The 63896-nt window shown below is 42.2% G+C and overlaps 2 pseudogenes across 2 annotated transcripts; one reads left to right on the top strand and one right to left on the bottom strand.

Moving 5' to 3' along the window:
* Window positions 1-15000: 15000 nt before the first annotated feature.
* On the top strand, window positions 15001-19245 carry LOC307065663 (dipeptidase 2-like; annotated as a pseudogene). The gene is made up of 9 exons: window positions 15001-15065; window positions 15212-15398; window positions 15725-15851; window positions 16155-16284; window positions 16508-16649; window positions 16951-17020; window positions 17141-17317; window positions 17697-17986; window positions 19227-19245. The product of its transcript is annotated as a dipeptidase 2-like (transcript).
* Window positions 19246-29808: 10563 nt separating this feature from the next.
* On the bottom strand, window positions 29809-58493 carry LOC307065653 (3-hydroxyisobutyrate dehydrogenase, mitochondrial-like; annotated as a pseudogene). The gene is made up of 4 exons: window positions 58460-58493; window positions 57947-58079; window positions 46325-46388; window positions 29809-30849 (listed from the first exon to the last, which is right to left on the bottom strand). The product of its transcript is annotated as a 3-hydroxyisobutyrate dehydrogenase, mitochondrial-like (transcript).
* Window positions 58494-63896: the final 5403 nt, after the last annotated feature.

The following is a 63896-nucleotide window of genomic DNA, read 5'->3' as shown; positions in this document are numbered from 1 at the left end:
GGCTGTACTGCCAAGTCCTAACGGCTACAGAGGACAAAAATGGGATCACAAGTCCTGAAGTCCAAAGGCTCTGCCTATTCTTTCTTCTTGTCTCTGCAGGAACCAGCATAGAGATTGTGCTTCAAGGTTGACGCCTGGCCATTTGGTGACAGTGCGGAGTGAGCGCTAAGACGTGTCTGGCTTTGTGCCATCACTTCCGTCATCTCCAATCCAACTGGATCTATAAGAATGAGGGAGGACATATGTCTCCTCATAGGGTTTATGGAAACTGATGGTGGCAGAAAAATAACTGGCAAGAAAACAGACTTCAATTCTCTGAAAGTTGGCGACCACCTGTTTTTCATTTCTTCAGGTGTATTTCAAAGCAAAACTAGGAAATGGGTCCAGATCCCCAGTTTGGTAGCAACTTAGAGGTCTTGTGGTCCAATCTGCTGCTTGACCCCTGAGTCGCCTATAGGTTGTCTCTGAGAGGGAGATCAGCTCAGTGCGTCGTGACCACCTAGAGGGGTGGGAGGGAGAAGCAAGAGGGAGGGGATATGGGGATATATGTATATGTATAGCTAATTCACTTTGTCATACAGCAGAAACTAACACAACATTGTAAAGCAATTGTACTCCAATAAAGATGTTAAAAATAAAAACAGGACTATCATACAGAGTGAAGTAAGTCAGAAAGAGAAAAACAAATACATATTAACATATGTGGAATCTAGAAAAATGGTATAGATGATCTTATGTGCAAAGCAGAAATAGAGACACGGATGTAGAGAACAAATGTATGGTTCCAAGGGAGAAGGGGTGGTGGTGGGATGAATTGGGAGATTGGGATTGACATATATACACTATTTTTTAAATACTTTTTTTAACATCTTTATTGGAGTATAATTGCTTTACAATGGTGTGTTAGTTTCTGCTGTATAACAAAGTGAATCAGCTGTACGTATACATATATCCCCATAGCTCCTCCCTCTTGCGTCTCCCTCCCACCCTCCCTATCCCACCCCTCTAGGTGGTCTCGAAGCACCGAGCTGATGTCCCTGTGCTATGCGGCTGCTTCCCACTAGCTATCTGTTTTACACTTGGTAGTGCATATATGTCCATGCCACTCTCTCACTTCATCCCAGCTTACCCTTCCCCCCCACCATGTCCTCAAGTCCATTCTCTATGCCTGTGTCTTTATTCCTGTCCTGCCCCTAGGTTCTTCAGAACCATTTAAAAAAATTTTTTTTTCTAGATTCCATATATATGTGTTAGCATACGGTATTTGTTTTTCTCTTTCTGACTTACTTCACTCTGTATGACAGTCTCTAGGTCCATCCACCTCACTACAAATAACTCAATTTTGTTTCTTTTTATGGCTGAGTAATATTCCATTGGACATATATACACTATTAATACTATGTATAAAATAGATAACTAATGAGAACATACTGTATAGCACAAGGAACTCTACTCATTGCTGTGTGGTGACCTAAATGGGAAGAAAATCCAAAAAAGGAGATATATGTACATGTATAGCCGATTCACTTTGCTCTACAGCAGATACTAACACAACATTGTAAAGCAACTATATGCCAATAAAAATTCATTAAAAAAAATAACAGGATCTGAACCCAGGTAGTATGATTCCCCCAAACCCACATTGTTTTTCACTAGTTGATGCTTCTCTAAAACAAAAACAAAAAAGCAGTCAATAGATTGTAGCTATTATTATTACTACCCCTTTAAAAGGAGAGATCTGAAATTGTTGAACTCTTAAAAAGACAGAGGATTATAATGCTTTCTTGGTGGTGGTAGCGTTGTTATAAACAAACACTAAGTTGTTTTGTATGCCATGCTTCTGGATTGTATGACATTCTAAAGGGCGGCCTAGGCTTCTGAGAAGCTTAATGCCTCATATAGCAGATGATTATTGAAGGCATATTTTTAACTTGTTTGCTGCTCTGTTTATCCTTGGTCCATCGAGCTTTACCCAGGGAAATTAAATTCTTAATATCAGGCCAAATAAAAATTAAGAAGATACCTTTTCTTGAAACATGCACCTACACGGAAAAGCAGCATAACAGTGTTTAAAATCATGGACACTGAAGCAAGGCTTCAGGCCTGGGTTCAGATCTTTGCTTTGCTACTTTCTAGTGATTTTTATGAAATTCCTTAAACTCTCTGTGTCTCAGTAGCCACATCTGTAAAATGGGCTTATGGTAATAGTAATACCTGTCTCTAGAGTTGTTATAATAATTAAGTTACTTAATCCATGCAGGGTACTTAGAACTGCTTGGCACATAGTCACTGCTCAGTCAGTCTGAACTAGTATTACATACAGACCTTCCGTCCCACAGCACAAAGCTAAAAGAAAACAAAGGAAAGTCGTGGGGCATCAACTTCTGTTTTGGGTGATTCTTGTCTATAAGCCTTATTCTTTTTAAGTGAGTGAAAAAGAAATTTTGAGAGAGAGGGCTTCAGAAAATAGCTGTGGGGATTTTACTCAGCAAATTCCAGGGCTTAAGGACAAGGAAGTGTGACATTTTAATGAGTTATAAACACCAGGTGGTGCTGTAAACAAGTTCAGTAACAGGCTCTTCACCTCCCCTCTGGCTGCCTCTGGGCTGCCACTGCCCTGCGCCCTCTTGAGCTGAAGAGACCCAGAAACCCAAGCCTCTTTTTTTTCTTCTTCTTCTTTTTGAAACAATTCCAACACATAGGAAATGTGAAAATTCAAAGACAGTTACAAAAACTTGTGGTATAATTTAATTGTTTATAAGTTAACCCCTTTTAAAAATGAGTCCACAAATAACATGTTTATTTCAGGAAACAGTTTGTATAGAGCAGTGTACATTATGTTTTAAGAAATGGAAAATCACTACTAGGTGCAATCCATAATTAAACTCACAGATAACTGTTAAAATTAACATTTTAAACACCCCAAATTATAATAACTTGATGAATAACTTCCTTTGGGAATCCAACCAAATTTGTACGTATGAGGCCCAAGTCAAATGGTCCCCTGCTTCCCCTTCACCAAGCTCTGGCTACACCTTTTGTGCAGAGAAAAGACTGGGCACATGACTTGGAATTCTGGTTGCTTGTCTGAACCTTCATTATAGGGGGGGTCAGAGTTTTCCTCATAGAGAAAACTGCTGGGTACTTTCCTAGCCTCTTATCCACCCACCTCTTCCAGGCCTGGCTTGTCACTCACTACCTTCTTGAGACTATCCATTTCCATACCTGCCCCAGAGCAGATGCCCTCCTAACACTTCCTCCCTCTTTGGTCCTCCTCTTGGGAATAGTATTTCCCAGACCTAAAGATAGCAGGAGGCCATGGGGAAAGAGAAGTAAGTTAATATTTATTGAACACCTACTATGGGCCAGGAACTGTCCTGGGTGCTTCATCTGCATCATCTCATATAACAACCGCAAACCTAGTATCTGTCACCATTTTTTTTCATGTGGGGGAAACATGCTTGGAGAAATTAGATATCTAAGGCTTCCAAAGTTAAACAGCTAGTTAGTGGCCAATGCTGCATGTTTTTTCTGTCATCCCCATGAGATTGAGAAGGAGGTCAGGACTAGCGGCTCAGATGGCGATGAATCTGCAGGGGATTCTTTCAGTCTGTGGCCACGTCTGCTCCATTTTATTAAACCCAGCAACTCTTAAGCATGAACTCTTCTCTCTGACTCCCTTGCCACGGCTTTACTTAGTTCAGGCCTTTGTTAGCCTCTTCCTGTGGTACAGTCCAGACTTTGGAACCTGCTAGCTTAGGCTTCAATGCCAGCTTTACCTTTTACTGGGTGTGTGACCTTTGTCAAGTTGCTTGCCTTTGTCTTACCTCAGTTTCCTTATTTGTAAGACGGAGATAATGACATCTTTCTTAGGAAGGAGAATTGTGAGGTTGAAATGAAACCACATAAGTACTTATAGATCTCATCAAATCCCGTTCTCTCCCTTTTGCTTGGACTGCCTACTGATTCATCCATGCTACAAATATGTACTGTGCACCCACCATGTGCCAGGGATTCTTTTGGGCACATAGGATAGACCTGCTTCCTGCACTTGGAGAATTAGAGTGCATGGGGGAGACAGAAAATAAACAACGAGAAGCTAGATAAAAATATAATTTCAGATGGTGCTAAATGCTGGAAGAAAATAGAGCAAGGTCAATGGATAGAGATCTTTGGCTATCTTGTTTCCTCTGCACAGAATGCCCTGTCGCCACTGTGGAACTCTTACCTTTCAAGACCCCCTTCAAATGATCCCCTGCCCCCGTCTACGGCCATACCACCCTGAACGCGCCCGATCTCGTCTGATCTCGGAAGCTAAGCAGGGTCGGGCCCGGTTAGTACTTGGATGGGAGACCGCCTGGGAATACCGGGTGCCATAGGCATTTTGCCTCCCGCTGCGGCTCCGCCTTCTCCTTTAGCCGCCCTTGGCGGTGGCCGCCAGCTCCGCCCCCCCGACGGGCACCGCTGCAGGCCCCACCTCCTCCGGCCCCTCCCACCACCGCGCGCCAGAGGGGGCGCTCTATGCGGCCAGAAGGCGGCCCTGAAAGGCGGCCGCACCCCAGACGCTCCCGGGGTGGCTGGCCCGGACCCAGACTCCGCCGCGGGCCCGGGTGCCGTCCGTGCGGCCCGCGAGCCCCTCGACCTGCACCTGGCCGCCCCCTCCGGCGCCCTGCCCCGGCGCCGCCACCTGTCCGCCGGTGTGGCTCTCCACAGCTCCCTCCGGATAAAGGCCCCCCTCCGCCGTTTCGCCATGGCCGGGGGCGGGAGTGGGAGCGCGGGACAGGGCCTCTTCCCCGGGCCTGCCGGCCACCAGGGCGGGTGGTAGGTGTAGACGGTTGCAGGTGTAGACGGTTCGACAGAACCACTTTCTAGGCTCTTGTAGCCAAGTCATGGCCACGAGTCAGACTGCATCCTGGCTATCCTGCAGGGCACAGAGCTCAGTAAAGGTATCCAACCCTTCTACAGCAATGTCAGTCGGCTCTCCGGCCTTGGCAAGTTAAGGACCCGGCTTCCATACCCTGTCCCACATGAATGTACAGCCCCGCCTGTTCCCTACAGATAAATACACACAAGATAAATGCAGCCCTCATGCCCTCTCCCCATCCTGTCCCTGCAGAAGGTGGTGGCAGAAATGAACCGCCTGGGCATGATGGTGGACTTGGCCCATGTCTCGGATGCTGTGGCACGGCGAGCCCTACAACTGTCACAGGCACCGGTCATCTTCTCCCACTCAGCTGCCCGGGGTATGTGCAAGAACACTCGCAATGTTCCTGATGATATCCTGCAGCTTCTGGTGAGAGACTGCCCTGGCCCTCAAACCTAAAGCAAGAGATTCAAACCAGGAGCCCTTGAACCTGAGCCTCTTCTCCCTCCATTTCCTCAAACGCCAGGTTAAATATCTTCTGCCCCCAAAACCCACGGTCCACAGCCCCTGAACTCTTCAGCCCTAGGTGGGGGTCTAGGTGTTAAGATGCTCCTCCAAACCCGGAAACCAAGGGCCAACACACCACCGAGAACAGGGCTGCGGCTCCTCCATTCACACAAACCCAGAGAGGAGACGACTCTGACCTCAAAGCCAGAGCTGAAAACCTTCCTCACAGGGGCCGAGTGAACAGGCAGCTGGCTGTGCTGGGGGCCAAGCTGACTGTCCACGGGTCCGCCCCTGCAGAAGAAGAACGGTGGCATCGTGATGGTGCCCTTGTCCGAGCGGGTGCTGCAGTGCAACTCGTTAGCCAACGTGTCTACTGTGGCGGTGAGCCTCACCCTGGGCTCTCTGAAAACTCGGATTTGGAGCTGAAGCAGGGTCCAAATTTAGGGAGGACTTCAGAAGAGCCCCAGTGGTTTGACACACCTGTTGGCAATAGGTACAGCACCCAAAAACCCAAGAATGGACAGTACACAGCACCGTGTTGCCATGTGGACCTGGAGCCACAGAATCAAAACTGCGATACGGATGGGTATCAGAGTGGCTGTCAGACACTGCTTTATGTCAAACACATAAAGAAAATATCCACTATCAGAACCGTTGTTTGACTTTTTTTCACATCTTTCTGACAAAATTCGTGAAGTTGTGAGTACCTCAAGCGTCATTACAGTTCTGTTCAAGATGTAATCTCTGGCTCACAATCATTGTTTAGCTTCTGTATATTGCAGTGTACATGAAGGTCTGTATTAGTCTGGTTGGGCTGTTATAGTGAAATACTATAGACTGAATGACTTAAACAGCAGAAATTTATTTTCTCACAGTGCTGGACGGTGGAAGTCCAAGATTAAGGTATTGAATACCATAAGAATTGGTTTCTGGTGAGAACAATCTTCCTGGCTTGCTGATGGCTATCTTCTTGCAGTGTCCTCACACGGCCTTTCCTCTACGAGCAGAGGGAGAGAGATCTCTGGAATCTATTCCCCTTCTTATAAGGACACCATCAGTCCCTGTCAGATTATTACCCCACCCTTATGACTTCAGTTAACTTCAGTTAACTCCCTAAAGGACCTATCTCCTATCTTCTACAGTCAAATTAGGAGGGGCTTCAACATATAATTTTTGGGGGGACACAATTCAGTCCATAGCAACAACTTAAGATAGCTTTCTCTGATTTTCAGTCTTTCACTAATACCTCCCTCTTTGTCTATGAATTATTCAAGTTTCCTTAAATTTTTTTTTTAATTTTCTTACATTATCCCTTCCCTTTAAATGCTGTCTTCACTTCTTAATTGGCATTTCTTGCAAATGAAGGCACCTTTGCTCATAATGTATTGATTACTCTCCCCACTGTAACACAGCGTCTTCTCCCATGACTTTCCTGAAATGGTTCCACTTTTGTTCATAAAAGTTTAGTCATCCAATCAGATGGTTTATTTTCAGTTCCCATAGCATTTTGCCTTTGGGAAACAACTGACTCCATTAAATGGTGCTTCTTTGAAAACTACCTTCCTTTATGTTTTATAGCAATCTTAGGATTTCTGTTGGCATACCACCTAGCTTCTTTCTGATCATTCTTTTTATGTTTATTTTTCAGTTGTTTCTCTCCTCACTCCTTAGCGTTAGATACTACAGACAGTTGGCCTTCTTCTCATCTCTTATATACTCTCTCTCTTACTCCAGCAGCTTTGTTTACCATTTAATATATTATCTGCCAGGCGCCTTCCATCTGTTACCAACATCTCTCCCTCTGTCTTTGTCATTTCAGCCTTCGCTATGCTCTCTGAGCTCTCACAGGCAGATCTACTGAACACAGGAATCTCAGTGGAAAATACGAGTACGTTGTTTCTCTACTGAGTAAAGCCCTTACAGATCACATGGTCCTGATCCATCTTGCAGCCACGTCATCTGGACTATTTGACCTCCAATGTCACAATAGCAGAGGACCAGACAAGAGGGACACTGGCTCCTAATGACCTCAGCTCAGAAGTGATACACTTGATTCTGCTTCTTTGCCACTGGCCACAACGAATCAAAGGAAAACAGTTGAACTACAAAGGAGGATGAAAAATGTAGATAAGCACATAGGATATTTGATGAGCGCTATCTCGAGGTGACATCACCTCCCATCAAACTTTTATTTCACAGAGAAAACACAGACTATAAAGCAAAAACACCCCAAACTAACTTTTTCTCTTTACGTCCAAGAATAGCTTTTCGACATAGTTTATAAATACCTATTCTCACTTCCTCAGTACCTTCCATTCATTTTCCCACCTCATTGGGATTGTTAAGGTTTTCCTCTTTAGCGATTTTATTTTGGCCCCCTCCCATTAAAAATTACTCCCGCTTGATGCCAAGTAATTCTCTAGTTACCTTTTCTCTCTTCCTAATTTCACAGTGCAGTTTATCAAAAATTGTATTTATTTTCATTGTCTGTATTTTCTTATCTTTATGTACCTCGTGACTCACACAATTTTGCTCTTTTCTTCTTACTTATCTGCACTGGAATTGCATTCACCAACATTTAATTTGTGATTAAATTGAGTGAATGTTGTTTGGTCATTCTGTCACCTTTCAGCAATATTTGATTTTGTTGATCAAACTTGTCATCTCAGAAAAATCTTTCACCTTAACAACAGTAGCATCTTAACCTGCTACTTCTTCCTCCTGCCTCTGGACATCGTTATCTCTTTCATTGGGCACTCTCACTTTGCCCTCTGCCAAGAGATGTGTATTTCTCAGAAGCTCTCTTCTGCCCTTGATAGATGGTCTCATCTACTCTTGTGATTCCAGCCACCATATATATCACAGATCTTGACCTAAAACTTACATATCTCTCTCCTGAGTCTCTTACAAACTTAACTAATTGCCAACTGAACAACTCTGCCCAAATATAACACGGACACTTAAAATTAATTATGTGATGTTACTGAACGATTAATTTTACCTTCAATACTTACTTCCACTATTCATCTCTCTACATCATTTATACCACCACTATTTGTACACTTGTCCAAGTTGGATACTGGGGGAACACTGAAGACTCTGGACTCTGACAACCCTCAGAATGGGAGAAAATAGTTGCAAACGAAGCAACTGACAAGGGATTCATCTCCAAAAAATATAAACATAAATAAATTTGTAAACTATATAAGCAACTCATGCAGATCAATATCAAAAAAAACAACCCAATGAAACAATGGACGGAAGACCTAAATAGACACTTCTCCAAAGATGGCCAACAAACACATGAAAAGATGCTCCACATCACGAATTATGAGAGAAATGCAAATCAACACTACAAGGAGGTATCACCCCACACCGGTCAGAATGGCCATCATCAAAAAATCTACAAACAATAAATGCTGGAGAGGATGTGGAGAAAACGGAACCCTCCTACACTGTTGGTGGGAGTGTAAATTGGTACAGCCACTAGGGAGAGCAGTATGGAGGTTCCTTAAAAAAACTACAAATAGAACTACCATATGACCCAGCAATCCCACTACTGGGCCTATACCCTGAGAAAACCATAATTCAAAAGGAGTCATGTACCAAAATGTTCATTGCAGCTCTATTTACAATAGCCAGGAGATGGAAACAACCTCAGTGTCCATCGTCGGATGAATGGATAAAGAAGATGTGGCACACATATACAGTGGAATATTACTCAGCCATAAAAAGAAACGAAATTGAGCTATCTGTAATCAGGTGGATGGACCTAGAGTCTGTCATACAGAGTGAAGGAAGTCAGAAAGAGAAAGACAAATACCGTATGCTAACACACACACACACACACATATATATATATATATATTTATATATATATATGGAATTTAAGAAAAAAAATGTCATGAAGAACCTAGGGGTAAGACAGGAATAAAGACACAGACCTACTAGAGAATGGACTTGAGGATATGGGGAGGGCGAAGGGTAAGCCATGACAAAGTGAGAGAGTGGCATGGACATATATACACTACCAAACGTAAAATAGATAGCTAGTGGGAAGCAGCCGCATAGCACAGAGAGATCAGCTCGGTGCTTTGTGACCACCTAGAGGGGTGGGATAGGGAGGGTGGGAGGGAGGGAGACGCAAGAGGGAAGAGTTATGGGAACTTATGTATAACTGATTCACTTTGGTATAAAGCAGAAACTAACACACCATTGTAAAGCCATTATACTCCAATAAAGATGTTAAAAAAAAAAGAACACTTGTTTTTTGTTTTGTTTTGTTTTTTTGTTTGTTTGATTTTTTACCTTTTAGTTTAAATTTTAGTTCCTGCCCCCAAACATCCATTAAGCCCCCAGGAGAAGGGAAAGGGGATGTGACTAGCAATAGAGAGAAACTTTCTTCACAACAATGGCCATGGCAAGCTTAGGCACTTTTGGTGAAATCTCTCTGGGAAGTACTGGCAGAGGAATAAAAGGCAAACTGACACAGAAGTATTGCCTGGTGTGCATTTCCAGGCTCTGCCTTCTTTCTCATGACTTGGCGGCAGGTGGAGGAAGAGGAGAAAAGGTTAAACTTTTGTATCAACCGGCAGAATAAGCTTATAACATCCTCTCACTATCTCTGCATAGGTTCTAGTCTCTGCAGCACTACATAAGCTTTGCCCAAAGTAATGAACAGTTGAAAGTCAAATGTAATACTTCACCAAACAACTTAAAAATGCTTGCACACTGGAAAGGATTCAGTTGCAGAGAACACAAATGGACCCAGAGCAACTTTTGCCAAAAGAGAATATTGTGCTAAATGTACAGCCATAGCTCTTTTCCATATGAAGAAACAGTCAGAAGGATAAAAGAACTGGGTCAAAATCACACAAGTAAGTAGGGCAGAATCTGGTCTGTCTGTCGTAAGGGTTGTGTTATTTAACCACCAGGCTAGCTTTTCCCAAACCTGATTCATGCATAGAATAACTATACACCTCTGTCTGCCTTGAATATTGCCTGTTTATACGTATGCCTGCTGCAGTTTTTAATATTGCCCACTTTGACTCCCCAAAGCAACCGAGAACACACAATAATTTGGTCCCTCTATCCATGGACGACTGTGGTGGGACTGCCCAGGAAGCTTAAAAGTGCAGCCTCCAGAGCCCTACTCCAGATCTGGATAAGTTTTCTTAGGGTTGGCTCAGAATCCAGGTACAAGTCTTTTTCAGTGCTTTTGTGAGTCTCTCGCTCTCGTAAGTTAATAAAACCATTTATTCCGCCTTCCCCAGATGCCCAGCCAGGTCCTGTTAAGGTAGGAGTCCCCCCGCCACATCACAGGGATGCTCCCAGTCAAGTAATCTCTGGACCGTGGAGAATCTGAATGGTCTCATGCTGGCCCACCTGCCATGACAAACCTCCTCCAGAGCATTCCCCTTCACAGCTTACATTCTACCACTCCCAAAGGCAGTCCGCTCCAATGACGCCTGACTTCGTCTGTCCTAACGTGTACCCGCTGATTCAAGCAGTTTAGGAAGAGAAGGTGCTGTGCTTCTCAACCATGGTGGCCCAACCTCTAAAATGGTAGTCGAAGCAGTCTCTACCTCCTGGGAACAACGCCTCTGCAACAGCCCCATTAAACCAATGTCCCATCTTTGCTTTTTCAGGGCCGGCAGCAGGGAGTCCCCTCCTAAAGAAGGTTCTCTCTCATTGCCACACTATCAGAGGCTGCCCCAAATGTGCTTGCTTCCCGTGGGCCTGATCAGGCTAAGGGCAGAGTTGTCTCTTTCCTTCTCTGAGGCGGACTGAATCGTCTTAGTAACACCTCTTCACACGGTTGACCATGTTTCTCACGGGGGCTGTTGCTGAGTCTTTATCTCATCCTTTCATGGTGGAGAGAGAGAGGATTCTAATGACTTTTACTTCTAGGGGAGAGGGGACTGTAGTGATTATGTTGTCATTTTGTATTATGTCCTTTTGTCATGAATTTGTTTTCCATTTCATGTTCAAATGGGCCCACCATTCCCACTTTGTGAGGTCATTCAGCACCCGCATTTTGCACCTTTAACATCTCTCTCAGTATCACTTGGAAATGTTTGAAATGGCAGGAGCTTGTCCTCACATTCCTATCAGCTGTAAACCCGGAGCCCCGACGTGAACCTAACCACTGAGCAGAACACCTCTCCACTACCTGTGTACCACTGCGAAGGCCCCTTAACCTCTTGGTTTTTTTAAGTCCTCAGTTGTAAAAATTTCAGGGTGCTAGGAATTTATATTGGGGGCAGGACAAGGTCGAGAAGAGTGTGTCTTTGCTTTTATTCTTCCAAACTGGAATGTCTTCCCTCTCTTCCCCATGGGTCCAAATCTCACTTGTCCTTCAGGCCCACTGCAAAGGAGCCTTCCCTGATCCCCCAGTCCACACAAATCTCTGCCTCTTAGGGTAAGTGCCATACAACCTAGCTTTCTCTTACGTTCATCTTGCCTCTCAAGCCAATCACAGAATGTGTGTCTCTCTTGCCCTCCTGTGGCCCCTGGGGCTGTGCCAGACCACCAGCACGCCTCACCTAGGGTGTCTACTAGACTACGGCATTGGTGGGGAGGCCCAGGTGTGAGGGGCCAGGCAGAGTACCTCTGCCTCTACCCTGTTCTCCTCCAAAAAACTGCCCCTCCTCCTGAAGCCTGCCCCTCAAGTCACAGGTTCCATATATGACCTCACTGGCTAGTGATGCCCTCACAGGCCTTCTCACAGATTCCATGGTAACAGATTCCATGGTAACTGACAACAAAACAGATTCGTACCTGGTGGAGAACTGGTAGGGAAGTTTCTCTGACTGTCAGAGACAATGTCTGACTTCATAGGCTATATATACTCAACCCTGTGCTCTGTTCCCTGGGTGGGCAGTGCAGCAGGTACACCCAGACCGGCCACCTCCACAGGAGGTATGGGATACAATCCACCTCACCTGGCTGGCACATGTTTCTGTGGGGCCTGCCAACTATGTACAACTGAGCACACTCCCACATGTAAGTAATACCAGTGACCTGGGACACCTTCAGGGACCCACAGGGCTCACTGCTGAGGACAAGTGAAAGGTCATCCCTGGACAAGTGTGCAGGACGGTTCTAAGCTTTATAATGTAGCCTTCCCCTTTGGGCTACAGGATGCTTCCATTCAGACCCTTTCCTGAATGGCCTCTTAGCAAAAGACAAGTGTATTTTTGTTGGCAAACGGTAAATGGAGCAGTTTGAGGAAGAGGGCCACAATTAGAAGCACACCTTCAAACCCAGGCACCTCTGTGCTGTCATGCAGACATCTCTATCGGTCCTCTCAGACACATCCCGTACTGAGTTGCTGAGTACTCGGGGACAGGGTGGTGCCATATTGATGGGAAGACCGGAAGAATGAAGGGGGGGGTGATGAAGTGCTAATGAGACTGGAGGGCTGAGGAGATGGTGTCCCAGGAGGCTGGGTTGATGTGAGCCTAGACTTGGTACCCAGACCCCGGTTCTGAGTCTCCTGATCACTCTGCCTCAGTATTTAGCCTTGTTCTAATCTACATAAAAGTACCAGAGGGCTAGAGTTCAGTGTGGTTGAAACAGGCAGTATAACTGGGGCCCAAGAGGGGTTGCCAAGGTGAGAGGGGTTCTTAACAGATTTGTATTAGATTATTTCTTTCCAAAACTTGAAAGACATTTCCCTTAAAGCCTCAGAAGTGACAGACTGCAAGAAATGTTTTCTCTGTTGTGGAAGGGAGAGGTGGAGAGGATCATGATTGCAATTTCTTTCGGGTTCTACTGTTTTCCCTGGAAACGGTGAAGAGACTTCCTCATCTGCTGCAGCCGTAGGCTCTAGGGATTGCTTTTGCAGCCAGTGTCCCTTCTCTAGGGACTCATAGAGGTGATGGGCCAAGGTTGTGTTTTGGATGTCAAGTAGATGAAAGGTCTTCAGCCAGAAACTGGGAGAGACATGAGAGGGGGAAATTGTGGCAGGAGACTGTGCACAGCACAAGTGACTGATCGGTTCTGATTCTCTTTGCAGCAGCAGTGGCTCCCGTTTCTCTCCCACACCCGGGCACTACCATGTCCTCTACCGAGGGTGTGGAGAAACGCAGTTGGGCTGGCATGGGGAGACATACTGCCTGGTTGGTGGCTACCGGGCCTACGGGGATGTTCCTTTGGCCCCACCAGCAAAGGTGGAAGCAGTGAAGCCAGTCCCCAGACGTGCTCCCAAACGAAAGCACTCTTCAGAAAGTTCGCACGAAGAGCTGGGCTGCTCCAGACCCAAAACCCGGCGATTGGAGCACGGTGGACCTGCTCCCTGAAGCAAGAACAGGATGGAGAGTCAAGCAGCATGCACCCTGCCCCGAGGTTCACATGCTCCTTTACTGCCAGCCCTTTCTGTCCCCAGTGGGGTCCCTTACTGCTCAATAAAATGTTTGTGTGTAACAGATTTCTAGGGTCGCCAGTGCTCAGACTTAGGTCACTACCCCTGTGCTAGGCACTCCTGCCACCTGGGAAAGGTTCCAAAGGTGGAACAGCTCCAGGGGGTGCCAGGGATCAGAGCAAAAACTTGAGAGGCTGGGGATGAAGGAGTTTGGGCACAGTCCCTAAAGCATCTCTGTGTTCGAGCTTCTGTGAGAAGGCACATCCCCAGAGAGAGAGAGAGAGAGAGAGAGAGAGAGAGAGAGAGAGTGTGTGTGTGTGTGTGTGTGCTGAGGAGAGGGGGTCTCTAGAGGAGGCAGCTAGGGGGAGGGCCTGAGGCTGGAAATGGGGAATGGCGTGCGGCCTCTGAGTAAGCACAGGCACTTAAGCCCTTGAGGTTTCTGGGAAAGCTAGAGCCACAAGGGCCACGAGATAAGGCAAGTGTAGCAGCAGAACCCAGGTGCCAGGTCTTTCCTCAGAACCTATACTTCTCCACGAGACCGGGCCTTCCACGCTGAGGTAGGAGGGATCCTGGCCAGAAGGTCAGCCAGCAGCTCTGGGAGGAAGGTTGCTGCGGTGGGGGCTCTGCTGCCATGGAAATCACTTCATTTCCTTCCACTCAAATAGCCTGCTGACTGGGTTCCTGCTCTGTTGAGTAAAAGGGTCGCTGACTCTCCCCAGAAGGTCGTTCAGTTCATATCCCCAAAGTCCCTCTATTCAGGCCCTGGGGAGGTGTAGAGACTCCTGAGGGCGCTCTTTCCTGAGGCTGGCTGACAGAAGTGGGGGAGGTTCCTGATAGTTCCCAGGCGCTGGTTGAAGTCCCCAGAGAATGGTCATGCAGGCTGGGGAGTCAAGTAGGTGGAGAGAGAAGGTCGGGGGCAGAGGACCCCTTCCTGAATCCAGAGCTCACATGGTTACCCGCCCACCCCGCATTTCCAGAAACTATCTCTTCCCCCACACAAGCCCTCATGGCCCAGTCCCGGGAAACCGGGAGCCCAGAGCACTTGTGGCCACAGAGACACTGGCACGCAGCCCTCAGGGTGGGCGGGGCCGGCTGCAGGCAGATGGGGACAAGGTGTGCTCCCGGGAGGCCTCGGGCTGAAGGTGGCCCTCTGAGAGAAGCACCCCAGCTTGGACAGGAAGGTTACAGGCCGGGGAGAGCAACCTAGGGCGCCCCCTCGGAGCAGTGGGAGTGGGAAGAGGGGCAGGGGTGGAGGGAACCCGCGATGGGAGGCCAGTGGGCTCTCCGCAGAGGCCAGCTTAGCCCGCAGGAGCTGCCTGTGAGCAGGAGGTGGGAGGGCACTGCCGCCCTGTGGCTGCTGGGCTTCCCGGATCGCGGCTCTCTGCGCACGGGTCGCAGGGTCCTGTGACTCTGTATCCCCTCCCTCAAACCGCCCCCCTCGCGAGGCCGCGCCGCTAGGTGCCCTGTGTCGACAGGCAGAACCCCACTGCCCGCCTCGATGGTCCCCGCGCACTCAGCCAGCGGCCTCTGCTGTGTCTGCTGCTCCTGCTGGGTCTGCTGCTGCGGCCGGTTACCCGTGAAGACCACGCCGGGCACCTCCAGCACCCCAAGTCCGCGGGAGCGCACGCGGGCCCTGATGCGGGACTTCCCGCTTGTGGACGGGTGGCTGCAGTGTGTGCGGGCTGCTGGGGGCCGCTGGGTGCCTAGCCTGGCCCCGGGCAGGGCAGGAGGTCCGCAGCATGCAGAGCTAGTGGGGAGGCTCCCTCACGCCACCCCTGGGCGTCCTCTCCATCATCTATGGATGCCCTTCCCCTTCTCTGTCATCCCCTCCCTGGTGGGCACCCCTCAGCCCAGGCCCCAGCTGCTCCTAGTACAGTCTGTGTGACAGTGGGAGGTGGGGGACCCACAGGCTGGCCCAGGCCAGGCAATGTGTCCTGCCTGATCCCAAGGCCTAAGGAGCCCACCTATTTGCCTTGACCTCCCTCCAGCCACAACGACACGCCCCTGGCCCTGAGGCAGTTTTACCACCACGGGCTACAGGATGTTAATCTGCGCAATTTCAGCCATGGCCAGACCAGCGTGGACAGGCTGAAAAATGATCTCGTGGGTGCCCAGGTACCAAAGGGACACACAAGGTGCCACCATGGCTGCTGGGGAATGTGGGGCAGTTTGGGGGCCTCAGAGACCACAGGTTAGTCACATTGGAACTAAGTTACCATAGTGACCTAGAAAGTGCCATGCCATGGATGCTGGGGGAACAGGGGTCACAGTGAGCCAACCTGACGGGCATCCAAGTACCACAGAAAAAGCAACGCATTACATGTGACTTCTGGGCTCAGTGAGTGTTGTGCCAGCTGAGGAGGCTATGAGAAGCCCAAGGAGCTCCAAAGCCCAAACTAAGCCCTTGCCTTCCCTCAGTTCTGGTGAGCCTACGTCCCATGCCGGACCCACGAACGCGATGCTGTGCGCCTCACCCTGGAGCAAGTTCACCTCATCTGCCTCATGTGTGCCTCCTATTCTGAGCTGGAGCTTGTGACCTCAGTTAAAGGTAGACGGGGGACTTCCCTAGTAGTCTAGAGGTGAAGACTCCACGCTTCCACTGCAGGGGGCTCGGGTTTGATCCCCGGTGGGGGAACTAAGAGCCCTCATGCTGCGCGGCACGGCCAAAAAAACAAAAAAAAATGGTAAACAGACTGGTGGTGGTAGGTGTTAGGGACTTCAGTTAGCTACCCCTGCCTCTGAAAATGATCATCTGACCTACCTGCCCCCAGCTCTCAACAATACCCGGAAGTTGGCTAGCCTCATTGGTGTGGAGGGCGGCTACTCACTCGACAGGAGCCTCTCCATCTTGCGTACCTTCTATGCGCTGGGTGTGCGCTACGTGACACTCACCCACACCTGCAACACGCCCTGGTGAGCACAGTGCAGATGGTAAGGGCCCAGTGAGGCAGGGATCTGCCCAAGATCACGCTGGGGCCCAAAGCAAGTTTACCCCTGGGATCCAGCCCTGAACCTGGGGTCGGGAGGGGAATGGAGGTTTGCAGAACAAGACTGAATCCCCAGAAGGGCCCTCCTACTGCCAGGCACAGCCCAGTTTGGGTCCCTCCTCTTGCACCAGGGAGTTGCAGGTGTAGACGGTTCGACAGAACCTCTTTCTACGCTCTTGTAGCCAAGTCATGGCCACCAGTCAGACTGCCTCCTGGCCATCCAGCAGGGCACAGAGCTCAGCAAAGGGTATCCACCCCTTCTACAGCAATGTCAGTCGGCTCACCGGCTTTGGCGAGGTAAGGACGCGGCTTCCATACCCTGCCCCACATGAATGTACAGCCCCACCTGTGCCCTACAGATAAATACACACAAGATAAATGCAGCCCTCATGCCCTCTCCCCATCCTGTCCCTGCAGAAGGTGGTGGCAGAAATGAACCGCCCGGGCATGATGGTGGACTTGGCCCATGTCTCGGATGCTGTGGCACGGCGAGCCCTACAAGTGTCACAGGCACCGGTCATCTTCTCCCACTCAGCTGCCCGGGGTATGTGCAAGAACACTCGCAATGTTCCTGATGATATCCTGCAGCTTCTGGTGAGAGATTAACCTGGCCCTCAAACCTAAAGCAAGAGATTCAAACCAGGAGCCCTTGAACCTGAGCCTCTTCTCCCTCCATTTCCTCAAACGCCAGGTTAAATATCTTCTGCCCCCAAAACCCACGGTCCACAGCCCCTGAACTCTTCAGCCCTAGGTGGGGGTCTAGGTGGTAAGATACTCCTCCAAACCCAGAAACCCAGGGCCAACACACCACCCAGACCGGGGCTGCGGCTCCTCCATTCACACAAACCCAGAGAGGAGACGACTCTGACCTCAAAGCCAGGGCTGAACACCTTCCTCACAGGGGCCGAGAGAGTGAACAGGCAGCTGGCTGTGCTGGGGGCCAAGCTGACTGTCCACGGGTCCGCCCCTGCAGAAGAAGAACGGTGGCATCGTGATGGTGCCCTTGTCCGAGCGGGTGCTGCAGTGCAACCCGTTAGCCAACGTGTCTACTGTGGCAGGCGAGCCTCACCCTGGGCTCTCTGAAAACTCGGATTTGGAGCTGAAGCTGGGTCCAAATTTAGGGAGGACTTCAGAAGAGCCCCAGTGGTTTGACCCACCTATTGGCAACAGGTACAGCACCCAAAAACCCAAGAATGGACAGTACACAGCACCTTGGTGCCATGTGGAACTGGAGCCACAGAATCAAAACAGCGATACGGATGGGTACCAGGGAGGCTGTCAGACACTGCTTTATGTCAAAAACATAAAGAAAATATCCACTAACAGAACCGTTGTTTGACTGACTTTTTTTCACATCTTTTTGACAAAATTCGTGAAGTTGGGAGTACCACAAGCGTCATTACATTTCTGTTCAAGATGGAATCTCTGGCTCACAATCATTGTTTAGCTTCTGTATATTGCAGTGTACATGAAGGTCTGTATTAGTCTGGTTGGGCTGTTATAGTGAAATACTATAGACTGAATGACTTAAACAGCAGAAATTTATTTTCTCACAGTGCTGGACGGTGGAAGTCCAAGATTAAGGTATTGAATACCATAAGAATTGGTTTCTGGTGAGAACAATCTTCCTGGCTTGCTGATGGCTGTCTTCTTGCAGTGTCCTCACACGGCCTTTCCTCTACGAGCAGAGGGAGAGAGATCTCTGGAATCTATTCCCCTTCTTATAAGGACACCATCAGTCCCTGTCAGATTATTACCCCACCCTTATGACTTCAGTTAACTTCAGTTACCTCCCTAAAGGACCTATCTCCTATCTTCTACAGTCAAATTAGGAGGGGCCTCAACATATAATTTTTGGGGGGACACAATTCAGTCCATAACAACAACTTAAGATAGCTTTCTCTGATTTTCAGTCTTTCACTAATACCTTCCTCTTTGTCTTCGAATTATTCAAGTTTCCTTAATTAAATTTTAAAAAAATTTTCTTACATTATCCCTTCCCTTTAAATGCTGTCTTCACTTCTTAATTGGCATCTCTTGCAAATGAAGGCACATTTCCTCACAATGTATTGATAACTCTCCCCACTGTAACACAGCGTCTTCTCCCATGACTTTCCTGAAATGGTTCCACTTTTGTTCATAAAAGTTTAGTCATCCAATCAGATGGTTTATTTTCAGTTCCCACAGCATTTTGCCTTTGGGAAACAACTGACTCCGTTAAATGGTGCTTCTTTGAAAACTACCTTCCTTTATGTTTTATAGCAATTTTATGATTTCTGTTGGCATACCACCTAGCTTCTTTCTCATCATTCTTTTTATGTTTATTTTTCAGTTGTTTCTCTCCTCACTCCTTAGCGTTAGATACTACAGACAGTTGGCCTTCTTCTCATCTCTTATATACTCTGTCTCTTACTCCAGCAGCTTTGTTTACCATTTAATATATTATCTGCCAGGCGCCTTCCATCTGTTACCAGAATCTCTCCCTCTGTCTTTGTCATTTCAGCCTTCGCTATGCTCTCTGAGCTCTCACAGGCAGATCTATTGAACACAGGAATCTCAGTGGAAAATACGAGTACGTTATTTCTCTACTGAGTAAAGCCCTTACAGGTCACATGGTCCTGATCCATCTTGCAGCCACGTCATCTGGACTATTTGACCTCCAATGTCACAATAGCAGAGGACCAGACAAGAGGGACACTGGCTCCTAATGACCTCAGCTCAGAAGTGATACACTTGATTCTGCTTCTTTGCCACTGGCCACAACGAATCAAAGGAAAACAGTTGAACTACAAAGGAGGATGAAAAATGTAGATAAGCACATAGGATATTTGATGAGCGCTATCTCAAGGTGACATCACCTCCCATCAAACTTTTATTTCACAGAGAAAACACAGACTATAAAGCAAAAACACCCCACACTAACTTTTTCTCGTTACGTCCAAGAATAGCTTTTCGACATAGTTTATAAATACCTATTCTCACTTCCTCAGTACCTTCCATTCATTTTCCCACCTCATTGGGATTGTTAAGGTTTTCCTCTTTAGCGATTTTATTTTGGCCCCCTCCCATTAAAAATTACTCTTGCTTGATGCCAAGTAATTCTCTAGTTACCTTTTCTCTCTTCCTAATTTCACAGTGCAGTTTATCAAAAATTGTATTTATTCTCATTGTCTGTATTTTCTTATCTTTATGTACCTCGTGACTCACACAATTTTGCTCTTTTCTTCTTACTTATCTGCACTGGAATTGCATTCACCAACATTTAATTTGTGATTAAATTGAGTGAATGTTGTTTGGTCATTCTGTCACCTTTCAGCAATATTTGATTTTGTTGATCAAACTTGTCATCTCAGAAAAATCTTTCACCTTAACAACAGTAGCATCTTAGCCTGCTACTTCTTCCTCCTGCCTCTGGACATCCTTATCTCTTTCATTGGGCACTCTCACTTTGCCCTCTGCCAAGAGATGTGTATTTCTCAGAAGCTCTCTTCTGCCCTTGATAGATGGTCTCATCTACTCTTGTGATTCCAGCCACCATATATATCACAGATCTTGACCTAAAACTTACATATCTCTCTCCTGAGTCTCTTACAAACTTAACTAATTGCCAACTGAACAACTCTGCCCAAATATAACATGGACACTTAAAATTAATTATGTGATGTTACTGAACGATTAATTTTACCTTCAATACTTACTTCCACTATTCATCTCTCTACGTCATTTATACCACCACTATTTGTACACTTGTCCAAGTTGGATACTGGGGGAACACTGAAGACTCTGGACTCTGACAACCCTCAGAATGGGAGAAAATAGTTGCAAACGAAGCAACTGACAAGGGATTCATCTCCAAAAAATATAAACATAAATAAATTTGTAAACTATATAAGCAACTCAAGCAGATCAATATCAAAAAAAAACCACAAATACCGTATAATATCACTTATATGTGGAACCTAGAAATATGGTACGGATGAAGTTATTCGCAAAGCAGAAATAGAGACCCAGATGTAGAGAAGAAGCACATGGATACCAAGGCGGGGGGAAGGGCCGGATCAATTTGGAGATTTGGATTGACATATATACACCAGTATGTATAAAATAGATAACTAATGATAAACTATGGTACAGCACAGGGAACGCTACTCAATGCTCTCTGGTGACTTAAATGGTTAGAAATATTAAAAAGAGGGAATATATGTATAGGTATAACTGATTCACTTTGCTGTACAGCAGAAACTACCACAACATTGTAAAGCAACTATACTCTAATAAAAATTAATTTAAAGGAATAATAAAACTCTGGATTCTGTATAATCATCCCTCACCTTCATAATTAATTCAGTAACCAAGTACTCTCTAACCTAAATTCCTACTATCCCTCAATATTGTCTACTTTTATTCAAGCCTCTTGCCACTACTTGGTTCTGAGCTACATTTTCTCTTATTTATGGAACATAAACAGTCTCAACTTTTAACAGAATAAATCTTTTAACAGAATAAATATTCATTGAGTACCTACAACACTGGTAAATAAGGACATTGTTCACATGCAGTTTACAATGTAGTAGGGGCAATGAACTATAAAATAGAACTATACCTCTCATAGGTAACTGGACAGCCAAGTTTTATAAGAACACGTAGAAAGGGAATTTAATCTCTAATGGAAGTCATGAAAAGCCAGAGATTCAATGTTTATTTTGAAACATATGATGAGAGTGCATTAACCGAGGATTGAATGAGTAAAGTATGATACAAATTGATGACATTACCTGGAGAAAGTTCAGCATTAAGAGAAGTCTAACCCTGAAGTCTACTGAGTATTGCTGAAAATTTATGGAAGAAGGAGATGCTAAGTAAGGATAGAGAAAGCAGATGAGGGTGGACTAGTAGGCAAGAGCACAGTGCTTGAAGCCTTTTCACCAAAATTAAAGAGAAGCTATCAAAGAGCTCTAAGCCGTTGAGTGAAACTTAGGTTGCAATGCAGAGAATAAACAAGACAGAAATAATACTGGAGTCAGGGAAAAAGTGAACTGGGATGTTACATCCTAGTAAGAAATGTAAAAGATATGACAATGGACATAGAGAAGAATGGACATATATGTGTGTGTGTGTGTGTGTGTATAGATATACATATATATACACACATATGTGTGTATATATGTGTGTATATATATATATATATATATATACATATATATATATAGTATAATTATGACAACTCTTAGGGATTGTTCCAGAGTTTAAGGGAGGGGAGAAGAGTAAAGAATGACTCTCAGTTTCTTGCTTGGTTAATTGGGTTAAAACAGTTTGCAATAAAAAAGATTTAGCTTAAGTCATTTAATCATTTTAAGTGCATTCTGAATCCTATACAAAGAAGTTTGAGAAATTTAAGAAAATTGTGTTTCCTTAAGTTTTGCATATCTTTTGTTATTCCATGTAAATTCCCTTCTTTTTCATATGATTAAAGTTATGAAAAAAATAAGAGAAATGAGAGAAAATAAGATCTTATGAAAAATTATGAATGATCTTTATCTGTTTTTGTGCTTACTGTAATTTCTTATTGTTTATCTCTCTATATACATATTCTGAGATATCTTCTCAGACCTGCTGAATCAATCTGTGAGGAGTAAGTTTAACTAATCACTCAGATGAACCTAAAATTGGTTCATCTACAGGAATAACCAACATAAGAGAGTAGTCATGGTAGTCTCAAAATTAGAGAAGACTTCCCAATTATTCCCATTATGTCAAAGAGAGAATATGAGCAGGTACTTCAAGTATCCGAACTTCGTATGATTAGATTCTGCAAAAGCATTTTAAATAGAAAAAATACATAGAAGAAAGGTTAAGACAAAACTTCCCCAGGATAAAATGGATCCCATATTTTCACCAGATGCCTTTACTTAGGAAAAAGAAATGTTAAAGAATTGTAACAGTATCCAACCTGGAAAACGAAATACAGAAATTTTCACCACTAAGCCTGAGCTCTGTACAACTCTGAGTTAGTGTTTTTTCGAGCCTTACACAGCAGTCTCTATTTTTAAAATATTTATAAGTAACCCATTTTGTAGGAAAACACCTAACTTTCATCATAAGAATTATGACACTTTATATTTTTATTCCAGCCTAACTTTTATACTCTATTTTCTACCATTTGGCAACTTATACCCTACGCTCTAGTCAAAAAAAAATCTCATTTACAATCACTTAAACATATTGTGTTGGTTCTCAAGTCCAGGATGTTCCTTCTTCCTGGTATGCCCCTGACCTTCTCTCCACGTGGAACATTCCTACTGACATTCAAAACCTAATTCCAAACCCCCTCATTGTTGGCATTCTCTTTAATATCCCCTATTAGCAGGGTTAGTGACTCCAAGTTCTGTTTTACAAAGTTACATTTTTATGATCTATTTATTTAATAGCCTCTCCCTATTTGATTGTAATGAGTTGTTTATGCATCTCTCACACTCTCTTTTGAGTTCCTCTGGCCTTTATTTTTTCTTTTATCTCTTACCCATAAGCACAGTGCTTGCCCCATAGTACGTGCTCAACGTGTTGGCTGAGTGAAAAAAGACACCTTTTAGCTCTAATCATTTGTGAAATGTCATTTAAAATGACATCAGATTACCCTTTGTTTCCTAACTTAATTTCTAGTACTATAGAATGTACACTCAGAACATCGTCAGTGGCCTACAGAAACAGTGTTCTCACTGGACTTCATGCATATAGTCAACCCCATTATAACTTTCTCTGGCATACAACTGCCAGACATGTTATTTAAAAAAAAAAGATGTACCAACCCCTCACCTATTGGAAAACTTCCAGAAGCTCTCCATTCCTTATTGTATCTTTTCTATTTGATTTTTCAAATACCTCTGTCTTACTTCATCTATTCAGAACTGGCTTTTCTACCTTTGCTTTCATTTTTAATTTCATTCATATCATTATCTGCACTTACCCATAGAACCTAAGCATATTTCAGTTTCTTATGCAAGTTTCCTCACTAGAGGTCAAAGGGGCAAGGACTACTGTCATAAAATATTAAATAAATAGACGATAGGACTTTGTTCTATTGGTCTGGGAAAATTACTACCTGAAACAAAAGAATTCTGGAAACTGAAGGCATCAGACCAGTCAGCTTTGTTTACTTCAGACTCAAATCAATGTCTTGTCTTTACCTGAGCTCTGGTTACATTTAGAAAAAAGTACTGTAAATACAGTGAATGAGCAAGGCCACTATCTGAGACATGTCTGGGTCCTTAGTATAGTAACTGGGGGAATGGTAAGCATTGGTCAATGTTTGCTGATTGATGACTCAATAGATTTGGTTAAGCCTCACCATCAGAATTCCAGACTTTTTAACAAGCTTCTCAGTCTTTTCAACCCAAAGAAAAAACTAAAGAAAACCGGATGACAAGAATTTCAAATTGTAAAATACCCCGATTGTCAAATTTAAATAGGGATATCCTGTGCAATGGAGAGGCTGGCTGGTGCCAATTTCACATTTTGTTCTCTAGTGTCTGGACAAAGCCTGCTCTGCCAGTGAGCTGACAGGTCGAGAGCACTCCAGCTTCCACAGACACCCGAGAACTTTCTATTTTTCATGGTCTTCCTACCTTACCTAAGGGAAGGACTATATTCACAATGAAAAGAGTTATGATTCATCACCAGTAGAGAGATTCTTCCACTTTCTGGGTGCCCACGTTAAAAGTCTGGTATAGTCAACACTCCCTCTAACATAGATCATGTATTGAAATGAGAAAACTATCACCTAATATGGCCAGAGAGATGAAGGGACTTGGCCCAGCTGAGCCCAGGAGACACCACTAATTCAAAACCTCAACCATTAACGTAGTGATTGTGATCAAGGAGACTTACAGCACATAAGAGATTCAAAAAGCACATTAATCCACCTCTGGCAACACTGCCAGTTTAAAAGAATGATTAACCTTCTCTCCCACTTGATTCAACCTGGCTATGTATTATACCACTCTAAATGCTAGCAGACTCTATGCTCATGGCCTCCATTAGGTAGCACTTAGTATACATGAAAACTTTCTTCAAGAAGTAATTACTTTTGAAACCATAAACATTTCAGTTGGGAAAAGTGAAAAAGAAAGGAGGTGCAAGTAAAGGGAACTAGGAAAAAATAAGAAAATACCCTCAAATATAAACATGTTGATTCAAAAAATAATTTAATGGGGATTTAAATGATACTAGGTGAGCATTTATTCTGTTTCTGCTTTAAATAAAGCATTCTGTTCTATTTGTTAGGTGTTGTACTTGTTTAGTATCTAATGTCTGTTAAAAACCTCTCGAAAGAGATGTATTCATTCTGGTATCCTAAGCACCTATCTGGATGAAAAGCACAAGCAATGGGAAGTCATGGGGCATAATGGACCTTGCAAAGGCTCTGAAATCCATCTCTTACTTATGGTCTTTGAGACTCAGCCTCCTCCTCTATGTAGTGTTCATAAAACTTAGTGGAGATAGAACACTAGGGACACAGAAGGTCAAAGGAGGTATTTACTACGACTTTCCAAATATCTTCCTTTAGGAAAACAAATATATTTTATTTGCAATGAGGCTTTCTTGTGAATTTTATTCTTCTAAAGAAGAATATTTTTAGTGAACAATTGATTCGTTTGCCTCCCTGTGCTACTTTATTGACAATACTCAGGTAGGGGTGGTTTTCTCTCAAGCAGTTACCTCCATGTGATTTGTATATCAGACCTTCCTAAAAGCATGTTTTCCTGCTCTTTCGTTCCACCCCATCCCAGCTCTACTTAAAATATTGTGATCCTCTATTAAAATGCACAGAACCCTGGGAAAATAAGGAGAAGCAAAATGTTTGTCACTGCCAGCTCTGGTACGCATATATCAGAGGCTAAATTATAACTGATGAAGACAGAAATGGGACCCATTATCTGTCTGACTTCAGAAACCAGAAGTGTAGCTACTACAAGCTGATGAATTGGAACTCAGATCAAGGCCTAGAGTGGAGAGGAGTCTTCTGAACAGAAGGGGAAAGTAAACCAAGGGCAGCGTTTAATTATTTAATAAGAAGTAAGAGAATGACTAGGGTGTTTTTACAGAACAGGATATAATATTGAAATAAAATCCCCCAAAGTGACACAGAAACATAATGCAATCCTCTTAAGCTACAACCCTTCCTAAACCAAACCATACCATTCTCTTCACACATCCTGGAAAGTCAAAAGAAAGGGGATACTGATCTGCATCACACTGGCATTAGAAGCAGATCTAGTTTTAATGAAGTATTACTTCATGGACTGAAGTTTCCCCCCAAAAAGGGTAAGCTTTTTTCTCAAGAAACATCACTGTGTAATAATCAAGGAGCCAGGGATGGTGGTATTAATTGTTCTAAGTACAGGGATTTGTTTTGCAGAAAGAAGTACCAATCAGAAAGAGAACTGACCAATAATTACTTAACAAAACTGCTTCAGAAGTAGATTTCTAAATCTACTTTTAGATTGATAGTTAGAAAAATCTTACTAAGTTTATTCATTTAGAGGAAATCTGTGCAAGCCTCTGAAACCAAGAGGTATTGTATCAAAAGAGATAAGGTCACTAGACACTTATGTAAGAGCTACTTCTTCCTCAAATGGCCACCATATAGTCATTTCTGACTATTACATTACCAAGAAGTAACAATGCACCTTTAGGAAACTAGTATGAAAGAAAAACATAATAAAATTTTTTGCAGGTGACTCTTTGATCTCATAGGTGTGTGTTAATTTTCCAAAGTTGGGACTGGATCCTGCCTTTACAAAATGCTCCTTGAAATATCACATTGAAAATCTTCTCTTTTACTCCTTATTGTAAACACTGTATATGTTTTTAAGAAGACCAATAAAAAATATGGACTATGGGGCTTCCCTGGTGGCGCAGTGGTTGAGAGTCTGCCTGCTGATGCGGGGACACGGGTTCGTGCCCCGGTCCGGGAAGATCCCACATGCCACGGAGCAGCTGGGCCTGTGAGCCAGGGCTGCTGAGACTGAGTGTGCAGAGCCTGTGCTCCACAACGGGAGAGGCCACAGTAGTGAGAGGCCCGCGTACCGCAAAAAAAAAAAAAAAAAAAAAAACATATATGTATATATATATATATATATATATATATATATATATAGAGAGAGAGAGAGAGAGAGAGAGAGAGAGAGAGAGGGAGAGAGAGAGACTATGAAATTATTTTTCCAGTAGTGAAATTGTGGAGAATACATCTTGCATTTCTACTGTATTCCCGCAAAAAGAGGAAGTTCTTTTCCACAAAGACTCTCATCAATGTTAACTCTGGGAGAGAAGTATTTGTAGTTGTCTCATGCTTTGTGGTGAGAGACTCGCACTTTTTCCCATCTCTATTGTGGGAAACAGGGCACACTTTGGGCTGAGAATTCATGCTGTGGTCGGAAAAGAAAGAAACAAAAAATACCCTCATTAACACTGCTCTTTAACAAGTTCAGCAAATGGGCTTCAGGCATTCTAAACAGCAGCAATTAAAAAATAACTTTAGATTTCATACATTTCTTCCAGTAGGATGAAAAGCTGAGGTATGTTAACTTTAATTTTATGGTTTGGGTGAATACCGAGTTCGATTACTCCCTGTCAAAGCAGAAATCAGCCTCTTACAGGGAATAAGTGCTAATTAAGCAAAACAGAGTAAGCATGTTATATGAAGTATATTTGATTCTTTCCTGTGCACTTTGGCTGCACAAGCTCTAACCACAGTTTCCGGAGGGACCATCAGTGCTCCCTAAGAATGCCAATGCAGTGTTCCGTCCAGTTAGTGGGGCGCAGAGACCAGTCAGAATGCTGATGCTTTCCACAAAGGAGATGGGGCTAGGGAGGCAAATGCAATCAGGGAGTATTACCTCTGTCTTGTGTGCCTGCTACAAAACCGTGTCCTCTCAAGACTGCTCTATCCCTTCTTTGCTTTATACGTGTATGTGTAAGTTTGTATATGTAAGCTTTACAAGTCTCTCATAAGAGAAAACTGAAAATGCCCAGGAAAAAGACAAAACTGCTTCAACAGAGAAAGGTCTCTCTGTTCCAGTTGAAGAGGATATAGAGTTAATAACAGGAAATATCCATCCCCTGAAACTGTATGAAACATGGATGCTTCCACAATTTACTCAAGGTCTCACTGACCAGGCTATAAGTAATTTTAATTATTATTTCTTATGATTATGGTTGATAAAAAGTCTCAGTGGTATGCTAAAAATCTTTAACACTTGTTGACCTTTTTTCTTGATAGCTTTCCTCCTCCCAGGCTCCAGCCAACGGCAGCAGTAACAGATATCCAGATCTTAAGAGGATAGAAGTATAATGGTGCACTGAATATGGAAAGGAAGAACCAGTAATGGTTCCTATACATTCATAACGCGAATCAGCATCAAACTAAGCTTCCCCAAGAAGAAGCTGACAGCAAATAGTTTCTCCTCTTAATGAACTGAGGAAACAACTTTGAAGTTATCCGTAGCCACCGCTTCTGAAGCGACCAGTAGCTTTGCAACTATTAGTTTACTTGTATTAGATTAATTTATATTAGAGTTTATTTAATGCAATTGCTCACAAATTTTAAACCATTTTGTAGAGTAGTGTTCTGTATCTGTTTAAATGAAATGCTTTCCTAAGCTCAAAATCAGTGTTTTTATGTTGTGTAAATTATGAAATTACTGTGGAATATCTGGTAAACTTGATAGGAAACCCCAGATGTCAGCACTTTGCTGGGCAAGATTTAAAGTGGCCCACACCATTAGCCCTCATCAGGAGCAGCAGCAGTGGGCTAAGTCATAAGGGCACGCCCATCCATTACACTCACCCAGGATACTGTGAGTGAGAAACAAAGGGCAGTCAGACAGGGACCTCTATGCTCAGATTCCACTGCCAAGAAATGGCCTAAGTCAGCTCTTGTTGTTGAAGAAAATAACCCTTTAGGAATCAGACTGAATCCTATTTTAAGTTTTAGAGGAGGAAGGATACTATTTAAACATTGATGAAATGTGCCTCTTTTTTTATCAGCATAGAAATTTATTTGAATTCAAAAGAATATGGTTATATTTAGCATAGTGTAATAATTATCTAAAGCACATATCATCGTTGGCTCTGAAACAGTTCTAAAGATGTCATTCTTTTGAAGTCAAAAAATATGCAGTAAAAATGGACAAGGGAGCAAAAATATGAAAAAAAACAAGTTTGCTGAGTATGGGAAGTTGTTACAAGAGGGGCACAACAAGATAATGTAACAGAGTCCAAATTACATAACATGCAGCAAGGAGTTCTCTTGCTTTAACAACTCCTAGAAAATAAACCAGTAATCCCAATGCAAGAATATCACCACTGGGTTATTTAAAAAGACAAATTTTCTGAGGGACACAGGTAGTAATTCACTATACTTCCCCTTTCTCTAATATCTTTTCTCACACCAATTTCTTTTCTTTCCTCGAGGATAGATTTTATCCTGTTGAAAACAATTTTAGTTTTATTTGTAAAGTGGAGTAAATAATATCCTGAGTGAAGTAGGCAGCGTTTTAGCTGAAGATGCTCAGGAATCAAACTTTTGAAAAAGGCCAATCAGCTAGCTAGCTAGCAGTTACCATCAGTGGCTTGCAGAAAAAAAAATTACAGATGATATGTTTGCTAAATAGATAAAAAGAATAAGCAGTTTAGAATGGGTGAAAAATCCCAGGATCTATTGTGACCTAGACCAGAGGTCCCTAACCTTTTTGGAACCAGGGACCGGTTTCCTGGAAGCAAATTTTTCCAGGGAGGGGGGGCGGGGTGTGTGAGGTTCAGGCGGTAATGTGAGCCATAGGGAGCAGCAGATGAAGCTTAGTTGGCTTGCTTGCGACTCACCTCCTGCTGTGCAGCCCGGTTCCTAAGAGGCTGTGGACTGGTACCCGTCCAAGGCCAAGCGGTTGGGAACCCCTGACCTAGACACTCAAAAGCAGACAGCTGACCTCTGATTAAGCCCATTTTCCTGTGGAGTGAGCCATAAGGGGCTCCAAGACACAGTTTGGTTTCAATGTTTCAGTGTTCACAGCCAAACTGTGAGGGCAAACTCAGAATGTCTCCTCCTCTTGCAAAAACTGGACCACGGATGAGAAGTCTTTTTTTTTGAGTAGCCCTTCACGCACAACATCCCTGCAGATCCGATGGGCTTGACTGCCCAGAAGGACTGGGCTCTTCGTGCTGGTAGCAGAGTCTCATGCTAATCCCAGATCCTTAGCCATGAGTGTTGCTCCGAATCCGCCCTGATAGTAATTAGCCGAGGGAACTCCATCCATCACCCCAGGTACAGGATTATAAGTGTCACTTGACCAACATTGTCCTGAGCTCGTATTTAGGATTTTAGCCAAGAGTTTTGGGTCAAGCCCTAACCTGAGTCCCAGATTCATAGCTTCAGCAGTTCCAATCCTACTAATAGCTAACAGCAAGTTTTTGCAGATCTTCGAAGCCTGGCCAGTCCCAACAGCTCCACGATGCACCACATGGGAGCCCATGCACCACAGCAGCTCAAGCCCTCCCATCCTAAGTGTGAGGTTGCCAGATCGAGCCATTCCCACGCTACCAGAAACAGGGGCATCCGTGAAAACCGCTCCCATTTTCTCAACTTCTTTGGCCAATTCTCTGAAAACCATAGGATCAACAGTACTGGAATCTATTAATAGTGAGTCTTTCTTCACTTTTTTTTGAATTCCATTTGCTCCACAATAAGCTTCTAGTGCATTGATGCATTGTAATAATTCTGTCACCTTTTTCGGCTACATCCCCTGCAGAAGACACTACCGGGTTCATCTGCATCTAGAACCTCTTTGCATGAATCAGGGAACACATCAACAACGGTGAGTGGCTAGCCATGTTTCATGAGCTCTTTTGCCACTGGACTCCCCACGTTGCCTACTCCAATGAATCCAACTGGAGTCTTGGAAGCTACTGACCTAGAACACAGCGCTGCAAGGCTGGCCACCACTGGCTGCTGCAGACGATTCCCTGTACCGGAGGCCGGAGGTAGCTCCATGGAGACGGAAGGAGGCTGCCACGCTGCCCGCGCCCCTCCTTCCCACGGTGACCTCCTCGACTCCCGGCTCACCCACTGGCTGCTATAGGGTGCGTGATGCGGAGGGCCGGCTCGGCTCTGGCGATTCTTAATACCTCTTTGGTACTAGGTTACACATACAATTTCACCTAGTGAGCGATTTAACAGAAGGAATTTTTTTCTACGGCATTTTTGTGACACAGCAGATAGAAGCGAGGTCACTATTTCTTTGAAAAACTGAATTAAAAATTTATAGAAAGTCATGATTCATTCTACAAATATGCCGAGTCAAAGAAACGTGAAAATTGATGCGATGGAGGAAGAGCGCTAGACTTCCCTGATGCTCAACTGGCACCTTTCTTCTGGTGTCAGAACATGGTTGTGTAACTCCTTTAATCCCAGTGGATTTTCCAAAAATTCCAGAATCTTCAGATTTTGGTAGCCCCTGTTTACTGCCTTTGCCCCCCGCATGCCAAACCCCACCCCACCCCGCACGCCAAACCCCACCCCACCCCGCACACATTTATTTTTTACCAGTTGTCCTCCGGGGTGTTTTTCTTTATATAGTTATTGCAGCAGTTTGTTAGACTACTGACCCCCAGTGCAAATGCCCCTCCCCCCCGTTTTCTCACCCTGTGTAGTTTTGTTCCACCTTGACCTGGGCTTGGTCACGTGACTTGCTTTGGCCCAGTGGCATATCAAGAGCTGAAGCTTGGAGAGTACTCGTGCTTTAGGGTTTGTCCTCATGGAAACCTGACCTGTTAGGAAGCCTGGCTAACCTAGTGGAGACTAGGCACAGGCCACAGCCAGCACCAATGGCCAGACATGTGAAAGCAACCAGCCCCGGTCCAGCAACCAGATGATGGCAGCCTCAGTAGTCACCTCAGGTGAAAGCAAGATAGATCCACCCAGGAGATCCCAGCCCATTCTGCTGATTCACAAATTGTGAGGAGATAAAGTGCCTGCTGTTTTAAACCACCAAGCTTAGGAGTAGTTCATCACACAGGAAGAGATATAACTATCTTCACTGTTAGATTATCTTCCCATTTTATACCATGTTTCCCCTCAAACGACTGTTCCTTTAGCCAAGATTCTAGGAAAGAAATAACAACTGATGAGGCTGATAGAGCCTTAACATTTTTTATAAGTTTTGTAAACTTTTAAAATAACTATGTTAATAAAATCAATATTTATTTGATCACAAAATTATTTTCTTCAGTTGCCTTAAGAAGTAATGCAGAATTGTACTAAGTTTATACATTTGGAGGCTCTAAAAATGTGTTATTCCTTGGATTCAAGTCCTAGTGTACTTTATGTGGGCATTCACGTTTGCAAAATGATTCCAGGAAAGTTGCGATTTCATTTTACAACTTTGGCCTAAGGAGTCTTATGATATTTTACCTGAGAAAAAGAACACATTAATTCCACTTTCAGCTGTTAAACCCATGGCTTCCTGTATTTTCTAAATTCCCTATCAGTGAAGAAGACTATGTATAGCGTACAAGACTGTCATGATTAGGAGGAAGGTAGTACAGAAAGAGCCCATCAAATTAGGCATTGCCCAGTCATGTCAGTATACTAACGTGGCGAGCCACAGGCAGCTTGAAGCCTGGAAAAAAGACAGATACAATGTAATGATTATCCTAAGGATCCGGATAATGATTCCTATGATTTTGTTTTAAATATTAATGGCAGAGGATTCTGGGGAAATGGTGGTGGCTACAGAGAAGATTTTTATCCCTGAATATGCCACCCCTCCCCTAAATACACAACCCCCCACCCCCACAAAGAAGAAAGAAAAGCATCTAGGATAGCAAGATCAAAAACCCACAGACAACATCTACAGCAAGGTGTCCACATGAACTGCAACATACAGCCAGGTAGGAACAAATCAACAACAGGAAAAAGACCTACATATGTGTATCCCAAGGTGTGTGGGAGGAAGACGAGGGAAGGACTCTCTCTCTCTTTCAGGAGAGCCAAAGGTTACTATGGTTCACGAACTCACTGAGATTGAAAAACTCACTGAGAACAGCGGCAGAAACTGGGAGTGAATGTTGCAGGCTCCACTTTGCAGCTGAGTGCAAGAACTTTGAAATGTTCTGAGGACGCCAAGTGTTCTGGGGTCTGTGAAACCTTGACATCTATCAAACCAAAGCACCATTCCAGAACAAATCCCCATACTCAACAAGGACAGGAAAGAGGAGGCCTGGGTAAATGGGCATAGGAGGGCCGAGGAGGAAGATTTTAGAAATTTTAAGGTCATTTTTTAAAATTATGTTGTGGGGCTTCCCTGGTGGCGCAGTGGTTGAGAGTCCGCCTGCTGGGACACGGGTTCATGCCCCGGTCTGGGAAGATCCCACATGCCGCGGAGCGGCTGGGTCCGTGCGCCATGGCCGCTGAGCCTGCGCATCCGGAGCCTGTGCTCTGCAACGGGAGAGGCCACAGCAGTGAGAAGCCCGCGTACCGCAAAAAATAAATAAATAAATAAATAAATAAATAAATAAATAAATAAAATTATGTTGTGAAAATAATAGAAGATAGTGAGCCCTGGAGTTCTGAAGCTAGAAATTATATTCTGATCTATGTTTCCCTCCTAAAGTGGAAACTTATTTCATTTAAAAATGAGTGACAGAAGAGTATTCCATTCACATCCTGTAGAAAATCAGTGAGAAAAAAAAAGAAAAAAGAAGGGTGAAAAGAAAGTTCCAGCAAATCCTGAACACGTGACAGAAAGACACGTCCACAGAACAAATGAAATTTATTGCCTGATATTGCGGAAAAAGTAAAAGAAATTTTCAAAGGAATAGAAACTGGTTTTAAGAAAAACATAAAAAAAATTAGAAAAATTCAGAAATGAAGTGATTGGAGAATAGCAAGATTTGAAAAGGTGAAAAATTCAGTAAGTAATTTGTTTAAAAAAAAATCATGTCTCGAGAGAAGGTTAAACTAGAAGGAACACAAGTTTGAATAAACACAGTGGATAATGTCTCCTTGGAGAAACAGCTGACTTCAAATCCAGCATAAGAAACGAACAAGATGTTCCTGTTACATCTTGTCATACAAGACAGCTGGGAAGACTCCAAAGACTACTGTGGTTGTGTGGAAAGGACTCAGGAGCCAACTTGAACAGGATCCGTGAACCTAAGAGGGGACAATCTCTGCATCGATACTTATAACAACCTCACTGAAAACAACAACAAAGAAAGAAAATACCTCATTAGTCATCTTTGGAAGAGTCAACCTTTCTCTCTCTTGTTTTTTCTTTTTTTGTAAAACTGGTAAATAAAATAAAAGAAACATTTATTCTTCCTTTCCTAATTAAACTGTAACTCAGGGCAACCAAGTGGTTGATGAAATAATGTTCTAGCTAGTAAATGAATAATCATCTAGTTAGTAGAATATCACCATTTGGTACCCTTAATAAATTAATGGATCTAGACATTGATCATTAATGGCTGCAATGTCACAGTAAGACAGACACTTTACAGTTCCTTTTGGAATTCATCAATATTATCTATGAAGTAAACTTGACAAAAAAATCACACCTGAATTATGTCCGTGCTCTAGATCTATCTACCAACTGACAGTAAATACATGGGCCAAAGGAGCATGATAAACATATAAGCAGAAAGGGGATGCAATCAGCATAATCCAGACAGTTGGGAACCCTACTGGATGAATGCTTTGAATTCAATGACAAATACTTGCAAGAAAAATGAGCAAATTGAGTTCTTTTAAACCTATACTTTAAAAGAAATTGTGTTTGGATCAGCAATCAAATAAATAATGGTTATTAAAATAAAAATACATTTATAGGACAATCAAGGAAACATGAACTGACTGGCTATTTGTTGATATTAAGGAATCATTATTATTTGCGGATGTGTGATAATGACATAGTTGAGCTTAAAAAGGGCAGTTCTTGCATTTTAGAAATATGTATACTGACGTTTTCACTGAGAAAAAGAAATCTGGGATTTGCTTTAAAATTGCTGGGGATTATGGTGGTAGTAGTAAGAGAGGGTATAGAGAAAATATATTGGCCTGAAATTGATATTTGATGAGAACAATTGATGAAAGTTTCTACTTCTTTCTTTTTACTTCTGTAGATGTTTGAAATTTTCCATACTAAAACATGTTTTATAAATGTAGATGGCTTGCAATTTGCTCTTCTGAGCTCTCAGAAGGCAAAAAGCCATTCTTAAATTAGGAGCTTTCTTCTCTAGCCAAGAATTCTAATGATAATTTTGTCCCAACTGGCCAGTGCACTCAGATTGCTCTGAGATCTGTTGGTGGAAAAAAAATCAGCACAAACAATAAGGAGGCTCTTCAGTCTTAGAAGAAAACAACAAAGAGTAAAGGCTGCTGCTAAGTCTGGGGCAATAGTGTAGTTACCAGTATAAGACAAAATATTAGTTTCTTCCAAAATCCACTTGTTACTACTGTGTATACTTTTGCAGCAAAGTATCTTTTCTACGTTGTCAGCATTAAAGTAAATTTACTATTTAGGTAGCATTTAAATTATCATATACTCAAAGCCTAGAAAGAATCCCCTAGGCTGAAATGACATTAAATCTTATTTTGGCCATTGCAGTGTATTCTCCAGTCTTACTTGCTTTGTCTATAACTGTCGTAAAAAGGTGTGAGGAGATCTGCCAATATTAATGCCAGGATTCAAAATGAGTTCTTTGTAGCTTGCTTCCTTCAGGATCTTCTGCCCTCAGACCCATGTATTTACTTAATGCCTCAGATTATTGTATATGTCACATCTTTCCAACTAGAAGACAAGCTCCTTTAAGGGCAGTGACTAGTCTCATCAACATCGAATTTACTCCAACACCAGTGCTTTCAAAATGTGTGTTGCTTAGTATATGTCTGATCGTAAGAAGTTATAGAAACAATTCTACTCTAACTAAATAATAATGATACTACTACTACTATTTCTACTACTACTGCTAATAAAATGTATGAAATAGAGTATAAATGGGAAAATAAAGATCACACTGGAAATCCCAGACTATAAAATGAATGATCCCAAAGCCACTGGCCAATCCATCGACTGTAAACAGTTACTTGTGAATTGGTCAACATTTAAATGCATAATTGAGAGAAGGGCTAAAACAAATTTTATTACCAAAAAACACAATTTTTATACCTACAATTTTTGAGCTCAACTAACCTGTAGTTTTAACAGAAATAGATGAGATTCAAAGTATTCATTCAGTTTCCTAAGTGATCCATTCCCTATCTTTCCTTATGAAACAATCAGTTATAACTCTAATAATTTGTCAAGGATTCACCAATCTCTACTTCCTTTATTTTCCAAGGTTTGGTATCATTACAAAATCAAGTCCTTTGGCGGAATTTAATAGTTTCAAAATCCCTCATCAATATTATTCACTGGGATAAAATAATATGAAAAGTTAACAAACACTGACTATGTGCTGAGAAATGATCCTTCAGTGATTCACTCCAGGTGGAGACTAGCCTTCAGGCTACACCTGAGGTAGAATTTGAATTCCAAAGTGGACCTTTAAACCACAGCTCATCTTCTCTTTTTAAAACCATCAGAAAGAAGCCTGTTGCCTGACCTTTGAGATTCTGCAAAGAGACCATATTTAGATCTTTTGTCTCTTTTAACTTCCCTAGTCCCCTTCTCTACTTTCAGAATAGTGATTCCCAGATAAGTACAATGAGTTCAAACAGTGTGGTTAAAGGGGTAATTAGTCTGCTCTGCAGCCAAGTTACTCACAGAATAAATAAGTTGGCTTTCACAGTGGTTAGCTTCTTCCTGGGCTTTGTTTAGAGGGGTCTCAGCTCAAGCAAGCAACCTGTCAGCAGCCTGAAATAACTCTGTGGAAATCTAATGGCATATATGTAAAATATGTCTATGAAACCTTTTATTCAATCTTAGGTGCATAATTTTACTACTTCTTTAGGCCTGGAAAAGGATATTCAGCCACAAAAGGACAGAAAAGAAAATGTGTATAATACCTCATGCCCTCCTCACACCCTAGAACCTTATTTTACCCCTGTTTCATCAGAAAATGATGTATACTGTAAGAAACATTTTTTTAATTAGTTGATCAAATATTTAAGTGCACTAAGTCTCTGTATTTATTAGAGCAAATATAGTTACCTTTCTGTCCCTTTCTAAAAGAAAGCAAAAGATACAGTTCTTTTTTCTTAAGACTCAGGGTTTATGGATATTAATTATTACACTATATTGACACCCAGACATGTTTATAGGAGGCTTTTGAGACATACAGACCTATTTATTCCCATACCAAATGGCACTTCTTTTTCCTCTGCCTTCTGCTTGTATTTTTTCTGTTGCGATTATATCCCACTGAGGCTGCTACATGTCTTTGTTTGATTTGAGGTTCTGAAGGTAAGACTGTATAGTCTCCTTTTTACAGAATAATAATGGGTTTTATGACTGTTTGCCTTCAGAAGCCTCTTTTTCCACTCATTCTCATTTCATATCTATGGTGAGGTGTCTAAAACAGATGAGTTAGTTCTGAACTGGTGATATATAAATCAATTATTATTTGATTCATATTCAAAGCAGCTCCTCCTAAAATAGCGGCCTTCCTGCCTGTGGGATGTAGTCTAACCTACTGCCTGGATCTACACCCACCAACATCCATATTTTGTCTATTGTTACCTTGGACACTTGTAGGAACTGAGTGAGTTTCTGTTTCTATAGTGTCCATTGACAGACAAATGAATAAAGAAAATATGTCACATATGTAGAATGGAATGTTATTCAGCCTTAAAAAATAAGGGAATCTTGCCATTTGCAACAACTTGGATGAACCTTGAGGGCATTATGCTAAGTGAAATACGTCAGAGAGACAAAGACAAACACTGCATAATCTCACTTTTACGTGTAATCTAAGCTGCTCTCACAGAAACCGAGTAGAATGGTGGCCGTCAAGGGCTGGGGAGTGGAGGAAATGGGGAGTTGTTGGTCAAAGGGTATAACCTTCCAGTTATAAGATGAATAAATCCTGGGAGTCTGATGTACAGCATGCTGACTATAGTTAACAACACTCTATTGCATACTCAAAAGTTTCTGAGATAGTAGATCTTACATGTTCTCATCACACACACACACACACACACACAAAAGGTAATTGTGTAAGGTCATGGATGTGTTAACTAACCTTATTGTGGTAATCACTTTGCAATATATACATGTATCAAATTATGATGTTGTACACCTTAAACTTATACAGTGTTATATGTCAATTATATCTCAATAAAACTGGAAAGAAGAAAAAGATTCACATGGAGAAGGGTGAGGCTGGTAGAAAAAAGCCACTGCCTTGAGCAGTACCGAGGTGGGCGGAAAGCCATGGGCCTCTATTAGCACTGCTGGGTAGGTTCTGTTCCCACGTGTGGGGAGGGGGTAGGACAGCACAGCTGTTGTGATCCTTACTGCAGGCCCTAGGCAGCCTCAGGCAACTTTTCAAAGTTAGATGCTGAAAACCAATAAATGAAACTATAAGGAAGAATTACATAAATGCCTTTATTCTACTTCTGGTCCTCTTGGCAACTTTTTCCATCTAAAAGCTGCACCCTGCAGTTCTCAAAGCAGGAACATTAACATGGATCAGAAGTTTCCAAACTTTTCATCATCAACCCCTACACCAAAAGAAAAGTTGAAATTTTATGACCCCTAGTATATGAAGTATCTTGTGTGTTTTTAACATTTATCAAGAGAACATTTAACAGTTACCTACTATGTGCCAAGAGAAAATAAAAATAAGACACAAACTTTCAATGCAGACTTTGTTCCGGTATTATTCTTCGTTTTGACTTCAGTATAAGAACTATTGAGCTATTTGCTGTCCCAATAAGGGGATAAGCAGACGATTACAGAATCCTGTGATCTCTTCCCAAGTTTGCAACTATAGGGTTGGTCCTAGAATTGCTCAATAACTTTGTATTTTGATTTAAGGGGAAAGTAAAAGACCTTCCTGTCCCAAAGTAACTCTGCTTTGTGGAGACTGGAGGTGCCCTGCAACTGACTCAAGATACTGTTTATTTGTTTAAACAGTTCAATGAGTAGTTTCTATTTAACAAGTGAGCACAAATTTTCACAACAGTACCTACCCCATGACATAGCTCAGACGAAAACTCTGAGGGAAAGGAAAACTATATGGGCAAAAAGTCCAGGTTCCATCCACTGTACATGGGATATTGATAGGCTTGTAAAACTTACAGAGGTACCTGGAGGTACCCAGGAGCCCTGGGTATTTAGTATACAGATCAGCAAAGGATGGTGGAAAATAAGACGACACCAGGTCAGGGGACAAATTAAGCAGGTGAAGCTGGTCCTTTATACTCTTTTCCCTTCTGATACACCACTGCTCTGTCATGTCCAGAATATGTTCTGTATCCTCAGTAGACCTACACACACACACACACACACACACACACACGTGTAGCACACAAACATGCACGCATGCATGCATGTACACATACATGGACTTCCCAGTCTTCTCAGTTAAAATTCAGCTTGTAGTAACTAAAGAAAATTTATAATGCTCTATATTTTATAGACTTTAAAAATACTTGCACTTTAAGAGAAAACTTTTCATGTCTGAAAATCCTTCTCACGAAGGAAGTTATTTCTGATATTGGAGGTTGACAGTTTCACAGAGAAAACTTCAGGAGCACAGAGATATGCCTGACCCTCTCCACACGCACCATCTGGGGAGAATTCACCAACACAGAGGCTCAACCCCTCTGCTAAGTCAAAATCAAGTATACCAACATCATTATTTCACAGAGAATACCCTACCTCATGTCAGGCATTCATATGTATTTTATTTGTTGAAGGGAGGAAGAAGATATAAAGGAGGGAATCATCCGAAATTACAGAGGACAGCATTTAAGTCAATATAGATATTTAAATTTAAGGTAAAATTAAATGATAATTTGAAATTATATGTGGAGTTTTATTTACTAAAGAATATTTTGGAAAGTTCAACTCCTATTTTCACTTATATTTTCAGAGAAGGTATTTGGTCCAAATGAAGAATACCTTCAATTATTGTTCTTTTATTGCAAGCAAAAAAGGATTTATACTTCTTTTCATGAAATATGGTTGTTTGACAACAGAAGGATAAATATTTTATATTTTTAGAAACAACAGTCAGGCTACTGATATTCTTAATTAGTTTTAATAAATCTGAATGCTTCTTATCATCTACTCTTTAGCTTGTACCTGAGGAGTTGAATACCTCCGGGAAGATACGTGCTCCAGACCCGTAAATATGCAGTTCACAGAGCCCACCACCACAGGGCAATAAAGAAGTCAAATCTTGAAACCATGGAGTGAAAATAGTGGGAGTTTAAATAAAAGCAACATTTCACAGTATGCTTTTCTGACCAACGTTATATCTAATAACTTAATGGATTGTATGTACATGGATTCTGAAAAGTCAGCAGCACACTTCACTGGTCAATTTCTATGATAAGGGGAACGTAATTGGAGTGTAGAAAAACAGTATACTTACATCTTAAAATTCCACCCCTACAGAATCTACTACTCACTATTGAAAAATGGTAAGAAGAATGGCTTTCTGTGTCTCAGTCACCAGTTAACATTTTCAAGAGTAGAATTTATCTTCCTATGATGCTCAAATACACAGGAAAAATGCATATCTAGGACAATGGATAAACTCTATATGACATGTGAAAATAATTATTCAAATGGAAAAAGTAAAAGATCTACAAGGAACAGTTTTATATGCATTAGTGTGGATATATACATAAAGAGGCTCTAAGAAACATAAAAATCACTTCCAGGAAGTAATTTTAGATAGAAGAGAATTAACATGGATGAGGAAGAAAAGAGAGTTGGTTTTAAGATAGTTTCATTTACTTGTTTTTTTGTGTTTATTTATTTGTTTTATTTATTTGGTCTTTGGAATATAAGGAAACAGTGGCTTTCACATCCGTATCCCAGTGGAACAAAGGGACCGAGGTCTATACTGGAGCCCAGCCATTGTTTGACTATCTTGTAATAATACTGGTGAAATACAGCCAAATCGTTTGAACTACAAGCATCCTCTCTGACAATAATCTTAAGACATCAACATTATAAATTAAAGAAAGGAAAGAGAGAATACTGTTTTCTTTAGAGAGAAAATACAGATTCTGGATCAAATCAATAATGTCAGCAAACCTCACGGGTATAAAATATTCTGCTGTCTATCATTTAGATCATGCCTCTAGAAGAGGGAAACTGGGTGATAATTTCCCCAGATTTTATATTTAATTCAAATATTTTAGGTAAGAGGCATCTCTAGTAAAGCACTGTATCATTGATTTTTTCCAATAGGATAGCTCACAGGAGTTCCTCTTTCCTTCTCAAATACATATGGGGAAATGGAACTGGGTGTGGGTTAGAGGAACTATCTAAATAGAGCATAGTAATCAACAGTTTGTTTTTTAAAAATAGAAATTTCTATTTAAATTGTTTCCAGAGACAGAAACACACAGAGACAATTCCATGTGACAACAGTGGAAGAGACCAGAGTGATGCAGCTGCAAATCAAAAAATGCCAACACCAGTGATTGATGGCCACCACCAGAATCTGGTTAAGACAAAGAAGGATCCTCCCCTCGAGGCGTCAGAAAGAACATGGCCCTCTCAACACTCTGAGTTTGATCTTCTGGCCTCTAGAGCTGTGATAAAATAAATTTCTGTTCTTTTAAGCTAACAAGTTTGTGGTATCTTGTTATGGTAGCCCTAGAGATAACAGTATTTGATTCCTGAGATGGCAACTGTATTCTGGCTATGTAATGACTATTCCAAGATGATCAACAGACACAAAGATAAAGAAAGGCAAAACTGAGACTAAGCCCAGTTCTTTTTATTCCCAGAAGAATAAATGATTTTTTAATTAATTTAGATCTCTTTGTCTAACCCCTCTGCTTTTCAAAAGACTATGTGCGACCAATCGAATATTAATATGTTATACTTTCCTTTTACTTCATCTCAAATTATTTCTAATTCCCCTTATGAGTTCTTACTTGACCCATGAATTATTTAGGAATATATTGTTGAATTTCCATTTGTGATTTTCAACAAATTTCTTTCTGTTAACGATTTCTTATTGCATTCTGTTGTCATCTGAGAGCACTCTTTGTATTGTTTATATCCTTTAAAAGTACTGAAATTTGTTTTATGGCCTAGCATATAGTATATCCATGTGCATTTGAAAAGAATGTATATTCTGACGCTGTTGGGTGGAAGGTTTTATAGATGGCTGTTAGGTCTAGTTGATTGATAATGCTGTGCAAGTTTTTTTTTTATTTTCTTGTTGATTTTCTGTCTGTTCTGCTATTGAAAGAAAGGTATTAAAGTATCCAACTATTATTGTAGAACTGTCTGTTTCTCTTTTCCGTTGTGTTGATTTTGCTTCATTGTATTTTGAAGTTCTGTTGTTAGGTGCATATAAGTTTATAATTATTATACATTCTAGATGGTATAATCATTTTATCAGTTTAAAATATCTTTGTCTCTAGTAAAAATTTTCATCTTAAAATATATTTTTTTCTGATATTTTCTTAGCCACTCCAGTTTTGCTGTTGTTGTCTTGTTTTGTTGTGTTGTTACTGTTATGGTATATCTATTCCAACCCTTTTACACTTCACCTATATATTTTCTTGACTCTAAAGTGGGTCACTTTCTTGTTGATGTTATATACATATATAACTGTATATTACATTCAAAAATTACATACATAATAACAAATTATGGCAGACTTTGAACTGGACCTTTTATTTTTTTCGGTACGCGGGCCTCTCACTGTTGTGGGCTCTCCCGTTGCAGAGCACAGGCTCTGGACACGCAGGCTCAGCGGCCATGGCTCACGGGCCTAGCCGCTCCGCGGCATGTGGGATCTTCCCAAACCGGGGCACGAACCCGTGTCCTCTGCATCGGCAGGCGGACTCTCAACCACTGCGCCACCAGGGAAGCCCTGAACTTCACCTTTAAATGAGTATGATTTAGACAGTAGAGCTTCCCTACCAAATGCAAATAACTCACTTGAACTCTCTTTTTTGTAAAGGACAGACCAATTCTTCCAAGGGGAATTCTTGAACTCATTAGATATGTGATATTCATTATAATTAGTTGCATTTAACACCACAGAAAGGACTTGATCAAAGGCTATTTTACTCTTTTCTTCCTCACTGGATGATTAGCTAGGTTCATTGTTAAATGGAAGATATACTCTAGATATTTCAATGTAGGGCATCTCTTCCTTTCAAATCTCAGAAAGAAAGGTGTGCTTCAGTTTCCCTGCAGAAAGCTCTAGTATCTTGCCCCCCTTTTGAAAGAGGAACGAATCCTTCTTTCTCTATTCTTCTTTGTCTTCTTCCCTTCATCAGCAATGAGCCTCTTTATCATTTTTGTCAGCCCAAAGAATAATTTTTCTCTTTCCAGGCCATTCAAAAATTGTACACTACAAAGTAAACGGGAAGAGCTTTATTTATAAAAATAAAACAGCTATGGCATTAGTTCTTAAAGAGTATAAAATTTTGATCCCTCATTCCAACAAAAAGTCTTGTTAGCATTTAGGGTTCAATGAGAGGCAATAAACAAAAATGTTTTGGTGACTCATTTGACATCTTTACTAATAGGTTTGAATTCATACTGGTGAATATCAGACATATTTGTGTTAGGCAATTAAAATTAAATTATATCTAGACGTCTTTTAAATTACCATATTAACATTAACAAGTAATCTTAGAACTCATCTTGAAAGTAAAAGGTACTTTTATACTTTATAATGAAAAAATCAATAAAATGTGCCTTTATGCAGAGAAAATGTAATTATAATACCAATTAATGTTAACTGGTCACTTTTTTATTGAAGTAGAGTTGACATACAATATTATGTTAGTTTCAAGTGTTCAACATAGTGATCCAACATCTAAATACATTTGAATTGGTCACCATGATAAGTCTAGTAACCATATATCACCATACAAAATTATTACAGTATTATTGACTATATTCCTTATGCGGTAGATTGCATCCCCAAGACATTTATTTTATAACTGGAGATTTGTACCACTTAATCCCCTTCACCTATTTCTCTCAGTCCCCTATCCCCCTTCCCCTCTAGTAATCACCAGTTTGTTCTCTGTATCTACAAGTTTGTTTCTGTTTTGTTTTCTTTGCTTTATTTTTTTAGATTTCACATATAAGTGAAATCATACAGTATTTGTTCTTCTCTGTCTGATTTATTTCACTTAGCACACCTAGTACTCTAGGTCAATCCATGTTGTTGCAAGTGAAGATATTTCATTCTTTTTTAGGACTAAGTAATATTTCATTATATATATGTGTATATATACACATCTTCTTTATCCATTCATCTATTTATGGACACTAGTTTCTTCCATATCTTGGCTATTATAAGTAATGTTCCAATGAACAGAGGGGTGCATACATCCTTTCTTATTAGTGTTTTTGTTTTCTTTGGATAGATACTCAGAAGTTGAATTGTTTCATCATATGGTAATTCTATTTTTAACATTTGGGGGAACCTCTGTACTGTTTTCCATAGTGGCTGCACCAATTTACATTCCCACTAACAGTGCACAAGGGTTCCCTTTTTGATGATGGCCATTCGGACAGGTGTAAGGTGATATCTCACTGTGGTTTTGATTTGCATTTCCCAGATGATTAGTGACATTGAGCATCTTTTCATGTGTCTTTTGGTCATTTGTATGTATTCCCAAAGCAATGTAACCCCGATCAAAATACCAATGGTATTTTTCACAGAATTAGAACAAATAATCCTAAAATTTGTATAGAATCATCCAAACAAACAAAAAACCTCCAATAACCAAAGCTATATTGAGAAAGAAAAACAAAGCTGGTGGTATGACATGCACTGATCTCAGACTATACTACAAAGCTATAGTAATCAAAACACTATGGTATTAGCATAACAACAGACACATAGGTCAGTGGAATAGAATACAGAGCCCAGAAATGAACCCACAGTTATGTGATCAATTAATCTACAACAAAGGAGGCAAGAACATACAATGAAATAAAGACAATAAATGGTGTTAGGAAAATTGGACAACTACTTGCAAAAGAGTGAAACTGAATTATTTCCTTACACTATACATAAACATAAATTTTAAATGGATTGAAGACTCACATTTAAGACCTGAAACCATAAAACCCCTAGGAAAAATACATTGACATTGATCTTAGCAATATTTTTGGGGGGTCTATCTCCTCAGGCATGGCCAACAGAAGTAAAATTAAACAAGTGTGATTATATCAAACTGAAAACCTTTTGCAGAGAGGAGAAAACCATCACAAAATGAAAAGGTAACTTACTGAATGAAAGATTTTTTCAAATGATATATCTGATAAGGAGTTAATATCCAAATTATCTAAAGAAATCATACAATCTAATATCAAAAACCCCCAGATATTCCAATTTAAAAATGGGCAGAGAACCTGAACTGGTTACTTTTTAAAGTGTTTGATACAGTACTTAGATGCGTTCTTTTTTCATTAGCCTTGAATATCAATACTCTTAACATCTCCGTTTATAAATGAAGAAATTAAGGAATGGAGAGATAAATGACTTGTCTAAGGTACAAAGCTTAGTACAAAAAAGATTATACTAAACCAGACCTCTGATTCAGATTCCTATACTTTAATCATTATGGCTTACTGCAGAAGATTAGAGACAGAATTTGACATTGAAAGCTTAGATTCCAGTTTTTAATGAGACTTCTTCACCATGCCTTTATGTCTAAGGGAAAAAATTCTGGTCTGTACTGCCATTAATGATAATACTGCTTTAGAGAAATGTTCTGGAGGGAAAGGATATTATTCAAATTTATTTTTAAAGTTTTTTTTTTTTTTGGTTTGACTTTGTTTCTTAATTTTCTCATGCTAGGATGGGAGGGCAAACCAAACCTAAACTAACAATACCAACTATACGTGTGTGCGTGTGAGTGTGCCTGTACTTATAAGTATGAAAATACAACTTACAAGAAAAGGCAAGGCCAGAATCTATAAGGCTAAGGATTTTGACTTTATCTTAGATGCAAGAGAAAGCAATTAAATGAGAAGATAGTTGTGTAGATACTAGGCTGTTCAAGTAGAGCAAAGGAGAAATGGTAGTGGCTAAGATGGTGGCAATGAAAATGAAGAGAAACATTATATATGTGATGAGAGAGAGAGAGAGAGAGATGAGATTCCAGAGGACCTAATGATACAGTCTATGCAGAAAGTGAAGAAAAGGAAGGAATTGAGGATCATTCCCAGGTTTTTTGCATTGAGTTACTTTTTGTGTGAATCATGGCACCATTCACTGAGGAAGAAAAGATTTGCAGGATGGGACAGTTTGGAAGAAGGAATAATTGAAGTTTCATTTTAGACATCTTAGTTGTAGAGACGTCAAGCAGTGTTCCTCATATTTCTCCAATGAAAAGAATCACCTGGGGATCTTATTGCACATATGGATTATCACCTTTTCTGCTAGAACTTCTGGTTTGGTAGTCTGAGTTGAACACAAAGTACTGGATTTTCTCACACTGCAGAAGAAAAAAAAACACACTGAAGGAGGTGGGAAAGAGCTAACCTAAGTAACTTTGGAAAACAGTATTTTAATATACTGTAATTAACCATGCACAATATATACTGAAAAGCTAAAGACAAAAAGAAATGTACACAAATATTGAACTTGTTAGTAAATTTATTTTTCACACGTGTACAGGTTAATGATTTTTAAATATTTTATGTGTATTCCAGAATTGAGCAAATGACTAAATAGACTGCAAATAATGAGAATCAGGTTTCTAATTGTTAAAGAGTGACAAATAAGGAAAGGGTAAGGGAGGCTAGAATAAACCCTGTGGTGTTGCATTGGAATCAAGGTATCAATTTGAATTCATATATCAATTTGAAGTTATATATATATGTAGATAGATGATAGATAACGTGTGTGTGTGCACACGTGTGTGTGTATACACACACACCCAGATAGATAATATGAAAATAGAGATACTTGTATATTTTTATGTATTCGTATATATATTTTTAGCTCTCTCTGCTGAAAACACAATGAGGTAGCTTGGATAGTGATAAATCCACCTCATACCAAGATTCTGGTTTCTGAATACCATTATTAATGCAAGGAACAAGAACTCCATGGAGAAATGACTGATTCAAGGCTGAGACAGAGGAAAGTAAAAGATGGGTCTGGAGCATTTTGTGGTGTCAGAAAGTAAGATATTACTCCAAAAATTGTATGGCCATGTAGGAAAAATATAGGAGACAGCTGGAAGGAGTACCAGTGACCAAATATGGAACACTTTGAGAAACAAAACTATTAATGATAGTAATAAATTTTAACCCGTAGAATAAAATAAATATCCACAAGTTCACACTGATGTATGTATATATATGAACAAATAACCAGATAAATACATAAATGAACGAGAAGAACAGCTCTTTCTTATACTCAAATTATAGTTAATAAATGTAGAGGGAACGATGGGAATAGAAAATGAACAATCATCAAACACCACAGTAACTGGTGGAGTCAAAAATTATTGATGGATGCTAAAATTAGTATGGGAAAATTAAACAAGAAGCAGAATATTTGAACAATCTCAAATAATTACAAAGGGAAAAATAGTGATTTTGCAGCTATCATTATAACTAAGTCATCAAAGTTAGCATCCCCAGTAGTGAGACATACAGATTTGTTTGTACCTCTAATATGTACTGAAAATGGCATAATCTCTCTCCTGAAGTGTTCTTGTCAAGAAATTCATATCCTCAGTCTAACCATGAGAAAATATCAAACAAACCCTATTTGAGAAAAATTCTACAAAATGACTGCATAAGATTTTCCATTAGTTCAAGGTCATAACAGACAAAAAAAGACTGAGGAACTATCCTAGATTAGAGAAGAATGGGGAGATATGACAAGCAAATGCAATAAGGGATCCTAGATTTGAATCTGGACCACAAGACAATAGGCAATATTTGAATACGCGTCTATAAATCGTTAGTAGCATTGTGACAATGTAAACTTTCTGCTTTCAATAATTATACTCTAGTAATATAAAATGTTAACATTTGGGGAAGCTGAGTAAAGGGTATATGGGAACTCATACTGCTATGTTTGAAGTTTTTTGATAAAGAAGATTTGATAACACAGTTTTATAAAAATTTAGTTTGGACATTTCTGAACCTCTTTTTTGTTTCCTTATGGAAGAAAGTTGCTTGTTTAGGGATAATACTAGTTCAATGGGGGTAAGACTTACACAGGACCAACCCTAACATTCATAGTGTGTGGCACAGGAAACAACTTTGAAGGGCCATTTCAAGGAACAATATACTTAAGTGTATACAATGAGTAAAATGGATGAACTACACAAATTAATGAGTTGAAAAACCAGAGAATCATAGAATTTTCTCACTGTAAAGGCTCTTACTTTCATAACTTTTCATAACTTTTCAGTTCCTATGGGTAAATACCAAAGAGCATGATTACTAGATCACTGTATGGTAAAAGTACGTTTATTTTGTAAGCAACTGCCAAGTATCCCGCTCGCCACAAATGAGAATTCCAATTGTTCCGCATTATCACCAACTTCGGTTTTCAGTTTTGGGATTTTAGCCATTTAAATAGGTGTGTAGTGGTATCTCATTATTGTTCTAATTCAAAATTCACTGATGACATGGAATGTGTAGCATCTTTTCATATGCTTATTTGCCATGTGTCTATTTTCTTTGTTTAACCATAGTAGTTTTGTTGTTTTTTTTTAACCAAGGCCTGCTAACTCTTGTCCTCCTGTGTCTATTTATATTGTCTTTTTTCTTTCTTTCTTCTTTTTTGAACATTTGATCATTTAGTCTTTTTCCTGGTTATGTCCTATTATTTTTTATACTAAAATTGGGCTTAACTTATTTTAGGAAACTATAAAGATACCTCCACATTCTGGATGTTGTTATCTTTCTCTTGAAAAGATATACTTTGGCCCATGGCAGACAGTTACTATAGGGACTGGTAACCTTAGTCCATTCTCAGTTTGAGCTCATTCAAAGCCGTTTTTCAGTCTGTGTGAAGGTTGGTCTATTTCTGTCTTGTCCTTCCTCTAAGGGTGTTGCCCTTTGGGATTACCATGTGAATGTTTGGATTCTCCCTATTCCCAACTACCCTTGTATTTGTTAGGCTTTAAATGTAATGGTTCCCGCAGCCCTGTGAGACTAAAGATACACTTAGCTTGTCATTCCATTAGTTGTTGCCTTTAGCTTGAGCTGTTGCCCATTGGCTTCTGTGGTTACAGTCTTTTGAACTCTTTGGCTTTTCAGCTCCTAGGCTGTATGAGCTGAATCAGCAAATGCCCCAAGGACAAAAGCTGCACCAAGTGTCAAGCTTGCGTCTGTGTTTCCCTTCTCTCCACAACTTGGCTCACATGTCTTGGTGTCTCTCTAACATTCAGATGCCAGCGAACAGATGTTTTCTTACTTTATCCAGCTTTTCTAAAATTTCTTTACACTTCACCTGATCTTATGTTATTATTGAACTATCATCTCAATTACCCCAGGAAGAAAATTTACAATTTTATGTTTTATTTTTTTATTTTCTATATTACCTCAGTTTCTGTAGAGACCTTTTACCTCACTGTTCGGTCTAGTTCCTGTGTTAGCAGTAAGATGGAGATAAGGTGGAGGCTAAGAATACTGGGGGGAAATCACTGATGAATGATATGTCTCGTTCTTTTTGTTTTTTCCTCTCCTTATTTATTACTCTGGCAGCCTACACCTGCCTTTCTTCATTTGACCCAGTTGCCCAAATAAGAAACCCACTCTGGCAAAGACCTGACTTTACTCTCATAAATGTCTGCATGTTAGGATTAGCTAGATGATGAACACCATGCCAGAGTTCTTTGTGTGAGACTTTTGCAGACTTTTGTTAGCCCTTTAGTTTGCCTCTTGCAAACGCTGCTCAGATTGTTGAGGTTTTCTAAGATTCTGTAGGTCAAACCTCTCTACCTGCATACCAGATGAGCCCTTCTCTCTTTCCTGACTTCACTTGTGGGAGGTTAGCCCTCGGTTCTTCTTTTTCCCCATCCAATCATAATTGTTCATGAATTCCAAAAGGCCCTCAAAATATCTGTCGTCCCTTTCTCTCTTCTCTTTTTTATCAACCCTGTTAAATATTAACCATATATTTGCATACCTCTTTCTTACTTACAGTGGAATATTGGAAGGCTTGATCATTAAGTGTGAGCCCCACCAAATTAGGACTCATACAACACTCTCCTCCAGGCCAAAACTTCTGATATCCACTGGGTTTTTTTATACTATCTTATATGTATCTAAATTTGTAATGATTTACTTAATTCCTGAGTTACGTGACAATAAGAAATCAGTCAAATTAGCACTACAGAAGTGCAGCTTAGACCTAGGGACCAGAACCAAGGACCACAAAAACCTGTGAACCAATAAGTTTCACTTGTACTTCATGTTTAACAACTGCTGAGGGTGAATGGGAAGTGAGGGAAAAAGAGTTTAACTTCATATCACAGAAACTTGCACTAAAATGAAGAGGAAAATGACCCAGTTCCTGGTTCAAGTCACTGCAATCTGCTTCAATAAATAATAACAGCACACAAGGAAAACAAACACTCTATGACAGGAACAATGGATAATTAATTACCAGATCAGGGAGGACAGATTACACTTGCTATGGGATTTCATTAAAGAAGGATTCCAAAAAGTACTGGCTTCTTCTGAGAAGACTTCTCAGAACAGGTAGCATTTAAACTGAGTCTTGAACAAGTATATAGAGGGTAGGGAACAGGCCTTCCGGGCAGGGAACAGGCACAGTGTCAGGAATGGCACAAAGGCCTTATGGAATAGGGGACAAAACTGGCTGAACACAGGAGTGCTACGTGTTGGGGAATATGGGGGAAGGCTGGCTGAGGTTGGTTAAATGAAACATAATTAGATGGAAGAGAAAGTAGGTGGAAAGACACATGGAAGACTGTGGAAAGCCCCTGAAGATGGAGATCAGCATAATAATATGAAGAACTCAGTGGTACTTTGACACTGTATGAATGTCTAGGTTTAAAAAATCAGGAAAACACAATAAAAGAATAAACTACTGATATAATGATATGTAACCAGAGGCCAGATACCAAAGAATACACACTGTGTGTTTCCACGTATGTCATATATGGTGATAGATAGAGGTCAGCTTAGGTGTTGCCCTGGTAGAGTATGGAACAGAAAGAAGTAACAGAGAACCGTATAGGGTGTTAGAAATATTTTATAATATCTTGATCTGGTGTTGGATACATGGGTGCATAGAGGTGTAAAAATTCAGTTATTAGCAATGCAGTTAACCTACTAGAGTTTTTTTTAATGTATGCGTACATTAAAAAAAACTCTAGTAGGTTAATTAGGCTGTCAGTTGTATGAAGTAAATTTTGGTCAAGGAATAGCCAAGGTAGTAATGCAGTAATAAGTTATAAATGTACTCACTGTGCTCTAGAATGTCACAATTGGAATACAAGAAATATGTGTAAGAAAAAAGACAAGTATTGAATATTGATGGTTGGATGAGCTGAATAAGTTAGATCACTCTACTTTCAATTTAAGAACTTGGCCAGTGTTTGGATACCTTTGAACAAAGAAAAAAAAGAAATACAATTTTTATTACGCATATGCTATGTATCAATCCCTGACTTATACTTTGACACATATAAACATGGGAAATATTGCACCTTGTAACTGAGACAATGAAGATGAGTGAGGTAGCTGGTTTTGACACTAGAGGCTGAGAAAACCATCAGCTCATAATCGTAAGAAGTCTGAAGTCGGAGGAAAGAATCAAGAGGAAATAGTGGTAAGTGCCAGGAGCTTCTGGAAACTACATCAGAGATGAAGACTCCAGGATTGTTGAGCTTTCTAAGAGTCCCAATAACTCAGGTAAAAACAGAGGGCTTAAAACTGAATCCTGGGGATATATGTATGCATATAGCTGATTCACTTTGTTATACAGCAGAAACTAACACAACACTGTAAAGCAATTATACTCCAATAAAGATGTAAAAAACAAAACTAAAAAACTGACTCCTGCAAAGTAACAATTGTTAGGACAAACAGTAAAGAATTATAAGAAAAATAATCACATGCCTGTCCCAACAGAGAAATATCCTAAGCTCCATCTCACCATTTCTCCGATTGGCCTTTCACAAAATACAGTCCCATCAGCTGAATATAGGTTTGTCAAGTAACTGTGAGTAAGACTGAATTAAACAAAAATAAATCAATTCCTTCCTCCAAAACTTTTCAGAGTATGTAATGTAACAAAGTGAAACTTGAATTTCATGTCGGGATGTAGAGTACAGCTCTTCCCAAATGCTTCTGTCTTGTAACTACATTAACATCATCTAAAACCAGTGTTCTGCAGGACAGAGATTGTGAAACGCTGCTCTCATCATGTAAGATATCAAGTCTTTCTGAAAATCCATTCTTCCTTCTGCCCTTTCTCGTGTTGTCCCTGTCACCTGGAATGTCTGTCCTAAGCTCCACCTGCCAAAACCCTACCCATTTTTAGGATCCAAGAGATAATAAAAGGCTTACATTACTGAAAGGCAGAGAAAGAAATCCCTTCCTAGGGATCTACATTTCCTTCCTAGGGAGAAGAAAAATTGTAAAGTATACCACAGTGACCTTAAGTCTATGAATGTAACTATGTTGTGTTACTTTGAGTTCTGTAAAAGTCAATGTGCTACAATATACATGGATATGAATGTTTGATCGCTTACAAGTAGAACTTGCTGATAACTTTCATCATGAGCGAGGTTAATGATTAAGGGAGCCATTGTATTTGGCTCAGCCCTTATAACTAGGGAATACTAAAATTGGAAAGGTCCCTAGATATTAGCAAATCTATCCACCTCATATTCTAAGTAAGGAAACTGAGACCTTCATAGATTGGATATTTATATTAACAAAGGAAAAGGATATAAGATTGGCAGAACTACCTTTTAGATTAAGAATTTTGAGATTTTTATAGACTACTAGGACATTATGTCCACTGATATTGAGACAATGTGTTTCTTAGTCATCATTTTCTATTGCACTGACCAAGCGAGGTGGCAGTCAGTAGTTGTACAAAGGGAAAAAGAGAACTTTAGGAACTCCCAATTTATATACGCAGGGAAATTCATCATTCATGTTATTTAAGCTAACTGGATGCAGTTTATCAGCTACATTGAGGAATGGTGAAGTGTCTATACAATTAACATGTTAGTTTGTGTCATGACCTCCCTGTTGTTCAAGTGAGTTAACGGTTAGCACTCAACTAGGCACTTAAGAGTCCATTATAAATCTGGACTAAACGTTTATCTGTGGCATCTTTATTCTTCTTTGGTGCCCTTAGGCAGAATTAGCCCTCTTATGTTTTGAAGCTGGAGTACTTCTAGATTTAAGAATGGTCAGATTGAGGAAGAAGAGTCTTATGCCAGAGGTGAAAGAAGACTGATTATAATTACCTATTTTTAAAAATTCCAACCCTTTTCAATGTTCTAAAGTGATCAGGAAGTACATGGGTATGCTAGGAAGTAAGGGAGTCAAGCAACAATATTCTCTAAGAGTTTGTGGATGGCAATGAAGAGGAAAGGAAGATAGAGACAATCCTAGAAAAGGTTTTGGTTGGCCATAATAATGAAGTCAGAAGGAGAAGAAGAAGAAGAAGAAGAAGAATGACACATGCAATGGGAAAGAGAAAGCAAGAACAGAGAAGCAAAAGGGAGAGTAGAAAAATGAGACAAATTTGGAGAAGGAAATGAGGAAGAAAACTGGGTGAAAGAAGGAAGCACTGATGGTAGACCACTTGACACTCAAACATTAACACGATGCACATTTAAGATGTGTCATCCATGGCCATGGTCATTACCCTCAAATAGTTTATAGTACGTGTTTCAGAGACATTTATAAATTGAAAATACCATTAAAATAAGTGCCAGGGTATAAGTATTCATGGAATTGTATGGGAGAATAAAAAGTCCCCCGTCAAAGAGCCTTCTGAGACATCGGAAAAAAAGGAAAAACCTAAAAAGCATAAGACTCTTCCTATTTTCATTTCCAATGATACATCCCAATTTTGATGATCAATCAGCGATTTAAATATCAACTATAAACACAGTATTTTATGAGCTGCTATGCAGTATACTATACTAGAGCAATAGAACAGAGAGGACCTCAAACCCTCTGTTCCCTCAAATTGAAAGGCACGCTTCCTGACCCCTCCAGACCACTACTGGACACAGGGAACACACACTAATGTTTCAGGACCCCAACCAGCAGTCACCTGCTTTGTGATTACTTCCATGACACACCCTCACCAACACCACTGACTTTCCTGCTCCTACGGGACATGACATATATTTCCTATTTTAACACATACCACAGTGCATTATGATTGCAGGTAGATGTTCTAACAACTTGAAAGAGAATGATGACTTTTTTCTCTTTACATCTCGTTATTTCCCTACTCATAATATTTCTTGAAGAGAAACCATAAAAATATAAACAAACACAAAAAACAGATAATATACAAAACGTGTGCTTTGCACCTTAACACAAACTTAAGTAAAATTAGTTCTGACAGTATCCGGCATGACAAACTTCTATGGTACAAATGAGAATGGACCAAGGTTTGAGCAGGTACAGGAGACAATCCAGGCATGAACAACACCAAGGAAAGGTAGACAGGAAGTAACATGGTGTGTAGGAAATCACGAGGCCAGTCTGATGGGAAGAGACTTAAACAAGACTGAAACTCACTTTCTAAACCTCCATCTCCAACTGGACAATTCGCAAGACACAGGTGCACCAAAGTGGCCCAATATTCAATCCCTTTAATGGCGAGGAACAGTTTAAAATTTTATGGCTTTAGTTTGCCAAAAAGCAACTATCAAATGTTGGCAGGACACAATGAAGGCTTACCTTTGTTAACATAGTTAAGTCTCTCTCTCTCACAACTAGCCCACTTGGATCCACGTTCCTTAGCACACCCGACTCACTTACACAGCATTGATGAGCTTTACACAACTGGAAGGTCACATCTTTATTTCTTATTGCAGGAACACAACATCTGGAAACTTTATTTCTATCGGAAGCTAAAGCAAAATTATTGTAAAATGAGTCATTTAAACCATACATTTTATCACCGTTAAAAAGCATCTGCTCTGTGCTAAGGATTAGAAATGACTCCTGTCCTTAAAGCCTCATTAAGGACGAAGATCTATAAACTCAAAATTTCAATCACATGAGATAAAGAACCATAACCTTTAAGCACAGAAGTGCCTATGGAGGCCAAAAGTTATAGCTAAGTGACGGCTTCATGATAACCCTGAAGTACAGTCGAGAAAGATGAGGCTATGCAGAGGTGGAGTAGGAGGTGCATTAACTGCAGAGGGAACATCTGTGAAAAGACACTCGAGCCTGACACCTGCTGGGCACTGTAAATACTGCAGGTGGGGATGACTAAAGACCAGGAGTCCAAGAGTGAGAAGAGACAGAAATAAAAATAGAGATGTTGGCCCAAGCAAGCCTGGGAGAGAGCATGGCTTGTATCCCACAGGTGATGAGGCCTGGGGCTACCACTGGCTGAGTAAGGGTGCCTCCGCTGATTAGAAAAAGGCGCCCCGCTGCTGAAGGACCAATTAGATAAAGGGAGTGATCACAAAAAGCTCCCCTTCCTCAGGGCCAAAGAGCCCCAGGAGGCTTGGCAAAGCACAGTTCAGATTACAGGCCTCTGTGCAGAGCACATGCTGGGCGGCTAGTATGCACTAACTCTGTGTGGGCAAGCCATTAGCAGCATTATTTTAGGCATATCTTGTCATGTTAGAAGATCACTCAACCCGAGTAGGCAGATGAACTTAGAGGAACTGAGACCGGGGCCACAAAACCACCCAGCAGTTTCTACCATAGTCGGGGCAAAATGTAATGTGGATGAAGAAGCAGATTTAGGAGGAGGCCAAAATTTACAAGCTAGACCCACTGGATGAAAGTCATAAAGAAAGTTCAGTGAAGGAATTCTGAAGAGAATGGGCTCTGCATTTTTCTTACAATCAATGTAAAATATTAGGCAAAATTAAGTACAGTGGCTTTTAAGGTCCCTTCCAGCTCTAATTTCTTTTGATTTCTAACTTATTACTCTGGTTAAGTAAAGTCCCTTCAGAGGTACAGAACAGTTCCTACACCTGAATGGGATGCAAAGAAAAAGAATAATCTGACTTCTCTTCACCAGGGGATGAGTTGAACTGTCCTTGCAGAAGAGGTAACACATGGTGAGAACCCCAGATCCTAGAAAAGGGCCAGGCACACGATACGTATTCAGCTTTTTGAAAACAAATGAACAATCATTTCCTCTCCTAGATCTTCACACCCTTTCTCTGCTGGCTGCTTTCTTTCAGCTTATAAACTTCCTCAATATACCCACTTCAAAAGCCCTCAGACCTATGATTCTTTGGATCTTGTTGTGGGTAACCTAAGTCTCTCCCATGCCTTCAAACACCTCTCCTCACCAAAAGCCCAGATCTGAACCTTGGGCCCAGACCTGTCTACCAGGCCCCTCTAAAGCACTGAAGATGAAGTAAGATCCTCTCCCCACCCCCAATCCCTTCCTACTGTGCTCTGTATCTCTCAAAAAGATGCAGCTGTAAACTGTCACCCACGCTTGCTGCCCTCCCTTTTCTAACTGGTCACCAGGCCTCACCCATTCTCTCTCAGATCTGCAAAATCCAGTCCAACCTTTTATAACTTAAGTGGGAACCTTAGATTACAATTCACCCTGCACCCAATCAAGTGCCTTGCACATGGAGGTCCGAGTGAGCCTCTAAACCACAAGTCCATCTCACTGTTCTTTAGGGTTTCCCACAGCCCTCAGGATAAACATCTAAACTTCTGACAGGACAAACAAGGCCCCCTTCTCTTGGGCCCCACTAAGTTTCCAGTATCAACTCTCATTTCTTTCCCAAACCCTGAGTTCCAGTCCTATACCTTAGTTTTGCCATATTTTCTTATATTTCTCAAACTTTGACACACACTGCTCCCTCCTGCCACCCCAGGACCTTCTACGTATCCTTAGAAAGGATGGCACCTCCTCCAAGAAGCCTACCCTGAACTTTCCCTTCCAAGATTCTGTGCTCTGCAAAGGGGAAAGATCGGGGGGAGGGATCCATTAGGAGTTTGGCATTAACATATACACACGACTCTATATCAAATAGATAATCAACAAGGACCTACTGCATAGCACAGGGAACTCTACTCCATAGCCTGTAACAAACTGTGCGGGAAAAGAATCTGAAAAAGAATGGATACATGAATAACTAAACCACTTTGCTGTACACCTGAAACTAACACAATATTGTACATCAACTAACCTCCAATATAAAATAATAATTAAATTTTAAAAAAAGATTCTGTGCTCTGGAGCACCAGAACTCACTTCTTCCAGAGCACTGACTACTGTGCTTGTGTTTACCTGCCGCCCAGTAGAAGGGGAGATTACCTAGGGCAGAAGCATCGTCTCCAGCAGCCCTTGGTTCTGACAACTCATTCAAGTGCCAGGTTACTTTACACACATAACCTGCTTAATTAATTCTAAGAACCCACAGAAAGAGTGGTTTTTAATGTCATTTTACAAGTGTGGGGATTGCAGTTCAAAAGTAACCTGCCCAGGCCACAGACAGCATAAGCCCTGGAATTCAAACCCTAAGCTGCCTTCACACCAGTGCTCTTTCCACTATATGATACGACTACTGAAAAACAGATTTTTTTTCCTGAACCCTGTTTTAATGGAAAGGAAATGAAGCTGGGATATACCAATTTCCTAATCGCTTTGGCGTGTACCAGGCAAAGTCATTCAACAGACCAGGTAACATCTGTGGAACAATGAACGATGCTCCAAACTGTCCTAAGTGTTCTACATTGTAGGGTCTGCAAACATTAACACAGTGCGACCTTGTAACCTCCAGAGAGAGTGAGTCCTGTTCAGCCCATGCTACAGATGAGAACACTGAGACCTAGAAGCCTTAAGGCACTCGGCCGGGGTCACCGAGCCGGCAGGAGTCCTAGGCCGCACGCCCCATCCAGCGCACACACACCCGGGCACTGGGCACCGGTTCTAGTGCCCACCCTCCACCTTGCACCATCTAAAACCCCGCTTCGCAGCGCCCACATGAGAGCCCCTGGAAGCGGGAAGTACAAAGCTGTCTCAAACAGATGAACCAGTTTGCAGGGCAGAAGTTGAGACACAGATGTAGAGAACAAACGTATGGACACCAAGGGAGGAAAGCCGCGGGGGGGTGGGGATGGTGGTGTGCTGAGCTGGGCGAGTCGGATTGACATGTATACACTGATGTGTATAAAATTGATGACTAAGAAGAACATGCTGTATAAAAAAATAAAGTAAAATTCAAAAATCAAAAGAAAGAAGAATACTGTCTACTGTCCTCCACGCCCCCTGGAACACTCACTGTAAATATCCAGGAGGTGCTTGCAGAATGAATGAATCAATGAACAAACAAGCTCACTCATTTCAAACGTGCAGTCACATACGTAATCTGACCTTCCGAGAAGTTAAGCTTCTGGAAGGAGCCCATTTTCTTAATGTATTCAGCATCGAGTCACCACAGAATATGAACTCTTATAAAGTACTGCCCCCTCACTTCCCATCAGAGAGCAAAATTCCTCAGCAGGGAAATGGGAGGGTAGCAGACATTACCCGCAAACTTTAGGAAGGCTGCGGCTCGCTGAGCACTTCACTAGGGCCCCTGACCGCCTGCCTGGTAGTAGGACAGACACACCAGGAACGGCTGCTGACCGGCAGAAAGAGCGCCCGGCCACGCAGGCAGCACACCCCGCACCCTGCCAAGCGAGGTCCGGCCAGCAAGGGAAAGACGCTCTCCACTTCAGAACCGCCCACCACTAGAAAGCCAGGTCCTGCCAGGGCCTGGACACACGAGGCCTTCCTTACAAGGGTTACAAATCTGTGGCCTTGCTCTGCCTCGAATAAAAGACAGTGACGGGGACAACGTGACCATCTCCAGATGAACTTCCAACTTCGTTTCAAGTGCCTGGGTGCTGGGTCACAGTGGATTTCTAAACTCTTCCAATATTCAAAAATATCAATTTCTAAGATGCAGGAGGGTTGTTAAACATACACTTAGCACAGACCCCAGTCCCACTCCTGAGTATTTTCTCAAGTGAGGTAAAAACCCAAGTTCACATGGAAAACTGCCCTGGGATGTTTACAGCAGCTTTATTCTTGATCCCCTCAAAAGTGGAAGCATCCCACAAGTCCTGCCACCCGCAGGCGAATGGACAAACGGAAAATGGAATACAACACAGCCAGAAAAAGGAGTGGCTTCTCATACCCGCAACAACAGGGATGACGGACTTCCCTGGTGGTCCAGTGGCTAAGACTCCGCGCTCCCAATGCAGGGGGCCCGGGGTCCATCCCTGCTCAGGGAACTAGATCCCCCACGCCGTTAACTAAAACATACTGCACGCGGCAATGAAGATCCCATGTACCGCAACGAAGACCCGGCACAGCCAAGTAAATAACTAACTAAATAAATATTTAAAACAACAACAACAAAAAAACAAACCCGGGAGGAATCTCGCATAGGTTTTGCTGAGCCAAAGCAGCCAGAATCAAAAAGCTACATGCTGTTGTTCCGTTTATCTGACTTTCTGGAAAAGCCAAAACCTTAGGGACAGAGAGGAGATTAGTGGCCAAGAGGCTAGAGGCACCCTGGCGCCAAAGGGCAGCAAATGGGATGACAGGATTGCTCTGCCGCCTGATGGCGATCACAACTCCTACAACTGTGCACTACAAGTGAACTATGCTTCACGGCTACTAAGGACACACAAATTATTACATTTTGAAAAATGCGCCGGCCAGCCATCCCGTGCATGACAAGTGCAGTAAGAGGGGCGGGGAGGCGAGGCAAGTGGATCAGCTGGAGTTCTGAAGGTTCTCCCCACTTTCAGTTTCCCTCCCCTGGCATGTCTCCCCGCCCGGCCCACTGCTGCTCAGGCCGCCCAACCGGGCCACCCGGAGTTACCCAACCGGAAAAGCCAGAGCCCAGGCTCAGCCACGCCTCCAGGCACAGGAAGGGCAAAAATAGAAAGCGCCAGTGCGCAGTGGAGGGCTGGAAACCCTCGGACCTCAGATAACTGCGGAGAACCGGGCCTCGGAGTCAACATCGGCTCCCAGGCGGTCCCAGCGTCCCAACCCCGACCCCGGTCGCGACACAGTTTCCACAAAACTGACACACACGGAGCCCGCGCGAGGGGCGGGTCGCGCGGGCTTCCCCGCCGGGTCGCCTGGAGGCCGGTCCCCCGCAAGCTGAGCGCACGAAAGGGCGCCCCAAAGGCGCCGGCCCAAGGCGCCCGCTGCGCTTTCCCTCCGGAAGGTGGGCTGCGGGGCCCAAGCGTAAACCCTGAGACAAGGTACACGCACACCACGCCGCCACAGGGGACGAGAGGCCGGGCGCCCACCTGGCCGGACACCCTGCATTTCTGGAATCACCGGACTTCTGTGTAAATTTCCCTTTGGCGTGTCATTTTCCAAAGGCCACTCAAGATCAGGGGACGGAACGCCTCCTCTCCAAGTGTCCTGCCAGCCCACCCACTCAACATCAGAGGGACAAAATGCCTAACTAAAACAAAACAAAACAGAAACACAAAAAACTGGAGAGAGGGAGGAAAGGGTGCCCTCAAAAATAAAAAAAACCTAAGCACGTTGACAGCGCTAAGAATAAACTACCAGGAAACAGAATCCCTACATGTCAGATCCTAAAGTACAGAAGGGCAAGCCCGCCGGCAGTCCAGGCCCGGGGGGACCGGGGTCCCCAGCCCTGCAGAGCCAACCGCAGACCGGCTCGGGCGCCCCTCGGAAGCGCGGGGTCCCCGCGGCCGAGTCTGCGCCCCCGGCCGGCGCCGGCTCCCCTCTGCCCACCCTGCGCGCGGGGGCTGGAAACGGCCGCGGAGAACCACGGCGCGGGGGGAAGGGGGGCTCCAAAGAAGGTCTGGCGACTCGAGTCGCTCCGTTTCTCGGTGGGCTCAGCGCGCGCCGTGGGGGAAGAGGGGCGGGGGTCCGGGAGGAGGGGACGGGTGGCACTTACGTAGACCTGCAGCGGCCACAGGCAGACGGCGGGCTCGGCCCCCACGAGCGACTCCAGCCTCAGCTCCAGCTTCTCCCCCATGTCTTCGCGCGCGGCCCCCGCACCCTGCTAGTCTGGCGGTTGGGGGAGGGGCGCGGCGCCGCCGGCGGGGGCGGGGCACACGGGCAGGCGGGCGGCTGAGGGGAGGGGGCCTGGCCTGGGCCTCAGCCGCCACCGCCGCCGCGCTCCCGTCCGGCCCCCGGTTCCCTCTTTGTGGTCACAGGCCTGGGGCCTCCAGCGCTGCTGCGAACTCGGGCCGGCGTGAGGCGAGCACAGTGAGCCGTGGGCCGGGGCGAACCACTCACGGCATGCGCGGCCCACCCCGTGGACTCGCCCGCTCTCGCGACGCACGCACGCACGCACGTACGCACGCACGTCTTCGGCTGCCCCCGGCCACCCCCACCGGCCCGAAGTGGGGACCCGAGGAGAGCCCTCGGGGCCTGGGGTGGCGGGTTCGACTCCCGCCCTTGACGTACCGTGACACACACACACACACCCCTCCCCCCCAATAAGAAGACTATAATTCCTCATTAAATATGACAGCCGGAATCCCGGCTTCTGTTCACAAAAATGCCGTGTATTTAGCCTATGCTAGGCACCAGACCGCGGACGCTCAGTACTGGCAAAAAAGGAAATGCCCTGCCCTCATGGCACTGCCATTTTAATTGGAATAGTAGTGACAATGGTCAAGGGAGAAAATAAAGTGTCATCATCGCCACGGGGATGGTTAATCTCATGTGCGCACTGCGTGGGGCCCCGGCAACCACAAACATTATTCCAGATGTGGCCAGGAAGGTATTTTTCGGAAGAGATTAACACTGAAATTGCTCCATTTTGCGTAAAGGAGATTGTCAGTGCCGCGGCGTGGGTGGGCCTCGTCCACCAGTTGAAGGACTGGAGAGAAAAATGAGGTTCCCTAGAAAGAGGGAACTGTTCCTCCAATGGCCTTGGGATATCAGCTCTTCCCTGTGTCTCCAGCCCAGAGTCCTGCCCTGACTTGCCTGCCTCACGGTCACGAGTCAACTCCTTAAAACAAAACTATATATGTAAAAATACTGAATATATACAAGCCTATTAATTTGTATATGTGTGTATACATATTATATATGTATACACATGTTTATATGTGCGTGCGTTTGTAGTATATGTGTAAGTACTATATACAGTATACATACAAGCCTATATGTGTGTGTATATATTGTATGCATGTATGTATGTGTATATATATAGTATACATATTATAAATGTGAACATGCTGTATATATACACACACCATATATTGATATATGGGTGTGTGTATATATACAGTATAGGTACACTGTATGTATGTATGTATACAGTGTATATTTATATATAGGTGTGTATATATGTTGTATACCTGTATGTGTATACGTTGTATAGGTATTATATGTATATATGTATATACTATATATAGACACACTTGTGTATGTATTTATATGTGTATTTACATGCACATATTTACATATAGGTGTGTATGTGTGTGTATACATTATGTATATGTATGTGTATATATCTTATATATATGATATATGTATATATATGATGAATTTATATATACAGTACATATATATTTTTATGCTACATGCTTTTATATGTAGGTGTATATGTGTGTCTATATGTACGTGTATGTATTGCATATATTATATATGTATGCATACTATATACATATACACACCTAAATATCTTTGTATGTGTGTATATATGTATGATATACATGTACCTAGGTGTCTATTGCATGTTATACGTATGTGTACATACTGTATATATATAAACTATGCATTTTATGTGTGTATGTATAGTGTATATGTATGTGTGTATTGTATATGTGTGTATGTGTGTATACATACTGTATATATACAAACTGCATTTTGTATGTGTGTATATGTGTGTGTATTGTATATACTATATGTGTATATGTCTGTATGCATACTGCATATATACACAGCTGTATATTTTTGTATGCATGTACATATGTACGTGTGTGTGTATATATACACACATAAACCCTATGGATTCTGTTTGTCTGGAGAACCCTTACTGATACGGACACTTATGACAATTGAGCACCTGCCCTTTGCCAGCCAGGGAGCCAAACACTTGTCTTTTCGGTGTCTGCCTTAAGTGTCACAAGTCCCGGGAGGGAAGGTGATGCCGCTCCTACCAGATGAGGTGCCTCAGGGTCAGAGAGGTGCACAGCGCGGGGGGCTGGAGCCTGGTGGAGCCCAGGTGGAGTTCTAGCAGCAGTACAGCCTAGCAGTCCCACTTCCCCGGGTGCTTCTCACAAAGACGCCGAGGGAGAGACGGGGTCTGAAGGAGGGGATGAGGAAGCTTCCGTGGGTCCGCAAGCCCAGACCAAGGCTGACTCGTCAAGGGTGTTAGAGGTCAGGACTGTGGTCACCCTGGGGGTGGGGTTACACAGAGCCATTCCCATTCTGGAAAAGTATCCATTCTGCTCTTGTTTGTATGTTTACCCCCCTCCCCCAAATCTTTTACAAACAGATTCTCTTGGCTGCTGGGAGCACACACGGGGAAGTTGTGTGTGAGAGGGTGCAGTCCAGGGGACAGGGAGGATAAGACCCCCACCCTTAGGGCCAGGAGTGGCTCAGCTTTGTGAGCTAAGGATGGCCCGCGAGGTCCCAGAGAGAAGGGTCCCTACTCCGTCCCTGCTCCGTGCACCCCATTCCAAGCCTGAGAAGCCGAGAGCCACCCACACACACACACACCAGGGAGGAGAGCCAGTCACCCTGGCTCACAGGCTGCGGCTCCAAGACTCCTGGCACTAGGAGCTCAGCTTTCATGCCCTAGGACAGGGCC

Source organism: Hyperoodon ampullatus, assembly GCF_949752795.1.
Source record: "Hyperoodon ampullatus genome assembly, chromosome: 2".
Classification (NCBI taxonomy): Eukaryota; Metazoa; Chordata; class Mammalia; order Artiodactyla; family Ziphiidae; genus Hyperoodon; species Hyperoodon ampullatus.
Note: the sequence above shows the minus strand (reverse complement) of the source record. Positions and strands in the feature narration are given on the sequence as shown.